A 72,089-nucleotide genomic window follows, 5' to 3' on the forward strand; every position below is an offset into this window, starting at 1 on the left:
TTTTGCCCTCAACTTTAATTTTTTTTTGTTATTAACCTAAGATTTTATGATTCAGATTTGTCCAGTGACTATCACTGGAACTCAAACACTGCCATTTCTCACTCTTAAATACAAATGCCCTACACTACGGTTGATGACTGTGTGCCTTTAAGTAATGATCTGATATGCTGGTAACATTAGCTGCAAGTCTGCTGAACTCTGCTCCTTCCTGCAAGATTAATGTTCGGCCCATTAGAGCATTGACTCTTTGCTGTTCAATAAATTTTTACAGTATATGTAGTTCCGTTAGTCTTGTTAGTTCATGATTTGCCATTGGTGAGTTAATTGTATTTATTTAATTTCTGTACTCATGGGATTGTGGGAGAGGGGAATTCTTGAAAAGTTGCCAATGGCTGTAAACAAATCTTCCCGATTGTTCTGTTCATTTTTATGTTTTGTAGTAGTAAATTTGGAAAGGCAAAAGATGAGGTTATGCTATTTTCCACAAATTTTGCATGATGGTAGGGGAGGAAGGTGGAAATTGAAAGAGTTTGAGAGTGATTAAAATCTGTGAATCTGTGATTAAGCTTGTTTCTGCTGAAAAGGAAATTGGATTTAAGATAAATTTCAAAGTATTAAATCACCTACTTTCTGCACACTTAGGATGAAAACGTTTTCAATGCAGCATCAAAGTTGCCCAATTTAGCAAATTGCTGAATAATTCAATCTAATTAGAAGTTGCTTGACTCCTGTGCCATGATGTTGCAAAAACTTTAACCTTCCTCCACTGAGGCATTTAAGACTTACTCAAATCAAGTCTCAAAACTACACTTCCTGTAAGTGTTGAAATCTAATAGAACCATAATCTCTCTTAACCTTTTAACTAGTCCTTCCAGTAGTCCCATAAATGGGTCTTGTATGCTATAATCTGCAGAAGTTTTTACAATAATCTACTCCAGAAAGATACATAGTTCTAGGATTAATAAAGACCCTATTTGTAATAATTTGCATAGTGTATTAAACATCTTAACATGCTAAGTCACAACACTGACTGGGATTGCATTTTGACCAGATTTTTTACATATTAAATGGCTTAATATTGTGCCTGTTCCTGTCATCATTGGATGGCGATAAGTGCATTTCAGGAAATGGCTGCAGAGTGTCACTGTTCACTTTGTTGTTTTATTTACAGTAAAATAGTGATATGAAACCAAAAAGATTACAGCAAATAGAAAAAAAAGCATCTAAGGCATAAAATGCTTATAAGAGGTTAGTCATCCACTGTATGAGTTATCTTTGGATAGAAGCTACAAATTCCTGAATGTCAATTTGCACTTGTATCCATTCTCTTGTGCAACTTTCAGTAACAGTGGCCTCAGTTATAAGTTCCCCTTCATTCCACTCCAATTGTCTCCACCCATTGACCTGGTATTGAAAGTTAAAATGGAAAAGGGACAAGTCCACTCTTTTCCCACTCTGATCTTGTCAGCTTTAGTTTTACATTGCAGCCAACAAGGACATCTGCCAGTGGGGTCCTCACTAAATAGGCAGATAGGGCTCCAGAAATGTCATAGGGTGCTAGTCTATTTATATTTTAACCTGAGGCCTGACTGGAAGAGGAGTGATATTTTACTGCCAGATAAAACCCACTAGGAACAATTTCCAGGGCAGGGGCAAGGTTAGCGCAGGTGCTAACTCACCAGAGGGTGAGGTCACACAGGTTCTGCTACAGTGGACTCAGATGAGGATTTGGATGGGGAAGCCTACAGAAGCACGCTGATGGGCATACACAACTAAATGCTTGATGCAATGGGAAGCCTGCTGGAAGGCCTGTGTTCAGCATGGAGGAGTTCAGCACCAACTTGGCGCAGGGCTTTGTACAGAGCTTGGAGCCCAACTGTGGTAAAGTGGAGTACCATGTACCTTTAAGAGAATGCAAGTGGACTAACCATGTGACAGTACTGTTGAATCACTGTACAGCGTGGGCTACTGGTTAACTGTAAGTCTAGAGCTGGAGGTGGTTGTGAGAGCACGCAAGGATTTAGTGCTCTTCCTTCTATTGCAATAAACAATCACAGTTCATTCTTATGTTGGTCTCTCTCCATTATTGATAACGAGCACCAACTAACAAGTGTATATGAAGGTGTGCAATTCGAGCTTACTCGACTAGTGAACTCATAGACTCAAGACATAAAACCAACCGTTTCAGCATAGAAGGGAAGGTGTGGGACTGCTGGTGAATAAGGAATCAGGGTCGCTTTTACTGATATCATGCTTGAACTAGTTCTTCATTGACAACCTGCAGAAAAGAAGTGCCTAGGTTTCCTCCTTTTCCTCTTACTCCTTCTCCTCTTGCTCCTCAGTTGTTCTATGTATAGCTAGTGGCAAGGGCTGTCCTCTCATGATGGGCGAGGTTGTGTTGCATGTAGTAGGCCACTACAATCCTTGACACCCATTCTGCTGAGTAGTACAGGGCTCCTCCAGAGCAGTCCAGGCAGCAGAAATGTTGTTTGAGTATGTCAATAATCCGCTCTAGCACCTTTTGTGTGGCAGCATGGTCTAATTGTAGGCCTGCAGTGCACCATTCTGTTGGTTCTTGATTGAAGTCATGAGCCCATGTCGTCAGAGGATAGCCCCCGTCACCCAGTAGCCATCCTTTGGCTCGCTGTGTTTGCTCAAAAACAAATGGCACAGTGGCTTGCCACAGAGTAAAGACATCATGACTGCTGCCAGGATATTGGGTATTGACCTGCATGATTGCACACCAGCTGGATTTTGAGAGAATAGGATCCTTTCCAGTTCTGGTACATGGAAGAGTTAATATGTGGTGCACAGCGAACCACAGGGAAGCTACATGCTTGCTCTGTCTGATGATCTTTAGGCAAGAGAAAGTGTAATGTAATCAGCTCTCTTTGAACAGAGACCCTCAATAAGCTTGCTTATGTGACATTGGACGGAAAACTGGGAGATATTGCAAATATCTCCTATTTCAGTCTGGATGGAGCCAGACACATAACAATTTATTGCCACGGTCACCTTCACAGCCACTGGCAATGCAGCCCTTGCCATGCTTTAAAATCGCAGTTGCGTGATTTCACTAATGACATTCTTACTGAAGCGCATAATTCCCATATTTTGTTCCTCATTGAGGTCCAGGTAGAAGAATTGCTCCCTGAACACTCTGGGAAGATATAGCCAGCTTCTGAGATCTTCTTCTGCTCCTCCTTCTTCTCCCAGCAGCTTATCCTTCTCTGCATGTCCAATGTTCATTCTCCAATCATAATGTATTTATTCCTACAAGTGCACCCATGTTTGGAGCAATTGGTTTGTCCAGAAGACTTGGGGCAGAATTTTGACGTCGGTGTGTGGGGGTGGGTCCGATGTGTAAAATGACGCGCAATGACCTCGGGCGTGCATCCCAATGCCACCGCGCGCCATCGCGATATTTTGGTGGGCAGGCATGCTATGAGTTCTGAGGTGCGCCTGCCATTAATTAACAGGCCACTTAAGGTCCTTGAGGCAGTAATACACAACAGTTTTTCACAGCCCGTGCTATTTTCAGAGTGTCGCAGGGGCACAACGGGCAGGCGGGTAGGCTACATTTTTAAAAACCTCATCTATGGACGGGATAAGATGGGTGAGTGGACTTGCGGATGCGAGTCGTTAGTCATTTACTTTAGAAACTTACTGTTACTTGCTTGTGTGAACAGGAGAACTTCAAATCTCTTCACAGTTGCTTGTACAGGAATAACAGGCTTCAATTCAGGACTCTGGAGGAAACACAATCCTTGGGGCCTTGCAGGTTTCAGGCAGCCTTCCCTTACCCTGAGAATGGGAGTTGTGCTCTCCACTGGAGGCACCTCCTCTGAGGAGGAAGAGAGGCCAGAAGGGGGAGAAGGAGGAGTCCATATTCAGCCTCCAGGGGAGCCACCTTTGGGAGGACAGGTGCAGGCACAAGGGGTGCAGGGCCAACAGGAAGTGCAAGGCGGAAGGGGCCACAGAAGATGCCACTATCCTGCTGCCAGTGTTTACAGGCGGCGATGCAGCTACCTCAATATGTCTGAGGCTCAATGCCGAGGGAGGCTCCGTCTCTCAAGGGAGACAGTGACCTCCATCTGTCAGCTGAGATCAGCTCCAACTGTGTGGGTGGACACCCCATGCCAATGGCATTGACGGTCAAGGCTGCCCTCAACTTCTATGGCTCTGGCTCTTTCCAGGGGTCGGTGGATGACCTTTGCGGAGTTTCCCAATCAGCTGTCCACAGTTGCGTCTAGCTGGTGACAGATGGACTCTTCAGGTGTGCATTGACTTTCATTCACTACCACTTGGACGAGGCCAGCCAGGCAGAGCGAGCCAGAGGCTTTGCAGCAATTGCTGGCCTCCCCCGCATCCAGGGTGCAATCGACTGCACACATATGGCCTTCAAGGCACCAGCAGATGAGCCGGATGCCTTTGTCGACAGGAAGGGCTTCCACTTCATGAATGTACAAATAGTGTGTGACCATATGATGCAGATTCTGCAAGTCTGTGCAAGGTACCCAGGCAGCTCCCATGACACCTACATCCTCAGATACTCCCAGGTGCCAAGGATCTTAAGTGCTCCAGCCCGGCTAGATGGATGGCTGCTGGGTGACAAGGGCAATCCCCTTAAAAGGTGGCTCATGACGCCTCTCCGCCATCCAAGGACAGAGGCCGAGCAGCAGTACAATAGGAGCGACGCCTCCACAAGAGCTGTGGTGGACAGAACCATCGGTCTTCTCAAGATGCTCTTCAAATGCCTGGACCATTCAGGGGCCACACTCCAATACCCCCCAGATCGTGTGTTACTGATAGTGGTTGCATGCTGTGCTCTCCACAACCTGGCACTGGAAAGGTGGAGGTGGCGCTGTGGAGGAAGAAGATGTAGATGTAGATTCTCTGGCTGCAGACAATGAGTCCAGTAGTAAGTATGAGGATGAGCATGCAAAAAAAAACGCTGAAGGGATAGACCCTGACCTGGGCAACCTCTAGGGAGGCAGGGACACCCGGGAGGCTTTGATCCAACGATCCTTCAGTTAGCACACCACAGATGGACCTCCAACACATGACAGGGCTGCAGGCTCTATACTCGATACCTGAGAGCAACATCTGCCTGGTTAGGAACATTAACTATGTGCCTTGTCAATAAAGCTCAATGACAAACAAGTTACTTATAACATCATGGGTTCCCCTTCAGCTACAGAAGCAATGAAGCACTCAGAGGCTTGTTGAGAACTAAAACATTTAATGATTGCACACTAAAAAACAGAACTGAAAGTGCATTAAAAGGTGTTGAGCATCATACTGAATGAGAAGCAACTAATATGGGGGTAACAGAAAACCACCACTGATAAGCCCGTGTTGTGCCAAAGGTGATTTATGCTTACGTTTGAAGTGCAACGTCTAAGGGCTCCCCCCTCGCTGGCACCGGCATTGGAGACAGCCTGCTCACTGTGCTGTCCTGTTGGCCTTGATGACCTTGGTGGGCGCCCTCTAGCCCATGGGCCTGTGCTGGCCCTGCCTGGGAGGGAGTGGCCAGTGGCATGGCTGGCACCTCCCCAGTCACTGCAGCCTCATCGGATGCCATGTTCACTGGCAGAGGGGTGGAGGAGCTGCTGCCCTCACCCGGAGCACCCTGAGAGGAGCCCGCAGAGATGACAGGCAGCTTGAACGCCAACATGAGGTTGCTTTGGACCTCCCTGCTCACCAGTGATGGATGGGCACCTAGCTGGGATACTGGGTGCCCAATCCATCTCCCACACTGGCATTGACCAGCTGAGGTCAATGCCACTGTGAGGGCTTGCTGGTCAGAGCACATCCCCAGGAAGTTCTCCTGGAGGAGCCTCTCTCCATGGAGGAGGCATTGTGTTCGGCCATGAGGGTCATTGCATTGCCGATGCTCCAAATGGACTCCTGCATCACAGAGACCATGACATGCATTACCTCATGTATCTCCACCAGATCCTCCCGCACACCCTGCTGGACATTCAGCATCCGCTGCCTCAGGGACTACTCCAGAGGTGCATCATCAGCATCGATTGAGCATGTCCCTGGTCCCCTGCAGTCCTCCGACTGCCGGCACCCTGGGCACTCTCTGTGTCCACCTGCACCTCAAGCGAGTGTGAAGTGCCCTCACTGCTGTGCACCAAGACACTAGCCGACGATCTTATCCCTACCGAGGTGCTGATATCTGCGCTGGTGACTGGCTGAGATGGTGAGATGCTGGTGCTTGTATATCTTCAGGGCCCTCAGGGGTCAGTGGTGGTCCCTCTGCCTCTCGAGTCCAGGCATTCTCTTGTGAGCTGAAAGGAAGAACAAGGACATTTGATTAGTAGAAGTCGTTACACTGTTAATGTGCATGCCTGACGCCTGGATCAGGATGCGCTCCTTCTATTATCAATGGGAAACCCATGTTGGAGGCTGAAATCAATATACAGTCAACAGTGGAATGTTTGCACTGACAGACATTGTGACCTCAGTCCACGGTGGCCCTCTTACCTCCCACTGGCACCCCAACCTCACCGCTGCCGGTTGACCTGGGTGCATGGCGCCTCTCCAGCTCGAGAGCCTTCTGCTCGTATCTGGTCAGTATCAGAAGGTGGACCTGCCCTCCGCCAGTCCACAGCTGTTCGGCATTATTGTGAGTGGTCTTCTCCTGAAAGGAGAGAGGAACATTGATTAGTTCACCCTGTAGCTGCATTGCCATTGCAGCCTTGCCACCCCCACCTGAGGGAAACCTTACAGGGCTCATCCCATTCGTGACCCTGGAGCTGCCGTACACTCACTCCAAGCAGCCAAGGCTGAGTCCCTTGCGCAGATGCTGCCTCCATCATATTTGCCACTCACCCTGTATGACCTTCCAAACCCACGAGCATTACCACCTAGAAGGACAAGGGCAGCAGATGGATGGCTACCCCGCCACCTGGAAGTTCCCCTCCAAGTCAGTCAGCATCCTGGCTTTAAAATGTTTGGGTGTTCCAGCACTGCACTGGTCCAGACCCTGCAGGTCGCCCCCAAAACAGTATTGTGGGTGTAAGTGTACCACATGCCGGGGGTACAAGAGGCAGCTCACCACCACCCTCTCAGGGGCAACTAGGCATTGGCAATGAATGCTGGCTCAGCCAGCGAAGGCCACATGCCGTGAATGAGTGAATGAATGAATGCATTAATAAAATTTCGAGTTGCGGGGCTGGCCGGGAGGAAGGCCAACCTAACTGCTGTGCTAAGAGAGCCATGCCAACACGGTGTTCACCCTTCCCGATCGCAAGAGGTCATTGAACCACTTGCGGCACTGCACCCAGGTGCGTCTCACCACATCGTGGGAGCTGACCCGTTCTGTCACCTCCTCACAGGCATGTTTTGTCATGTGAGGGTTCCTCCTCCTTCCGTCCCTTGGCACTATGATTTCATGCCATGCTGCCATCTCCTCGAGGAGCTGTTTTTAAACAGGCTGCTGGGTTGCCATTGGACCCGGTGGTCACTGGACTCCCGCCGTCGCCCGCCTCTACCCGCTGTTCTCAGGAGCCATGATTCACGCTGGGAGGACCTTAATTGGCTCCGCGCTCGCCCGCACCCACTCTCGCCCAGCCTGCCCGACATAGGTAAGATTCAGCCCTTGAAGTCAGCAAAGCTCATTTAGCACCCTTCCTACAAGCTTTTGTATCTTGAAACAAGTATAGAAAGCAGCGAACGCCTATAGGTTCATAGCACCAGCCATAAAAAATAAACCAGCAACTAACCTGTAAATGGTATCAAACCAGCATTGCACAATGAGATTTGCAGCATTTGCGTGTGTGTGTGTGTGTGTGTGTGTGCAGGTGCGTGCACAACACACCCGAGCGTGAAATAAAGCACATTGACGTCGGCTGAGCGTGCCAATGTCAACGCGCACTCTTGCGATAGTTCAGTTGGCAGGCGCGAGCTGGAGCCAGAAGTGATCCCACCAATAATTAAAAGGCCAATTAAGGCCATTAAGTTAATAATTATGCTGAATTTTTCATTGCCCGTTCAACCTAATGGTTGGTGGGCAGCGAAATTTTTTTTGGAAGCCTCGTCTGCAGGTGGGATGAGGTTTCCAAAATCAAATGAAATAAAAACTTTAATTTTTAATTAAAAACAGTTCCCTGCTCATGTGACAGAATCAAATGAGGGGACATATTTCATTAATTTTTTCTGATACTATTAAGTTTTTCAATATATTCCTCATCTCCCTGAGGTGATTATTCAGCACTCTTTCACGCGCATGCGCAAATTGCGCGCTAGGCCTGATCGCTCTCCTCCCCCAGCCCGCACAGGCAGCGCTCAGTGTTGCCGCTCCTGTATCACACTGAGTGAGCCTTAATTGGCCCGCCCGCGTAAAATCACGGTGCGCTGCCAATTGCAGGTGGTGGTCGGCTTCCCGAATGCCCCCACCCACCCCCGTCGATCCCACACCCTAAGGGCAAAATTCTGCCGTGTGTGTGTGTGTGTGTGTGTAAAATGGTCATTTTACACCTAATATTGAACCTGAAAATAATAACGTAAAGTATTAAAATTCTGAGGAGCTAAAAGAAACCTTTAATGAGTAACTGCAGACATCCTCTGAGAGCTGAGCAAACATTTCTCTTTTCTCAATATTAATGACTTTCCTTTGGGACAGATTGTTCACTACTATGAACATTGATTAAAGGACTCAACAAAAGATATTCAGCCGTTTCAAAAATAATTTCTTAAGTCTACATTGAGAAAGATAATAGAATAAGACAAGCTATATATCTGAACCTCTTGACTCACTATTTCATGCATCAAAAGTGTTCACAAATAATGCTTGGCAAGTTTTTTTTCGTTTGCTTCCAAAGACATAATTGAACACAGGGTGCCAATGCTATCGTGCATAAAACTTGCGGGCACAGCATGGCAACTCTTCCATGTACCATAACCGGAAAAGATTCCAGTCTCTCAGCATCCAGCTGGTGTGTGACCAGAGGTAGTCAATCGTGTGGGTCAATGTCTGGTATCCTGTCATGATGTTTTTATTCTATGGCAGTGCGCTGTGCCATCTGCATTTGAGCTATCACACTAAGCCAAAGGGTGGCTACTGGGTGTTGAGATGTTAAAGCATTTTTCTTAGCGAGTCATAATAAAGTGGATGCTGGAAATCTGAAGTAAAAGCAGAAAATGCTGAAAATACTTAGCAGTTCAGGTACTGGGAAGAGAAACTTAACAGGCGATATTTAATGGAGCTGACGGGAGAACTTGGTGTTGCCTCTTTTAGGGAAGCCCTGCCAAGTTAAGTGCCCCTCAGGCACTTAATTGGGCCTTCCTGGGATCAAGGACCCTAGGAGTGGCTGAGAGCTTCCTGCCAATCAAAGGCTGCCAGCTCTATTGAACAACATTGCCAATGGGGTGGTGATGGCTACTCCTGGTACAACATCCACCTGAGGTCCAGGATAGTCGCTGGATCCCAGGCCACAGGTGAGTGATGGCGGGAGGGGGCTCAAGAGGTGGGGATCACAGAGAAGGTGGGGCAGGGGCTTCAGTGGCAAGGGTAGGGGGTTGGCTCTCAGTAGCCCCTCACAACCGGATGCTGGGTACCTTGATTAGTTACTGAGTTCCTTTGAATGGGGAGGCCACCCCTGCTTAAAGACCCCATGAGCAACATCACACAGGGCCCACCATCCACTGCTGGATTAATTTCAGTGGCGGAAGGATGCAGCCCTTATGTGGGCATTAATTACCACTTAAGGGCCTCAATTGGCACTGGGGGGGTTCCCTTTAAGATTGCAACACAGCCTGCAAAAACATCTTAAAGGGAATGCTAAGTGTGTGTGGCCTATTTGTCCCCTGCACAGTAAGTTCTGGATTGTTGTGCAGTCATGTACCTACATAGCTTAGAGGGAATGTTGGTCAGAAATGGAACAAGTTGAATGCGTTTCTTTGTTATCCTTTCGTGGGATGTGGACTTTGCTGGCTAGACCAGATTTTAACAGATTTTAAGCAGCTCCAGAGTCAGGGAAGGGGGCGGGAACAAAAGGGATGGTCTGTGATAGTTAGGAAAGCAGGAGAGGTTAAATGACAAAAGGGATGATGGTGCATGACAAACAAGGTGTTAATAGGACAAGTAAAGGATCAGAAGATGGGCCTGGAGGAGATGTAAATAAAAGAGAATAGCCGAAACATCACAACAGCTGCCATTTGAAAAAATTGAGACCGAGGTTACAATCTGAAATTGGAAGACTGTAAAGTGCCTAATCGAAAGATGGGATGCTGTTCCTCAACATTAAATAGTAGGAAGTGTTCCCTGTGAACTAGGCAAGGTTTGTCCTTCAACTTAGGCTGCCAAAATAGATTAGCTGATCTTTGTAATGATTGTGGATTTTTGCTAGGCACAAAATGGTTACAATGCTACAGTTCAAAGGTAATGAATTTTATGTGAAGTGTTTGGAAAGGTGATATAGAGCTGTATGAATGTAAGTCTTTCTATTACTATGAGAGGAGTGCCCCTATAAAGGCTGATATTGTTGTATTTTCACTATTTAGAGTCAATTTCAGGTCAATTCAAAGATGGGGGAGAAAAGCAATCAATCTCATATTTATGTGGCAAGAACCCTAATTGGGTCCAGCAGTTCAAGGGCTAGAATTGTACAAACAAAGCTGATCAAGGTCAGGACTGCAATTCTTCAGCTGGGTAAATACAGGGTAATACATAAAGAAACTACTGTGTTTTCTAATCTTGCAATGCTGAACATTTGAGGGGATTCACTTGATGGGTGGAATTTTATGGAAGCAGGATTTTACTTCCTCTGAAGTGAATGGAGTTTAGAATGGCTCGCCGCATTTTATAGCCCCATCCCCACCGCGACAGGGCCGTAAAATTCCAGCCAATGTGTTTGTTTCTGTTTTATACTGTGAGTCAGGCAGAAGTATGGAATTTCAACTGCCCTAAACTGACATGAACACAGAATGAAAGGTACAGACAGCACATAATTCTTAAAATACACTCAGGAGAACTTTTTTAGCTAGTATGTAGCAAGTCCAACAAGGGAAGGGGCTGTTTTGGACTAGGTTTTAGGGACTGAATCTGGGCAAGTGGAAAGGGTACCAATGGGAGAACACTCAGTGGTAGTGATTATAATTCAATTTTACTAAGCTGAGATGAGATTTGGCAAAACTGGGCTGGAAATTGAAGTGTCAGAGCAGTGGGAGGCATTCGAGGAGGAGATAGTGAGAGTTCCAGAACAAAGCTGTTCCCACAAAAAAAAGTGGGGAGGGGCTCATAAATCTAGGAACCCCTGGATGTCAAAGAGCACACAGGGTATGATAAGAAAAAAAATGCTTATGTCAGATTGCAAGAGTTCAATACTGCAGAAAACCTAGAGGAGTATGTTTTGTTGTGTGGTAGGGGTTTCGGTGGGGTTTGGGGATTGACGAGTCTCCCAAAAATATGGTGCTTGAGTCCATAGTCTTTTTAAGCAGAACTATTTATCTACAACAAGTATTTACACATTTGGACCTCCAGACAAGGTAAGAGCTTCTCTTCAAGGTTTTCTCAGTCATGTGATCTGACATCATTATCACATCAGCATCACGAATGCTTCAGATGTTAACCCTTTATATCTCCGCCCCAGGTATTTATCCCCATCATATTCACATTCTCCTCCACCTCCCCATGAAGTCTCAGACTTCACAGGGTTAGTCTCTGAGGTGCCTGGACCAATCTCCCTTATCTTGTTCTGATCTCCTTTTGAGATAGAGAATATTCAATACTCTCCCTTCTGTCAATCTGAGTGTTTTTTTCCTCCTGAGTAACTGTAGAGCTTGTAGTAGGTCTTTTCTCTTCTTCAGCATCTGAGTAGTAAGTCCAAATTTCTACTGGTTTTCTTTTCAAGGATATTAAGGTGCTATGGTTTCTCCTTATGGTACCAATCTGTCCCAATCCTGTACAATCTTGATAGTGGAGTTTTTTCAATGATTGTACCTTCTTTCTGTTGATCTCAGACCCATACTTTCTCCCCGGGCTTCAGTAGTGTTAACTCATGTTCTCTATGCTGAGATTTAAGCTCCGAGTCTGATTGTTACTCTTTCTTCCTCACGCTGTTTTACCTTCTCGTGGTTGTTTGTGGTGATGTTGGGTTTCAAAATTTGTGTCAGAGATGGAAGCTGTGTTCTCAATCTCCTTCCCATTAGTAATTCTGATGGTGAGAAACCATTCTGTACTGGTGAGGATCAATAACTCAGAAGAGCTAGATTAAGGTCTTTGCTTTTCTTTTAATGTTTCATATCCCTCTCTCTTTGCTTGAGGGTAGCGAGGTGAACTGGTTACATGAACAAAGCCATATTTGTTTGCGAAAATTTGGAATTGCTCATTTGCGAGTTGCGACCCATTGTCAAATGCTACAATGTCCGGAATGCCATGAGGGATTGAATGACTGCTCCTGCTGTGGTACTATACAATAGGGTTGGTTCAATCCACCATGAATAATAATCAATAGCGATCAGGAAGGTTTTACCTTAAATTCAAATAAATCCGTTCCCAGGCACTCCCACGGCCTTGATAGAAAAGAAGGTAATAGTGGTTCTTTTTGTTCCTGGCTGTTTATGGCACAAGTAATACAGTTAGAAATCATTTATTCTATAGAGTGAATAATACCTGGCCTCCAGATTGATTATTGCGCCCTCGCACGATGTTCTGTAATCCCTAAATGCCCTTGTGAAGTCTTTGTAGAATATCAAGCCAAAGCTCTCTCGGTATCATTAATTTCTCATTGAAGACTAGTAAGTCGTCAATGACTGTGAGGTGCTTGCGCTGTTCAAAATACTGGCATAGTATCGGATTACTGGGGATATATTCTGGCCATCCTTCCAGGAAATGTTCTCAAATTTGAAGACATTCTTCACCCGTTTCTGGGCTTGTTTTATTTTCTGCAACTTTCGTGCAGTAGTTGGTAAATACTGACTGCTTAAGGACCTATGTGCCTCAATGAAGTCTAAATCCTCATATTCAGTTCCTTCTGATGGTACTCGTGGCAGTGTATCCACTGTTGTTCGACATTTTCCTTGCACGTGCTCTATGGTGGAGTCGCACCTCATCAGTCTTAATCTGAACCATTGGATTCTGGGCGGCATTTTCATGTTTCTTCCACGTTCAGGAGGGTGACTAGTGGTCTATGGCCTGTTTCCATTTTGAAATGTCCATATAAACCAAATGTCCATTTGAAAACTATAACAAAGACTGAAATTTTTTCACACACCCACATTGCTGTCAAAGCTTCTTTTTCCACCACAGTGTATCATTGTTCCATTTCTGTCAATGACCTAGAAGCATAGTAGACTGATCTACACTTGCCATCTTTTTGCACTTGAAATAGTACTTCCCCCAAACCTGCAGATGATGCATTTGCTGCTAGTATGCTCAGTAAGCCTGGGTTTTAAAATGCCAAGATTTCAGAAGAGATTGATCGTTATTTAATGCTTTCAAAGACATTTTACTGGTCTACATTCCAGCACTGCTGTTGACCCTGTCTCAAAGGCTGTTTCAAGGCCTCATTAACCTCTGCTTGGTAGGAACTTGCCTACTTGGTTCGCCATCCCCAGGAATCTTTGAAGTTCAGTTATGTTCCTGGGTTGTGGATGTTCTCTTAAACTTTTGCTTTTAGCGGATTAACTATGATTCTTGTGCCTTGTACTATGTGACGTAGAAACTTAATCATGGCTTTGACAAACTCACATTTTTCATTCAGTGTTAGGTCTGCATCCTGTAAAGCTCTCAGGACTGCTCTGACTCTGCAATCATGCTCCTCTCTCATGGATCGATGTATGAGTATATCATCCATATGGCATGTTACTCCTTCCATGCCTTCTAAATTGTTGCACATCATTCTCTGGAAAATCCCTGGAGCAGATGCAATTCCAAAGGGCAATCTATTGAAACAATAATGACCGAAAGGTGTAATGAATGTGGTTGGTGATCTGGATTCTTTGTCCAGAGGCAATTGCCAAAATCCATTGTTTACATCCAATTTGGTAAATAAAGTGCTCTTGTCTAGCTTTTCTAGGCTCTTGTCCACTGAGGCCATCGGGTGGATCTCATGTTCCACTGCTTTGTTTAGCTGAGTTAAATCCACATAGATTCTTTTTGAGCCATCTGTTTTTGGGACCGTAACCGTGCCTGAACACCATTTTGTTGGCATGGTAACTGATGAGATAACTCCTTACTGCTCTATCTTTTCAATTTCACCCTTGACTTTGTCCAAGTGTGGGTGAGGGACTTTCCTTGGGTTAAAGAGGCAAATATGTTCAGCATCAGCTCCGTAAGATGATGTGGTATTCAGTCTTCAATTTTCCAGCCCTGTAAACAATTTTGAGAATTTGTTTCGGAATGTGGTGCTGAAATTCTCATCAGCAACTTTGTTCACCATAAAGGTTCATTTCAGTTTTAGGCACATCTTTCTGCTTAGTAGAGAGCATTCTTTATTTTGAATGACATGGACAAGTTCAAGGATTTCTCTATCTTTATATTTCAACTTCACCATGAGTTGGCCTTTCACTTTTATTGTAGTCCCTCCAGGGCCTGGTAATTTAATAGATGAGGGTTGCAATGGAATCCTTTTGAGCTAGTTTACTTTATCTGATAAAATAGAAACCCCTGCATCTGCGTATAATTTAAACTTAGTGGGGTGTCCATCCACTGCGAGCTAACAACTCCTCTACTTGTTATCAGTGTGATTTATCTCTCCTAGGAAGGTTAATTTCCACTCTTGTGGCTCTTTCACTTTTTTTTTACGAGACTCTGCTTTAACATTTTCTCTCTCTTTTTACAGGCTGTCAACATTTTCAAGTGGCCATCAATTTTAAAGTGGCCTATTTTCCCATGGTTGTGGCACTCTGCCCTCCCATTGGACATTCTTCTCGTTTGTGTGGCTTGTTCCCTCCACACTGGAGATGTTTTAAAATGGTGGCTGGTGCACTTTTCTCAGTTTTGGCGAGCTTAGGCATGCTTTCCATTTTATGGCCTATGAATTAAATGGTCACGCTTGATCTTCTCCATGGGACCTCTCCTTCCCCACAAGTGAACACCACATTCTGTCTCCTAAGTTCCATTTGTCTCGTGATCTGCACTACTTTAACCAGCGTTAACTCCTCCCTTGTCTGTAAGAGATTTGATAATGCTTCATCTAACACTCCCACAATGACCCTGTCACAAATCAGCTCATCTTTTAAAATTCCATAAGCACAGTTCCCTGCCATCCTATAGAGAATGTTAATAAACGAATCCATGCTTTCACCAGGCCTTTGTTTTCTTCTGTTAAATTTAGCCCTCTCAATTATTAACTTCCGATGGACACTGAAATAAGAGTCAAAAGCTTGCATGACTTCTTCATAAGAAGCTGTAGTCTCATCAACCCCCTACCTTGTTATCATAGCAATAGTTCCTACTGCATAAAGTAGAACGCTGACCTGGTCTATCTAGTCTTTTTTTTATGTAATCCTGAAGTTTTTGAACCTTTCTCTCTAGTTGTCCCACTTCTGGGTCTGCTGTGGCCCTCCGTACACTGAAATGGTTCTGGGAGTAATAGGGAGCAGGATTCCAGGCTTCTGTTGAGGGCTGGAATTATTTCTATATTTGATTCTGCTTCTCCACTGCTCGCTGTTTCAGGCCTGTGCTCAGTGCTGTCTGATCTCCAGATCTGTGTCACAGCTTGGCTCTGCTGCTCCCATGAAGTTCTGACATTGTGGGGAGTTTTGGAATATTTTTCTTTTGTCCTACCTTCGAGGTTCCCTTTACTTGTCAGCCCTATGGCTTCTTTCAACCTTTGCTGTGTCTTTCACTCACTGCCACCATGTTTTTTTGTGTGATAGGGATTTAGACGGGGTTTGGGGATTGTCTAGTATGCCAAAAGTATGCTGCTTGATGCTCCTTTTAACAGAGCTATTTATTTACAGCAAGTATTTACACGTTTCGACCTCCAGCCAAGGTAAGAGCTCCTGCTCTCTTCAAGGTCTTCTCAGTCATGTCATCTGACATCATTATTACATCAGCATCATGTATGCTTCTGATGTTAACCTTTTACACAATAAAAAAAGTGCAGGGGTAAAATTAGAAAGGAAATTAGTCAAGTAAAGGGAGGGCATGAAAAAACATTGGCAATCAAAATCAAGGAAAACCCTAAGGTGTGTAATAAATACAAAAAGAGCAAGGTGGTAAGGAAAGAGTAGGGCCCATCATAAACCTGTGGAGGTAGAAGATGTTGTCATGGTTCTTTATGAATACTTTGTGTATCCTTTCACAAAAGAGAGTGATGAAGGCATCATCATAAGGGGGAATGTGAAATATTGGATGGTGTAAACATAGCAAAGGAGAAAAGATTAATGCATTTAGCATCCTTGAAAGTGGATAAACTACTAGACCCAGGTGAAATGTGTCCCAGGCTGCTAAGCGAAGCAAAGGATGAAATAGCATAAGCTTTGACGATCATTTTCCAGTTAATTCTGGCTCCAGGCATGGTGCCAGAGGACTGGACAACTGCTAGTGTTGTACTGTTGTTTAAAAAGGGAGGAAGGGATAGCCCGAATAAATACAAGGCAGTTGGCCTAACCTTGGTGGTGGACAAATTATTGGAAAAAATTCTGAGAGACAGAATTAATCATTATTTAGAAAGGCACAGATTAATCAAGGACAGTCAGCATTGATTTGCTAAGGGAAGGGTGTGCTTGAATAACTTGATTGAATTTTTTGAGAAGGTAACAAAGAGAGTCGATGAGGGTAGCACTTGTGATGCAGTCTACTTGTATTTTAGCAAGGCTTTTGACAAGGTTCCACATAGAAAACTAGTCAGACAATTAAAAACTCATGGGATAAAAGGATAAGTGGCAACTTGGATCCAAAATTGGCTCAGTGGCAGGAAGTAAAGTGAATGGTCGATGGGGGTTTTTGTGACTGGAAGGCTGTTTTCAGTGAGTTGCGCAGGGCTTAGTACTGGCTCCCTTGTTATTTGTGGTATATATCAATGATTTAGATGTGTAACTGGAAGGGGCATGATTAAGAAAATTGGCTGTGTGGTTGATAGCGAGGAAGGAAACCATAGACTGCAAGAAGATATCTTTGGACTGGCTAAGTGGGCAGAAAAATGACAAACGGAATTCAATCAGAAGTGTAAGGTAATGCATTTATGGAGAATTCTCAGAAGTGTAGAGAAACCATGGAATCTAGGAGTGCATGTCCACAGATCCCTAAAGGAAAGGAAATGTGGTCAGGGAGAAATATGAGATACTTTCCTGCATTTGCTGAGACCTAGATTATAAGAACAAGGAGGTTCTGCTAGAACCGTATAAATACTAGCTGGACTGCAGCTAGGGCACTATATGCAGTTCTGGTCACCACATTACAGGAAGGATGTGATCGCACTAGAGAGGGTATAGATGAGATTTACATGGATGTTGCCAGGAATGGAGAATTTTAGCTATGAGCAAAGATTGGATAGGCTCAGGTTGATTTCTTTGGAACAGAGGAAGCTTGGGGGAGATTTAATTGAGTTGAATAAAACTTTGAGGGGGTTAGGCTGGATAGGAAGGACCTATTTCTGTTAGCAGAGAAGCCAGTAACTGGGGCCATAGGTTTCAAGTAATTGGTGGAAGGATTAGAGGGAAGGTGAGGCGAAATTTTTCACCCAGAGGTTGGTAGGGGTCTAGAACTCACTGCCTGAAGAGGTGGTAAAGGGAGGAATCCTCATTGCTTTTGAGAAAACACTTGAATATGCACTTGAGGTGCCGTAATCTACACGGCTTTGGATCAAGAGCTGGAAGATGGTATTCAGCTGGTTAGCTCGTTTTCAGCCTCCACAGGCACAATGGGCTGGATGGCCTCCTTCTGTACTGTAAATTACTATGTTTCTAAGTATAGTGCCACATTTTGCCAAGGCAAAAGTTAGACAGTGGCACAATGGGAATGTTGTGGAAGGGATCATAGTTTGGATTCTGATGATCAGAATTCAGAGAAAACTGAGACGGAAAAATTGGTCTAAGCCAAAAACACTAAATGGGCAGCCTTTTTCCACAAGCCCAGTTTCCTTTCGATTAAGTCACTCTTTTATATAATGCCTTTACAACCTCAGGACATCCCAAAGTGCTTTACAACTAATGAAGTACTTTTGAAGTGCAGTCACTGTTGTAATGTAGGAAAGGCACTAGTCAATTTGCAAACAGCAAGGTCCCACAAACTGGAATTAAATAAATGATCAAGTCTACTGTTTTAGGTGTATTGCTGAAAAAAAGAGACATGTTGAAGCTTTTTGTCTTTGTTATGATGCTGCAGATGATGTGTGCCAGGCGGATCAAACCCACGAGGGAAACTGTATCACATGGTCACAGCGGTTTTGCAATTTGTATTTTACTTCAGGATGCATGCCCTGAATTCAGAAGTAATAAGCCTACCACAACTTCAGAGATTTTTATAAAACTAAATTATTAACAAAAGAAAAGATTTCAAGCACATACACAGGTGTGCAAATTACTACTATAATAACTCCTAAAACCCCTAATTAACCTGGCTTCTAGTTACACCCCCATTAAGGTAACAGTAAAAAAAAAACAGATTTTAAACAGATCTAGGTAAGTCACCACAATACCCTGGACAGTAGAATTCAAAGTGGCTTTTCCATGCTTCAGTTTCTGTAGACAGCAGCTTGTTGCACAAATACTGGAGGCTTTTCACACTTCTGGTAGATCTTACAATGCCTTCCCTGACACATAGCCTCTTCTCATTCATACATGTTTCTCCATTTCAATGCAAATTCCATTGTTCCCATAAGTCTTTGGAACTTTACCTTTCTCATCGTATAAATTTTCTCATGGTGCTAATACTGCCAGTAACCTTTGGGAAAAATAAACACACTGCTTGGTCTAGCTTCACTGGCTAGGTGTAACATCCTACCATCTCTTTGAAATTCAGACTGCCCTGATTTATCTAAAACTGCAAATTCTCCTCACATTCTAAAACTTCAGCCATGTTTACATATTTAGCATTTCTAACCTAGCTTTTTTAGATGAGTCCAAGCTGTCTCCAATTCAATTAAATATCTCTCTCAAATACATGCACACACACACACACACACACACACACACACAGTCAAACTATCCAAACCCCACTATTAACCTACTTTTACAATAAATCAATAATATTATGAGAATTATTATACTTTTGTGACAGCCTCGCACTCATCAGGACACTTCGCAAGAATACCAATATAAGGAAAAAACATATACTGTATATGAAGAGAGAGCTGATTGGTTGGCAAGTGGACTCAAGTCTGCTCAAGTTCTGTACTACCAAATGACTATTTTAAGTGTACATTAAGGAATACAATTAGTCAGGTTACTAGGGAGAACTCCCATGGTCTTCTTCAAAAAAATGCAATAGGATCTTTTATGTGCAGCTGAGAATGCAGACCAAACTTGGTTTAATGTTTCAAATGAAGGATGTCACCTCCGACAATGCAGTCTCAGTACTGCACAGGAATGTCAACCTAGATTAGGTGGTCAAATCTTTGAAGTAGCATTTGAATCACAACCTTCTGACTCGGAGACCAGAAATGCTACTGGACCAGCCAAGGCTGGCGTTGGTAATCCTTAATCTGGCGAGTTGCCTCAGGACACACGATTGGCACCCCACAGGCCTTCCCAGTTTTAAGTTAATGGGGTGCGGCTCAAATTCACTGTTGCTTCTTTACTTTGAAAGCAGACAACCAGCCAGTTGGTTGTCAAAAACTGAAAATTGACACCAATTACTCCAATGTATTGCTGGTCACCCTCATGTCTTCAAACATCCTATATATAGGATCTACGTCAGCCTGGCTACATTATAAAATTATTTTTTCTATTTTTTTCAAAATGGACTATTGCTGGGCTGATAAAACTGACTGCAGTTGATTACATGCTGGTTTCTGGAAGATTCTAAGTGGTTCCAATGGATAAAGGCTACCTCTTCATCTTGGAATGTGACTTGTATTGTATGAACATTCCAACCAAGCCAACACAAAGGATTCAGAGACAATAAGTTTGCACCAGTCAGCTATGGACAAAAGTAGAGCTATTTGTGACTCCTTATCTCTAATGCTGTGCTTATGACCCCATCGTTTCCTGCTCCAAAACACAATGAGTTTCAAACAGCACCTCGTTAGCAGAATAGCTCAACCCAAAACCGCCCTGTCATATGACCAAGACTTGAGCTGTTTGAATTCCTTTAATTATACAGCTCTTGAATTTTATCTTCGGTCCCTGTTTGACCTCAGGGGAGAAGCAGGACTCGAGGCAAGCAGCCTGCCTCTGTCTACCATTTTATCATCCAACAGGTAGTAGCAGAAAGAGCTCTGTCCAGGTGAAGTGCCAGGCCCTCATTTATACTGTGAACTACTGGAACATTGGCACTTCTGTATCTGTTCCTTCAAGACTAATTCATCCCTATGTGCCCTCTCCCATCGTGGAAGTCCACATTTCTGGAAAGTCGAATCACCCTGCAACAGTTTCAGCCTGCTAACCCCTAAAGGAATATACCAGTGGAACTTTGATTCTGGACTCTGGACTCATATAAAATCATAACTCTTATTTTTATCATGGTCTTGCCCTGTACCCTTTTCTTTCCCTTATCCCCCTTTCATTGTATGAGTGCAGAAAGGGTGGATGTTGCAAAACCCCTTTCCTGCATATTGTGTGTGTGTAAAATAATCCAACCCTCTTATTTTACCTTATCTCGAGTTTGCTGTGGGGTTATTAATAGAGGATTGGATCACTCCAAAACTGAAGGTTGGGGAAAATACGTCACCACTTATAAGGGGGGAAATCAAAAATCAAAAACACCTTTCTGTTTACCGAAGGTAGCGGGAGGAGAAATCAGGCCTGTTTAAATTAACCCCCCTCTGGACCATAACACTAGAATCAAAGGAATGTGTCTTTAGCTGTCTGGGACTAGGTCCAATTTTCTGGATTTCCCTCCCTAAACCTCTCCATGTGCCTCTCTATTTTATTCAATTGTTTGATCAAATTTTTGATTATTTGACGCTAATCTTTCCTTCTTTTCCCATTTTCCTGAAACCCCAGTGAATTATGCCTTGGGATGTTTTCATAAATTAAAGGTGATAAATAATTGCAAACATCGGGGTACATGCTTTGTGAAACAATCTTTTTTTTATTTTTCTAAATTAATCCCTCCCAGCAAATATCCAGTGTGAGACTCTATCTGTCTTATGAACTTGTTTGACCAGTTTTCAAGAGGAAATTGTAGTGGCTCAGGGCCCCTCTCCTTTGTAAGGAAGAACTGCTCCAAAGCAGAGCTCAGTACTGAAAACATGGGGGCTGCACCACCACTACCTTATGTCTACTCTATGGCTCCCTCCAATACTTGTTCCAGTGATGGAGTTCCTAATTAAGTGCAGTACAGATAAAAAGAAAAAAAAAACCAATTGCTTTAGATTTGAAAGTACAAGCAGTAAATGCAGGGAGTACACAGTGGAGAACCTGCCTTCCTTGACTGCTAATCCAACCTCTTGAGAATTTCCAACATTTTCAGTTTTCATTACTGGACTTTGAGGGTGATATGCTAATCTCTAAAGGTTATTATACATACACATAACTCATTAATTAATTTAATATAATAATGGTATTTATCAAGAAACATGTTCACAGCCTGAAAGCTGAATTGCAGTGTAGCTTCAAGTGCTGTGTAAATTCAAATATAGGCTAAGTAATCAGGTTAAAAACATGTAAACATGTAACAATTATGCAGTAACGAAAATAGACAAACAAATAATAATACATTTCTCATCAAAACAGAAAAGAAAAGCTTTTTGACAATTTCAACTGTCTTTCGGCTTAAAGCAGCACATTTGGCTGTTTTCACATAACATTGTCTTTAGGTTGGAGCTTTTATTGCAATTCTGTATATTTTAATTCTCCAACCTAAAGGTGACCTTATGTAAACAAAGGAAAATCAACTTCAAAGATACACTTTGTGGAGCAGCAGTAACATGTAAAAACTTTGGAGCTATTTATAACACAGAGCCACTCAGGTTTGGTTGAAAGACTCAGCCTGCTGGATAAACAGGACCATAACATAGTTTGCTCAGTGGCAAAAAGTGACCAGCGGCGAATCTATAAACTCTCACTCATTAGTACAGCCACTGCTGTTTTTGGTTTCAAAGCGTGTGTGACTTGCTTTAATGATTTAAAAATAAATACAGCTCTAAGTTCCAATGGGTTTTCAATTTGTTTCATTTGCTGATCATAAATTTGATTACACATGTGTTGCCAGTTTTCTCGCTTCCCTTCTTGAGAGGATTGATTCCTTGCTGGGGGATGGTTCCATGGGCATTCAACTGTCGCCCACACTATTCATGTGGCCATTAGTTATGTGTAAGCATTGAAAGACAGTGAGTGATTGTCAGACTTATCAGCTTTAGTGAGAACCACAGCTCCACTTGTTGCAATGTTTAAAAATGTGGGTCCCCACAGTAACTGGAGCAGTGATCAGGAATGGGAACACTCACTGATCCAGCGTTAGTGAGGTCAGTCTCCACTGTCACCCTAATTGAGATCAGATAACCATGCAAATCAGGGATGGAATCCGTGACCTCAGGTGAATTCACTTCAAAAGAGCCATTTAGACAAAACATTTTTTATTGAGAACTGTTGACTGGAAATGATTGAGTGAGCTATTAACGTGTGGGTGGTTAATTGTCCTCTATTCAAATTAACACATAATATTGGACGAGATTTTAACTGACTCAAACACATCTGCTTAGGGCAGAATCGCCCCAAATTTGCACTAAATGCGGTAGCTGGCAGGAAAAAGGTTTTTTTTGCCAGCTGCAATGGTGGGTTTTTGCACCGTATCGTCCTAATCCTGCCTCATTAATTAAGCACTCCCAGGATACATGCCGGTTCCATGGTGGGCGGGCTCTCATTCGCCCGCCATGCCATCACCTTATCGCTTCATCACGCCGGGTTCCATGTTTAAAGTGCAGCCACGCACACACTTCTCAGTGCTTCCAGCCCAGGACCACAGAAGACATGATCCCAAAAGGCAAGAAGACTGCAGCCCCACAATTCAGTGATGCATCCCTCGAGTGCCTTTTGGACACCGTGGAGGCCTGCCTTGATGTTATCTACCCCCCCGATCTGGCTGCAGGAGGGCCAGCAACATCACCAATCCGGCTTGGGAGGCGATGGCCGCGGTGGTCAGTGCCAACACCCTGCAAAAGAGGACAGCCACCCAGTGCCGCAAGAGAATGAATCATCTCCTCCGTCCCACCAGGGTAAGTCACTCTTCTCATCACTTCAAACTCACACAATGACAAACCCATCGCACATTCACAGGGATCTCACTTACTGCCTGTTCAAGGGACATCACCATCCACTCTCTCACACTCACCTTCATTGCCCTCATCTCATCCATGGGACCATTCACCACCCACATGTGCCATCGTCCTCCTGGAATTGAGCGGCTATTAGGCTGCGTCTTCATGACAGGAGCCTCAGTGCAGAGGGTATGTGGGTTGCCATCAACCTGATTGGAGTCAAACGTTCACAGATGCAATGTGAGGATCTATGGTGTCTCCTCACTGCATGTCATCATCATTCTCCCCAAATCTAGTAGTGATGAGGGCCTCTCGAGAGTGCCTGCTTCATCTGGCCAGTGCATTGGCCTCATCACCTTCATTGTCGCCTTCGAGGACCTACTGTCCCTCACCTCTGTCGATGTGCTCCTCATCGGAGGAGATGGGCAGTTCCTCTATCTCCTCTTCAGCCAGCTCGTCTCCCCGTTGCAGTGCCAAGTTGTAAAGGGTGCAGCATGCAACAGTGATGCGTGACACCCTCTGTGGACTATATTGCAGGGCTCCACCAGACAGGTCCAGGCAACAGAATCTCATTTTCAGCATCCTGATGGTTTGCTCCACCAAGTTGCAAGTTGCAGCATGAGCCTCGTTATACCTTCGCTCTGTTGCAGTCTGAGGCCAAAGCATGGGCTTCATCAGCCATGGCCTCTGCGGGTAGCCCTTGTCCCTGAGCAGCCAACTCTGCAGCCTCTGTGGACCTTGGAAGACATCAGGAATCTGTGACCTGCTAAGGATTTGGGAATCATGGACACTCCCTGGAAATTGTGCGCAGACTTGCAGGATGCATTTGTGGTGGTCGCACACCAGCTGCACATTCAGCGAATGGAATCCCTTGTGGTTGACCACTTGTTGCGCAATGTGGGTACAGTCAGTCGGACCCTGCACGTGTGGGAAACCCAAGGTCTGGGCAAATCCAATCACTCTTGCATCCTGGCTGTCCTGGCCCCGGGCAAAATGCACAAAGTTATGTGCCCTCAAGAAAATGGCATCCGTGACCTCATGGATGCATTTTTGGGTGGAGGCTTGTGAGATCCCACAGAGGTCACCTGTGGAGCCTTGAATGGAGCCACTAGCTTATAAATTGAGTGCTCAGGTCACTTTCATGGCCACAGGCAGTGAATGCCCTCCATGTCCCCATGGTGCCAAATCCTGCAGTAGCTGGCAGATGTAACCGGCCAGTTCCCTAGACATGTGCTGTCTTTGGCAACACTGGTTCTTGGTCATCTGCAGGAATGAAAGGCAGTGTCTATATACCCTGGGTCTAGCTAGGCGCCAACCAGCTGTGACTCTTCAGCGGTGTGCAGGAACCTCCCTGCCCCTTCTACCTGAGGGTGCTGCTCCTCCCTCTGCCCAGCCAGGTGCCTCTATCACTCTCTTCTCCTTCATCTCTGGTCTCTGTAAGCCACAAGGCATACAGCTAGGTCACCAGGTTCTGTGCTCCTGATGTACTCCTCCTGCAGGATGAAAGAGAGGGATGGGTTCATTAGCTTGGGTGTACTAAGAACCACATGGTCCATCTCCAACACTTCCACTCCCTTCCTTGACCTCTCTGTCTCCATTTCTGGGGATAGACTGTCCACCAATATTCATTACAAGCTCACCGGCTCCCACAGCTACCTTGACTACAGTTCCTCACACCTGCTTCCTGTAAGGACTCCATCCCATTCTCTCAGTTCCTTCACCTCCGTCGCTTCTGTTCCGATGATGCCACTTTCCAAAATGGCGCTTCTGACATGTCTTCCTTTTTCCTTAACCCAGCTTTCCCTCCCACTGTGGTTGACAGGGCCCTCAGCCGTGTCTGACCCATCTCCTGCGCCTCTGGCCTCACACCTTCCTCTTCACTCCCAGAACCATGATAGGGTCCCCCTTGTCCTCATTTTTCATCCCACCAGCCTCTGCATTCAAAGCATCATCCTCCGCCATTTCCGCCAACTCCAGCATGATGCCACCACCAAATATGTCTTCCCCTCACCCCCACATCAGCATTCCGTAGGGATCATTCTTTCTGGAACACCCTGATCCACCCCTCCATCACCCCCAACACCTCATTCGCTTTCCACAGCACCTTCCCATGCAATTGCAGAAGGTGCAATACCAGCACCTTTACCTCCTCACCTCCTCACCAAGGGCCCAAACACTCCTTTCAGGTGAAGCAGGGCTTCACTTGCACCTCCTTCAATTTGGTCTACTGCATTCGCTGCTCCCAATGCGGTCTCTTCTACATCGGGGAAACCAAATGTAGACTGGGTGACCGCTTTACAGAACACCTCTGGTCTGTCCGCAAGCCTGACCCAGACATTCTTGTCGCTTGCCCTTTCAACACACCATCCTGCTTTCAGGCCCACATGTCCGTCCTTGGTCTGCTGCAATGTTCCTGTGAAGCCCAACACAAACTGGAGGAACAACACCTCATCTTCTGATTAGGCACCTTACAGCATCCTGGACTTAACACTGAGCTCAGCAATTTCAGAACATAAACTCTCTCCTTCATCCTCACCCCCTTTTTTACCCCCTTTCTTCTACATTCATTTTTATTTTTTATTCACTTGTTTTATTCATTTATCCGTAGTTTAATCCCCTTTTTTATCCTATTTTCTATCTTTTTTTTTTCTCCACTACCGCCCCCTGCCCCGACCCCATCCCCTACAGGGCCATCTGTCACTTGTTCTATGTTGTTCTTTCACACAATGCTATCCTTATTCTGCTATAATCACATTCTGCTTTCTTACCATTATGCCACTACTGGCACCTTTTTTAGCCCTTACCGCTACCACTAACACTCCCTTTGTCCTTTAGTTCATAACATCATTGTCAATCTCTCCTTTGTCCCCACCTATCGCTAGCCTTCTGTCCAGCTTCACTTGCCTCACTCCCCTTAAACTGTATAAATTTCATCACATTTCCACTTACCTTCTGCTCTGAAGAAGGGTCATACGGACTTGAAACGTTAACTTTGTTTTTCTCTCTCCACAGATGCAATCAGACCTGCTGAGTTTTTCCAGCATTTTCTGTTTCTGTTGTACTAAGGACTTCTGTTGGTTTAGTCTGAAGGCCCCTTAACACATGCCGGAGCATGCTGGCCACTACTTGGATGGCCAGAGTTTAGTGCGCTGCATGACTGCCCAAAACCCCACCCACCTCCGCCCCACTCCACCTGACCGATTGACGGCAGCTTTGCCCATTGGACTGCATGCTGTGCTCTCAGCTCAGGCGCAGGCATTCTCCTAACCCACACTGCAAGGCTGCACTGTTAGTTTGAACCATGGGGGAGACTGGTCCAAAACTGAATGATGATGTTGCAAGGGGCTGTGAGCACCTCCACCAGTGACTGCTCCATGGCCGGCTTTAGCAAGGAGATTGTACAACGTGTCCAGTTGTCCAACTGTTCTGCAGTGCACTAAAATGCTAATTAGTTTGCAGTCTGTGCCGGAGGGGTGAAAGTTTCAGGAGCATTTTGTGCCACTTTGACGCCTCTACGTTATTTGAATGGGCAGTTAAGCTAAAGACCCGACTCGAAGCTTGTCAATATGGCTGTGTTTGAACTGTCTCAGCTGTGGAGGAATGAACACTTTTTACAAGGTTCCCATAATGCGTGGCCACTTCCTCCACCCCCCTCCCCCCGCAACCCCGTACGTGCTTGTGCACTACCATCAAATGCAGTGCAGCCCTTGCACCCCCCAGCTCGCCTCAACTACAGTCAGTCATTGGCGCCCCGAACCTCCCCACGACGGCAGGGCAGCCCTTGACCCCCTCAGCCTTTGAAGTGCAACAGGCGACCCTGGCGTGCGCTGTGCAATGTTACTGTGCACTCACCTCTGATTTCCCCTCGAAGTGCAGCACACCAAGTGCATGCCTTATATACACTGTTGCGAAACACGTCGGCGTGATTGCACGTCGATGTGCTTGGATGATCCAGCGTGAGGGTATGATTCCAATGGGCTGGGCTTATAATGATATGCAGATATATTATAATGAGGTTCCCGATGTCTGACGGCACAAAACGCAGCACGCCATTGACAGGTGGAGTGGACGATTGCAAACTGGTTTCACAACATCTTGAAACCAATTTTTGGCCTTCTCGCTATATTGTCCGCTCATGATGCCAAACATGCCCAATGCCAGTGGGCAGGGAAAATTCCACCCTTACACAGTGTTAAAATTGGGCCCTATAAATTAATGCAATAATATTGCATAGTCTAATTTTCAGGCGCATAAATTGACTCATAAGTTGGTATACGTTGGCAAATTCAGAAATTTAATGGAGCTGCCGTGCAAGCTGGAGATAGGTCTCTAACACTACAGTACTAATTTTCTGATCCTTTCTCTTTGAATGCATGATCAGTGAATTTACCTTCCAGTTACATACTGCAATGTAATGGGTTAATAGTAGAGACATGCCACTGAGTGATATAGACAATGATGTATCTGTGACATCAGCAGTCATGTGCTAGAGATTCTGTATAGCAGATTGGCAGCACTCAGGGGAGATGTGCTTACTCAGTAATGTAATATAATGGATTAACAGATGTGCTATGCTAATGTATTACATAGACAATGATGTACCACTGACATCAGTCATTCATGTGTTAGACTCTCTCTCTCTCTCTAGAGAGAGAGAGAGATTGGAATCATGCCTAGGAGCAATGTGCTTACTCTGTAACCTGTTTAGATGTAGTACTAATAAACAAGAGTTAAGCAGTTTAGCAGAAAAGATGGTTGATAAACAATGGCAGACATATTAGAAAATAGTTCCTGACTCTCAACAAAGATATATCCCAATGAAGAAGAAGAATTCAAGGAAGGGGATAAACCAACCATGGTTAACCAAGGGAGTTAAGGACAGTATCAAATTGAAAGAAAAAAACATACAATGTGGCAAAGATTAGTGGTAAGCTAGAGGATTGGGAAAGTTCTAAAAACCAACAAAAGATGACCAAAAAAAAGGGAGAAGATAAACTTTGAGGGTAAACTGGCAAGTAATATAAAAATGGACAATAAGAGCTTCTTTAAATATATAAAAAGGAAGAGAGAGGCCAAAGTGAGCATAGGACCCTTAGAGAATGAGGCTGGGGAAATAATATTGGGGAACCAGGAAATGGCAGAGGAGTTGAATAAATACTTTGCTTCAGTCTTCACAGTAGAAGACACTAATAGCATTCCAAAAATACTAAATAACCAAAGGGCAAAAGGGGCAAAGGAAATAAATACAATAACTATCACTAGAGAAAAAGTACTAGGGAAACTAATGGGGCTAAAGGCCAATGAGTACCCTGGACCTGGTGGATTGTATCCTAGGATATTAAAAGAAGTAACTACATAGATAGTGGATACACTGGTAGTAATCTTTCAAGAATCCTTAGATTTTGGAAAAGTCCCAGAGGATTGGAGAATGGTCAATGTAACACCCTTATTCAAAAAGTGGGGGGAGACAAAAATGAGGTAACGATAGGCCAGTTAGCTTAACATCTGTCATTGGGAAAATGTTGGAGTCTATTATAAAGGATGTAATAGCAGAGCATTTAGAAATACATAATCTAATCAAGCAGAATCAGCATGAAGGGGGAATCGTGCCGAACAAATTTATTAGAATTCTTTGAGGAGGCAACAAGCAGGATAGATAAAGGGGAACCAGTAGATGTAATATATTTGGATTTCCAAAAGAAGTTTGATAAGGTACCGCACGTAAGGCTACTTAATAAGATAAGACCCCATGGAGTTGGGGGTAGTATATTAGCATGCATAGAGGATTGACTAATAGAAGACAGAGAGTTGAGATAAGGGGGACATTTTCAGGATGGCAACCTGTAACTAGTGGAGTGCCACAGGGATCAATGCTGGGCCTCAATTATTTACAATATATATTAATGACTTAGATGAGGGAAATGAATGTACTATCGCCAAGTTTGTGGATGATGCAAAAATAGGTGGGAAGGCAAGTGGTGGGGATTTGAGAAGATGTCTACAGAGGGATATAGACAGGTTAAGTGAGTGGGAAAAAACTTGGCAAATGGAATATAATGTGGGAAAATGTGAGGTTATGCACTTTGGCAGGAAGAATAGAGGAGCTGAATATTATTTAAATTGAGAAAGACTGCAGAAAGCTGCAGCACAGAGGGCTTTGGGAGTCCATGTGCATGAATCCCAAAAAGCTAACATGCAAGTTCAACAGGTAATAGGTAAGGCAAGTGGAATGTTGGCCTTTAATTCAAAGGGAATGGAATATAAGAATAGGGAAGTCTTGCTAAAACTACACAAGGCACTAGTTAGACCACACCTAGAATACTGTGAACAGTTTTGGTCCCCATATCTAAGGCAAGATATACTGGCATTGGAGGCAGTCCAGTGAAAGTTCACCAGGTTGATCCCAGGTATGGAGGGATTTTCTTATCAGGAGAGGTTGAGTAGGTTGGGCCTGTACTCATTGGAGCTTAGAAGAATGAGAGGCGACCTTATCGAAACACATAAGATTCTTAGGGGGCTTGACAGGGTAGATTCTGAGAGGTTGTTTCCCCTTGTGGGAGAGTCTAGGGCCAGAGGGTATAATCTCAGAGTAAGGAGGTGCCCATTTAAACTGAGATGAGGAAGAATTTCTTCTCTCAGAGGGTAGCGAATCTGTGGAATTCTTTATTGCAGAGGGCTGTAAAGGCTGGGTCGTTAAGTATATTCAAGGTTGAGATAGACAGATTTTTAATCAGTAAGGGAATCGAGGGTTATGGGGGAAAGGTCGGAAAGTGGAGTTGAGGATTATCAGATCAGCCATAATCTCATTGAATGGTGGAGCTGACTTGATGGGCCAAATGGCCTACTTCTGCTCCTACATCTTATTGTCTATAGATAGCAGAGTATGCCTACAGTCTGTCTAAGAACCAAGTGCCACGCCTAGAGTCCAAGGTAGAAAGACTCAATCTCAGACCATGGTGGCAGACATGGAGAAGTCGATGTAAAAAAACATATTGGTGTTATTGAAGGAACCACAGGGTGAAGAAACCTCTGAAAGCAGCTCGAAAAAATTTGGCAGATGAATGAGGCACACAGGCAAGAGGTAATGATAACCATACCTGGTGAGCAGTCCTTGCCCTTGTCCCACCCATTTGACTGCCTCAAAGGCCTGCAGAGAGGCCAGCAGTGGGAGTTATTGAAATATCATTTTCTCCAGTACCGAGCAGCATCAGGCCTTCATGAAAAGGAGCAAAAACCCCAAGTTAGCTTCTTTCTTTATGCAGTAGGTCCAGTAGCACATGACATTCTCCTAAGACAAGAGATGCTGGAGTCCACTGGAGACTTTGAATCCATTATTAAAGCCTTTGACACCTATCTTAGTCAGAAGCAAAATTTCTTAATTGAGCAAGTACGTTTTAACCAACACTTGCAACCACCAGGAGAATTGGTTGAATTATTCTGAACCGACCTATACCACCATCTTGCGAATATGGGGTGCTGAAGGATGAGCTAATCCATGAACACATAGTCATGGGTGTCCGACTTTCTACAGACCAAAGATGATCTTACTTTGAATCAAGCGGTCTAGTATGCGAGGCAGGCCAAGCTTAGAGCATTTAATTGGCTATAATTCAGGGTGGCTCTGAGGTTTCATATGACTCCGTAGATTGGGTAGGCCCACAGGCAGCAGCCCCATCAATAAGAAGGCCCGCCAAACCAAGTGAAAAGGCGGGAAACTCCACGCCGGCAGCCATTTTGAGTTACTTGCATTGTGTTGTGAAAACCCAGCATAAGAAGCCAAGACTGCCCAACAGGGGGTGTGGAATGCTTCCAGTCTGGCAAAACTGGACATTTCAAACATTTCTGCAAATCCAGCAATTTTAACCCAAGTCAAAGACCAGAAAGTATTTATGAAACTCATTCCTTCCAAGAAATGGAAAGTCAAGAAAAAGGCGAAATTACAGAGTTCCTAGGAGAAATAGACAGTCTTAATCCATACTACTGGTCGGTTACAGCCCAAGTTTGAAGCTTGATACTACTTTTAAAATTGACACTAGAGCAGATGACCTCGATTGGCATCAGCCAATGACCCTTCATCCATCAAACATCAAGTTACATGTTCCAGGTGGCATAGACCTTCCAATCAAAGGCAGGATTATTGCTCCTTGTTATGGACTTGATTTTCCGGACAGGTTTCTCATTAGAAACATCGAACTTTATTTACAGGCTGCAGCAGCAGTTACATGCTTCCATCAAGCTCCACAACTAGAAGAAGAACTCCCACTCTAATGTTCTCTGCGCTTAGAGCTGATTCATTCACACTGTCATGTGATACTATACAGCACAATAAGTCTTAAAGCTACAGTCACTACATTCTTTAAAGTTACAATTATGACAATCCTCTTAGCTACAAGGGGAAACAGATCATTGATTTTCTCTATGTTTTTCACAATCAACGCACATCCTTACTGAGTGGTGATGTTGGCATACTTCTGGGAATCCTAGAAAAATCAGATCATGCTCATCATTTGCATGACTCACTGTCTTTCATACAACAATCTTCAACCTTTTATTTAGAAGCCTTCAGAAGCTGAGGAAGTTTATGCACTCAACAGTAAGTTCCTTTCTTTCACAGAGACATCATCCACTAGATCCAGGGCAGACATGGAAGTTATGATTCTCTCAGTTCTTCATGAGATTGGGCCAGAAGTGGAGGATATAGAGGGCACTGTAGCAGTCAGCGACCATCGCCGTGAAGACCTGCTGGACATGAATTGGCTCTTTCGAGAAAGTGATGGGGAAGAATCCCTGGCAGTACTGAGTGACCTCTTGGAGGCTGAGGTTCTAGAGAGTGATTTGTCTTTCCTGTTAATGTATGCACCTTATGAAGTTTCTGTTGCCTTTTTAGAGGATTCAGCTGTGTTTTTAGTGGCTGAGCAGCATTCAGGTCTTAGTACCACTGAATCTACCATTGTATTGATTACTTTATCTCCTGTTGTTTATGAAGAGTCTTCCAAAGAGGATTCTTTGCCTGAGTCCAGGTCAGAATCCATAGAGGATCACACTGCTAAATAGCAGGTGCCTTCCCAGGGTGAAAGTCAATTACCACAGTCCCAGCTGAAAGTCTTCTTCCCTCCAGAGCTGGGGGTCAGCACAGAAGATGCGGCAGAATCTTTAGCACTGCTGAAGTTGCAGAATCCTGTGCAGCAACCTTGTCCCCGAGTTGATTGTCTACAGGAAACTCCTCTCATTACAGAAGATGAGGCTGTCTTGTCTCCATATTCTCAGCAATTCTTCCAATTGCCCATAGTGGAGCAACCTCGTACAGGGAGAAGTGTGGCTCTCTTACCACTGCCTGCAGAAAATAATTAGTCCTCCTGAGATGTCATTGGAAAATCATCTCTTCTCTTTTCCTGACAGTCTTACAGGAAGTTGATCGTTTTTCCCTTTGTCGTCTAGTTTAATTGAAATCGCAGATCTTTGATACAGCAGTAGATACAGCTGTGACAAGATTGTTGCATGAAAGACAGTGAGTCATGCAAATGATGAGCATGATCTGATTTTTCTAGGATTCCCAGAAGTATGCCAACATCACCACTCTGTAAGGATGTGTGTTGATTCTGAGTTGAAGATTATTCCTTTTCTGAAGCTTCTTCCTAGAGTCCTTTGAGGGAGCAACAAGTTCCACAGAGTGTCCTGAGTTCTTCTCTTCTGGCCTCAGAGGGTCCAAAGGTCGATTCTCTTCAGTCTTCTCTTTTGGATCAGTCCTTTGTTGAAAAGTCTGCATTGTCCTTGAAGTTCAATCATCCTGAACCCTACACTCTGCTTCCCAGCTATGCTGACAGCAATGCTGATAAAGTGACGTCCTTTCAGATACAGAAGAAACCCCACATCTCTCCAAGACGTCTTTGCTAAGGTCCAAAAATACTTTGGGAGATTGAATTCTCCAGGCCTGTGGCTTGGAGAGGAGAAGAGTAGGAGTTGGATATGGTTAGAAACTGTAGTGCTAAAAAAGAGAGTTCCAGAAATGAAATGTAAATAGTTAAAGACATAGTTTCATGTTGTTGTTAAAAAAAGGATAATATAATTGGGGGAAGGTGTAATATAAAGGGGTAGCAGATGTGATATGCTAATGTATGATATGGATAATGATGTATCACTGATATCAGTCAGTCATGTGTTAGACTTTCTCTCGAAAGAGGTTGGAATCATGCCTAGGTGCAATGTGCCTATTCTGTAACCTATTTAGATGTAGTACTAATGTTAAGCAGATACTGGACTATGTCTACAGTCTGTCGAAGAACAAAGACCCACACCTAGAGTCCAAGGTAGAAGGATCCATCTTAGAACAAGTAACCCACCTTGCATATATTGTACAGAGTATAAATAAACTAGTTTTGAATAACTACCTGAGTCAGGCTACAGTCCTTTTTCATAAGATATACGACCTAGCATGTTCATCAAACATAGTAGCAGTGGTGGTGACACCAATCTAAGCAAGAGTTGGTGCCCTAGTCGGAACACACACAGCCTGTGATGGCAACAAACCCTGTTTGGACCGACATCCTGCAAGAGTGGCTAAGGAAGAGGCTAACTGAAAAGGGTAGTGATGGCAGCACTGGAGAAGCAGTCACTGCCCCTACCCCACACATTTGAAAGTCTTGATGGCCCATAGAGAAGCTGCTATTGGAAGATGTGGTTCAATAACTTCTTGAGGTATGGAGCAGCCTCGAGTCTCCTTACCAAAGGATAACAACTCTAGGTCAATCCATTCCTTTACTTCATAGGGCCCGTCGCCGACCACATCCTCAGCAGCCAGAGACTTGATGAGACCTCTGCAGACTTCAACTCTGTGTTAAAAACCTTCAATGCATTTTTTATTTCATCTCAAGATACCGCTGCTGGGCAAATGTGCTTCAACCACAGGTTCAACAAACCAAGGGAATTGGTAGAATTGCTTCTTACTGTTTCATGCACTGTAGCTAGTCCTTGCAAACAGGAGTCCACGACATATGATTATGCCCTCGCTTGACCGTTTCATGGCACCAGTCAGGCAGGCCCAAGTATGCGAATCCAGTCTATTGCCCTCTGATGCACTGAGGCATCGACAAGGCCCACTCATTGTTTATGCCCCAACATGGTAGCCCCATCCATACAGAAGCCTGCCAAACTGGCCAAAAAGGTGGGAAACCTTACCGCTGCCATCTTGAAGTGTTTACACTGCTGCGTAAAGAGACAACACAGACAGCAAAACTGCCCAGCAAGGGATGAGAGTGCTTCCGATGTGGGAGGTCCAGGCACTTCCAGTGGTTCTGTTCATTCAAAACCATTAATAAGTGGAGAAAATAACAGAATAACTGCAGCTCATAGCTCACTCAGAATACAGACCATAAACTAACAAATGTCCCCTCAGACTTCCTGGGGACATTGCCAAGAATTCAGGTCAGTCACTTTAGAAGTCAAAGGGTTTCCAACCTGTTTTAAAGTTGATATGGATGCTGGGGCATGCATACTGGCTGACCATTTAGCATGCTGAACTGTCTAGTCATCAAACATTAAACTCTAAGGTCCAGGGGGATGGATCCTGCATGTCAACGGTCAGATCACAGCCACTCTATATCACAGGGAATGTCAGATCACAGAGAACCTCTATATTCTGCACAATCAATCTTTACTCAGCAGGACTGCGTGTATACAAGGTCCTTCCACCAGGTAACAGGACTGAACTCTGCCAGGAATGTCCACAACTCTTCCAGGGGTTGGGTAAGTTAAAAAACGAATATTGCTTTTCACTGCTCCCAGATGCCATGCCAGTGTGCCTGTTCACCCCCAGGAGGGTACCATATCCTCTACTACCGAAGGTCAAAGAGGAATTTGACCGCATGCTGTACAGATATGTCATTTCACCGGTCACACAGCTAACCTGGTGGTTTTCCCAGCTGGTCACAATTCCCAAACCAAACAGCCAACTCCAGCTGTGCGTGGACCACACACATTTCTCCTATTTCTTATGTTTTTATGTTCTCATGTTAAAATGCCTCCATGCATTCAATGGTTTCGCCTTCGCTTGATGTGTTATCAATACACGGGCATCTACATTCTAGGAAAGTTGCAATCCATGGTTGATGCTCTCTCTGGAGCTACAGCAGACCAACCTATTGCCTTGGATTTAATACTTGTCGCAGAAGTGGAAGCATTCTCTTCAACCATAATGAATTTACTGCTGATATATGCCACAAATCTCCAAGATGTCTGACAAGCACAAAAAGAGGATGTGGAATGTGCTGAAGTATGAGAGTTCTGCCTGCAAGGGTGGTCTAAATATAGCCGCGCAGACCAACTCATCCATAAATACCATGAGCAATGCGGACATTTAACCTCTTAGTTTTTGTTCTCTGCCTGGTCACTCCAAAGTCCATGCGAGAAGAGATCCTTCACAGGCTCCATGGAGGCCACCTAGGGATTGTAAAGTGCAGAGCACACGCACTGCAACCTGTGGTGGCCGGGCATTACACAGGCTACCCAAGATTTTGTTCTCTCCTGTCATGCTTGCTGCATTGACAGTCAGATGCTCATGGAACCCCTGGTGCCACCCAGTTTTCCACACAAATCATGGTAGAAATTAGGGCTCAACCTCTTGGGTCATCAGGGCAAGACATACCTCATTGCTGTAGATTCCTATTCTAGATGGCTGGAAGTAGCCAGAAGCCACACCACTATAGCTGAGTTGGTGATCAGGGTGCTGCAGACCATCTTCTATACTCGTGGCTTCCCTGATGAAATCATCTCAGATAAAGGTCCACAATTTGCTAACGACCACTTCAGGAAATTCCCTGCTGATAATGGGATCACTCATGTCACCAGCTCCCTTCTTCATCCATTAGCTAATAAAGAGGCTGAATGAGCAGTCAGGACCAGCAAGACCCTACAGTCTAAATATTTTGACTGGCATTCAGTCCTGTTGCATTACTGAGCTATGCCTCTAGCTAATGGATTCTCTCCAGCAGAATTGCTCATGGGCTGATGTCTAAAGACACAAGTTCCTCTGCTGCCAAGGAACCTCGAACCTAACATTACCCCTGCTGACTACAAGAGGGTGAGAAACAGGTTGATGGGCCTCCGTGAGAAACAGCAACAGTTGTACAACTCCAAACATAGGACCAAGACCCTAGCAGCCTTAGCTCCATGTCAGAGAGTTTGGATCCATGATCATGAAGCAGAAAGTGTGGTCCTTATCAGAACGGAGCACCCACAATCATACCTGGTCCAGGCACTGTCTGGTACTTTCCAACTCAACAAGAGAGCCCTCATTTTGCTGATACCCACCAGACCACAGGTCTTTGATTACCACATGATGTGGGATGAAGACTCTAAGATTACTTTGAGTGCTAAGTGAAATGCTGACCCACTCCAGGACCCACTTCCAGACAACCGGCTCCACTTGGTGGTCACAGCAACAAGGTCCAGAAGGGTGCTGAAGGCTCTGCAGAGACTTAATCTCTAACTGGGGGAGTCTGGGGGGGGAGGGGAGCCAAAGTTATGTAAATAGTCTAAAGTAAATGCAATGTAAATAGTTTGGACATGGTAATAGCGTATTAAAAAAGTAGATGGTATACTTGGGGGGAGATGTAGTGTAATGGTTTAATAGAATAGATATGCAAATGAGAGGTATAGACTATGATGTAACTGTGACATTAGCAGTCATGTGCTAGAGACTCTGTACAGCAGATAGGCAGCACTCAGGGGAGATGTGTTCAATTAATAACCCACCCTGAATATAATTTACATAGTGTAAATAAACTAGTTTTGAGTATCTACCTGAGTCAGGCTACAGTCCCTCTTCATAAGATACACAACCTAATACATCCATCGAACACATACCAGAAACATACTGAGGTTACTACAATCAATTATGGATGAAATCCATTTAAATAACTATCAATACCTGTAACAGACCATTAAGTAAACATTTCTGGTAAACACTGGGTTTCATTTCTCATCACAGTACTGAATGGATATACAATCACTTTTATATTCAGTACATCAACATTGCTGAGTTGTTTTTTTATGGCAGAATAAAGCCACAGAAACTCTAAGACACATTAATATATATCAGTCAGTTTGCATTGTATTCATGGGATTTTTTAAACAGAGACCTCACTGTGGTAGAGTGCTATGTACCTTTAAGAGAATGTAGTTAGTTAACCATGTGACTGGATTGACCAATTGCTACACAGCAGGGGCTACTTGGGTAACTAAGTTTAGAGTTGGAAGTGATTGAAGAAGCACACATGGTGTTTTATTTTTAAGGGTATTTTAATTTTACTTACAAAACTGGATCATTACAAGTTTGCTTCTTCCAGGCAAAGACAGTAGAAAGTTGTTCAACACATGCTGCATTTCCATTTCACACTGCATCAGAATGCATTCTTTCTCCTTTTGTAATTTAGTCCAGCTTGACGAAGCCAATATCTTTAGCGTATTGTCTGAAGCACTGGCGGCACATGTTGAGGCCGTATTTCCGGATCAGGCCGTGTCGGTTCGCACAGACTCGGCATGAGCGGGAGCCCTGGCCAAATTTCCTGGGGTGGGACCAGTAAAGCTGCTGATGACCCATGGCGGCCAGACACAGAAAGAGAGAGGCTGGGCTGTGCCTGTGCTAGTGCCCTGTTCCTAGTTCCAATAAACTACCAGTGTTTGTTCAGTTAATCGGTTTCTCTGCCTGTATTGTTTCAAGCACCAACTAATGTGTTAATATCAAGGGCGCAGCTAGCGTTCATTGGAATAAGCAAACCTGATAACCAAAAACATAAAACTCACACATCTGATGTGTTGAGTTACCTTGAGGTACAATCCTATGGATTTGAGGATCTACAACAGGGGTCGCCAACCTTTTCTTTAACGAAAGCTACTTCTGATTAATGAAAAATACCCCAAGCTACTAAAACATATATTGAAAATAAAAACAAAAATAAAAATACCTGGAAAAACTCAGCAGGTCTAGCAGCATCTGCAGAGAGGAATACAGTTAACGTTTCAAGTCCGTATGACTCTTCCTTAGTTCTGTTGAAGAGTGATACAGACTCGAAACGTTAACTGTATTCCTCTCCGCAGATGCTGCCAGACCTGCTGAGTTTTTCCAGGTATTTTTATTTTTGTTTTTGTTTTGGATTTCCAGCATCCGCAGTTTTTTGCTTTTATATATTGAAAATATATGGATTGATAAGGGTACATATTAAGCCAGGGATCTCTAACCCTGCTCCTGGAGAGCCCCAGCCCAGCAGGTTTTATAGGTCATTAAATCACCAATTTAAGACTTGGATCAATTTCATAGTGATCAATTAAGCAGATGATTTGTTAAATTAACAGCCAGCCAGCCAGCACAGCCCACATCCCGTGAATGAATTAGAAAAAATTAAGTAATTTAAAGATCTTTTGGGACTAAAATCTGATTGGGAACAGCTGTAAGTTCAGCTGTCAAGGACCAGAGTTCTCTTAATTGAACAGGCACATTTGTCTTTAATGCTTGAAAACAAAAAATCGTTCTCCCATTCTTGATGGAAATAATACGTCTTTTGCCTTTTTTTGTGTGGACCTGCCTCTGCATCCATGACGGCAACAAGGGTCGATTATTTTTTCTGCCGTACTCTAGCAAGCAGAGTTGCGCTAGTACAGATGCTTCTTGACTTATGTCGATCCTCACTTACGGCAGGTCGCAATTGCCACCCATGTTATTACTTACGGTGGTCGGAACTGCACAGAAGGCATGACGCTGACTCAGGCGCTGGTGTCGTTTACAAAAGTTGGCAAACCAGTTAGCTTGAGGCAGGAAAATAATTATATGACTTGAATCCTGTGATAATATTGGTTATTTTTCCAAATCTTAATGTGAGCGACTCATTAGCAGATGGCCAGCTACCAGTTGCTCACGATTGATGTGTTGGTGGCCCCTGATCTACGAGACCACAAATTAAGCTAAAGTTCTTAATTTAAGGAACTAAAGCAATAAAGGTCACATTACCTCCTACAAGTCACAAGTTACAGAAATGTACACAAAGCACAGATAGCTGGTGCACAGGTACAAAATGTAATCGAAAAGACAACTGGAATGTTGACCTTTGTCTCAAGGAGGCTAGAAAAGTGAGGTAATGATGTTTCAGTTCTACAGAGTCTTAGCCAATTATCTGGGCCACTGCATCAGTTTTAGGAACTGAACTTCAGGAAAGATTAAAACAGTAAATGTTGGAAATAGTCAGCAGCCCAGGTTGTATCTGTGGAGAAGAACAGAGTCAACTTTCCATCAGAATTCAGGAAAGATATCTTGGCCTTGGAAGAAGGACAGTGCAGGGAACCTGGTGAAGAAGTGGTGCAGGTTCCTTTTGTGGAGCCTGGAGGAGCACTCCTGCTCTTCCCAGCCACAGTAAAATAAATTAAAACTTACCCACCAGGCCTCTGCTCAGTTGGGCTGCCACTGATACTGTGTGGAATACGCACATCATACATTCCATGCTGTCATAAAAACAGTAATCAGGTTGCTACTATGCATATTAAAAGGGCCTACCACCTGTGACTCGAGCATGTGATCTGGCTTTTCAGCAGTAGGCCTGAGGATAAGAGAGGAAAGGCTATGTCATTGGGGGAAACAGAGCACTAAATCATTGCCCAACTTTATGGGGGTACTACTGCCCTGTTTTCATCCCATGGGAGGCCCCAAACCCTTTTCCTCTTCTCTGTGAACAAACAATGTACTAATTTAGATACATGTCAATCTAAAAAAGCACTAAAAAGCAGACAAGTCAAAAAAGCAATTGAACAAGTGAAAAATAGCTCTCAATAAAGGCTGTTGTGTTAAATCAAGGGCACTACTTCAAGGTGACTGAGTAAATGCATTTTAATTACATTGGATTTCAGGATTTCTATTAGGGATTTCTACAACTCGGTTGTTTTTATTGTGAAATCCAATTGCCTCATAGCATACAAAACAAAGTCCATAATGAAAATGCAATGAGACTCGTGAAAAACTTTAAAGTAACTTTATCCAATATTCTGCAGTGGTATACTATACACAGGAAAGAATACTGAAGCACAGTAAAGTTCAAATATTAGAATTGGTGAATTTAGAAATTATTGCAAGGCAAAGGGAACTCTGATCAGATTTATTTGCTGATGGAATCGGGATGGAGGCTGAGTGACAACCAGGAGAAGGAGACAGATAGAGCTCAATACACTCAGGGAATAGAGAGAGAGACACAGAGAGAGAGAGAAAGAGCTCAGAGATACCCATGAGAGGGAGAGAGAGAGATGCAGAGAGAGCTCTTGGAGATACCCAGGGGTTTTGCTGGAAATTGTTTGGCGCGCCTGCTGTCTGAGACAATGCCCTCATGTCCCTGAAGTCTGAGCTGTGTGTTCACATATCATTAGAGTTAGTGCTGTTTGCCCTTAAGTCCTTGGAGTCCTGGTTGTGTATCATTTAAGTGCATTGCTTAGTGACAGCAAATTCATAGCAACCAGCTCATGAAAAATATTCCAAGCATTGTAATGTGACTGCAATTTACACATACAGCTTTTTGTGGCAGGTCTGGCAGTGTGTCCTGATCAGTGCACTTTTCCCATGAGTTCAGAGGACTGGCCTATATCTACAGGCTTGAAATAAAGGAAAATGAGGGTCTACAATACTCAGTGATTTTACATTAAAACAGGCTAAATCAGCAAGTACCAATGAACTGGGAGTAGTGACTGGTTTATTTTTAAAAATAAAAAAATTGGGATGTGGGTGTCACTGGCAAAGCTGGTATTTTTTGTGTGTCCCTAGTTGTCCTAGGGTGTCACCTAGGTGGTGCAGGTGGGCTGTTTTGAATTGTTGCAGTCTGTGTGCTGAAGATACTTAAGCAGTGGGAATTTCCAGAATTTTGATCCAGCAACAGTGAAGAAATTTGTCAAAGTCGAGATGGCGTGTGACTTGGAAGAGTACTTGGAAGTAGTGTTGTTCCCTTCAACCTGCTACTCTTGTCCCGCTAGGTGGTCCTGTCTTAGATGGTACCTGCTGAAAAAGCCTTGCCAAGTACATCCTGTAGATGGTACACACTGTAGCCATGGCATGCCTGTGGTGGAGGAATGTTTAGAATAGTGAATGGCTATCTCATTTGAATTTGGCTGTGTTTATGGAAAGGCATGGAATACCACTCGAACAGATGGTAATGACATCAGTCAGCTATACTGCATTTAGAATGAAGTAAACTGATGGTATTACAAAAACATTTGTTTCAATATTATTCCAGAAAGTAACCATAATCCTATCCCAAGCCACCACTGTTGTGCAGAACTTCAGTGCCATGTGAGTGGTGGAATACCACTACTTCTTATTCATTCTCGAGATGTGGGCATCGTCGGCAAGGCCAGCATTTATTGACCATCCCTAATTGCCCTTGAGAAGGTGGTGGTGAGCTGCCTTCTTGAACCGCTGCAGTCCATGTGGTGTAGGTACACCCACAGTGCTGTTAGGAAGGGAGTTCCAGGATTTTGACCCAGCGACAGTGAAGGAACGGCGATATATTTCCAAGTCAGAATGGCAACTGGCTTGGAGGAGAAATTTCATGGTACAAAATAAATTATAGGTCAGGATTTTGCACTTGGTGGGGGTGCTCGGCGGGGGTGGGTGGGGGCGGTCGGGAAACCAACCGTCGCCCGCGATCGGCTCCGCACCGCGATTTCACGCAGACAGGCCAATTAAGGCCTGCCCGGCATGGATCGTGAGCAGCAGCGCTGAGCGCTGCCTGTGCGGGAATGGGGAGGAGGGAGGGTGGGTCTAATGTGCCGTTCGCGCATGCGCACGAAAGAGCGCTTCAATCTCCCTGAGGCACGGAGCTGCCTCAGGGAGATTGAAGCACTGTTTAAAAAAAAATGAAGAAAATAAAAATGTCATAAAACATGTCCCAGCTCATGTGGCTCTGTCACATGAGCTGGGACATGTTTTTAATTCAAAATAAATTTTTTATTTGATGTTTATTTGCTTTACGAAACCTCACAACATCCATGGATGAGGTTTCCTAAAAATGTAAAGGCTGCTTGGCCTTTTTGCCTGCCCGCCAACCGTTAAGTTGGACAGGCAGTGTAAATTTGACTTTAATTACCTTCTTAATGGCCTTAATAAGCCTTTTAATTGTCGGCGGGCGTGCAGCCGACTCCGGCGTGCACCTGCCGAACAAAATATTGCGAGACTGCACGTTGGGACGCTCACCTGACGTCTTCAGGCGTCATTTTACACTCAGGCATGTCGGGCCCAGCATATTATTCTGCCCATAGGATAATTGATACTGTGGAAGGGGGTAACACATTGAGGTAATGATGATAAATAAATAATGAGAGCAAAGTTCAAGTAGGCTAGAGATGTCTCCTGAACAAATCATTTTTAATTTCGTAACTCTTCTAGATTTTACATTTGCACCCATCACAGTCCTTCAAAATAACAACTAAATTGTCGTCTGGGTCAGCAAATTAACACCTAAATCCAGATACTGACCTTCTAAAAAAAGAAGCAACATTCTTCCATTGTACAGAGTGGCTTTCACGGAAACATTAATAGGACAAAGTGGTCTGCCAGAGGAATAGACCTGATATAGAAGCACAGGAAGTCTGCAATGAGCAGAGTTTACTTATTTCCATTATAAAAACAGAAAATGCTGGAAAAACTCAGCAGGTCTGATAGTGGAGAGAGAAACAGAGTTAACGTGTCAAGTCCATATGACCCTTCTTCAGAGCTAAAGAGAGGTAGAAATATAATTAAATTTATACTGTTTAAGGTGGGTGGAGCATGTGAAGCTGGATAGAAGGCCAGCGATAGATGAGGGCTAAGGAGAGCTTAACGAAGGTGTCATGGATGAAAAGACAAAGGGAGCGTTAATGGTAGTGGTAAGGGCTAAAGGAGGTGCTGATAGTGGCCTAAAGGTAAGAAAGCGGAATGTGTTCATAGCAGAACAAGGGTCAGCACTCTGTGAAAGAACAACATAGAACAAGGAACTGATGGCCCTAGGGGGTGGGATGGGGGGGAGGGAGCAGTGGTTGGGGAAAAAAGATGGGAAAAGGGATAAAAAGGGAATAAAAAAGGTGATAAAACAATGAATAAATGAATAAAAATGAAAATACCTGGATTAAAAAATAAAATAAATTTAAAAAAAGAAAAGGGGATTTAAAAAACTCAACCTCATCCTCTGTCACCGCAGAGAGAGTAGCCAGCCCACGAGTGATTCTGGAGGGAGAAATTTGGAGCCTCCTGCAAGCACTCTCCCACGCATGGGGATCCTTCAAGTATCACACTCACCTCATCGTCCTGAGCATTTTCAATGCTGCCTGCTGGGGTTCACTTCATTTGTCCATCTGAGCTGATCTGTATCTCTGCCCACCCACTGATCACACTCCCATGCAGCACCTGATCTCACCCACCAGGACTGTTGTTTCACTTTCGATTTAAACAGCATGGTCTGGATTCAGTTTTTCATGTGCTCCTCTGTCCTTTCCCCTCCCCAGTCACCCATTTCTATTCCCCCATCACTGTTGACACCATGGCTTCACCTTCCACTTCCCTTCCATGACCCACCAACCACAAATCTTTTCCTTCTGGGATGCCCAGGTGAATGTGCACGTTCCCTTCCTTCCTGAAAATCCCACCCCCATCCACATTCACCTCCCTGACCTCCTCCTTCCCACCCCCAGGAACCATGTCTGCCCCCAAGACCCCACCAACCACTCTCGCCATCCCTTCTATCGCTACTGTTGAAACCTTACCCTCCCACTCTACTGCCTCACTCTAACCTTGGACATTCTCACTGTTCCCTCAGACCATGCCCATCCTCAATTTGCTGCCGAGGGGGCAGTCATGGACTCTTCAGAGCCCTCCCTTGCATGTTCACCTGGACATCTCGCTCTCCAGACCCCCTTCTCCCCTTGGAACTCCTTCCCCTCCATCTCAGACTCCCCCGCCAGACTCTATCCCCGCTTAGTCCTTCCCCCTTCCTGAGTCCTTCAGACACCCTTACTTCTTTTGTCACCCAGCGGACTGGCTTTATAATGATATGCAGATGTATTACAATGAGGCTCTCGATGTCCGATGGCGAGAAACGCGGCTCGCCATTGACGGGCTGAGCGGACGATCGCAAACTGTTTTCACGACGTTGTGAAACTGATTTTTGGCCTTCTCACCATATTGCCCGCTCACGCCACCAAGCATGCCCAACGCCAGCGGGCACAGACGATTCGTCCATGGGCTCAAAACGTGCTGTAGTTTGATGGACAAGTTGTCGCCATTTTGAATGTTTGACAGCAAGCTCCTCTCTGTCATTAATGCCATTGAGGCTGTGCTTCAAGGACAGCTTCAGGGTGCCTTTGTAGTATTTTCTGTATCCTCCCCTTGAATGGTGCCCATTTGAGAGTTAAGAAAACAGGACCTTGTGGGGAGGTGTTTTTCAGCCATCCAGACATGGTTTCCAGTCCATCATAGTTGATTTTGAGGGAGTTTTGCCTGAATGCTTGTGGACACTAACATTTGTTCGACGGTCCTCCCATTAAATCTGGAGGATGCAGTGGAAGCATTGCTGATGGAATTTCTCTAGCATTCTTATGTGTCGCTGATACACAACCCTGGTCTCACAGCAGTACAGGAGTGTGGTGATGATAACTGCTCATAAGCCAGGACTTTTGTTGACTTCCAGAGGTCTTTGCTGTCAAACACTTGTTGTAGTTTGTAGAAGGCTGACCTGGCACAGCTGATCTGGTGTGGGATCTCCTCATCAATGGTGGCCTTTTGAGAGAGATGTGAAAAGTGCTCAACATATTCCAGAGTCTCTCCTTCAACATATATGGCAGGTCAACACAACACCACCCACACACCAACCCTCCATACATTCACTCTGCTCTGTGAAGCTACTCCATCGCATCATTCCTCACACCCACTTACTTTTTAAAGAGCATCCATCCTTTATTTTATACATTTCCTCACTTCTCCTTCCAACCATCATGAGGGAACAGTATCTTCATGCTAGCCCTTACATCCCTCAGCATCACCCAGGGAGACATCACTACAGTGAGATGCAGCCTTTGAGTGTGCTTCATTCTATCAATTTCTTGTATTCTGTTCGTAAACCCTGAATCCATTAAATTTCATGTTTGCATTGTCTATTTAAATGCTGGAGTTGAAATCGACTCATGCCATATCATCACGCTATGTTCATTGGTTGGGAAATGTGGAAATAGTATGTTAATGCAGTGGCTGGATTCAAAAATCATTGACATACATGCAGCACTAGTTTCCAGGTTTCCTGTGCGCTATCAATACTCCCCTTCGCACCAGCAACCATCCCACTCTCTGCACATCAGGAACTGAAAATATAAGGCTGAGATTTTACACCTTTTGTGATGTTGATTTGATTGGCCAGGACACTGGAGATAACTCCCATGTTTTTCTTTAAAGTATTACCCTGAGAGGGCAAATGGAACCTCAGTTTAATTCCTCATCCAAAAATCAGCACATCTGACAGTGCAATATTCCCTCAATATTGCTTTGCAGTGTCAGCCTTGATTTTGTGCACAACCCTTGGAATGGGACTTGAACCCACAACCTTCTGACGCAGAGACAAGAGCGTCACTGACTCAACACTGGCTCACACACAAGGCCACCCCAGGATGTACAATCTCACAACCATGTTCAGTGTTTATGTGGAAGAAATCAATGTGTGAAGCACCATATGAATACAAAGTAAAGTGAATGAACAGTTATGTAAGTATGTTGACATTTAAAGTTAAAATAAACTGGTGATAACTTTTATACTGGGATCGCAGAGCAAGGACAAACTGCTTTGACATTTGTCATTTTCACAAAGATATTTCAGAAATTATTATTTTTTTCTTTCATTTCAACATCCTTCTTATCATTGTACCAACTGACAGCTCATCCCTTGGTTTGAAAGAAGCTGAGAGGATTCCAGTGCAATGCTATCACAATGTTGGTATATTTCTCTCAATGTGATTTTTTTATGACTGTAAAACATTCAGTGACATATGGCAACATCATGTAGTTCAAATGAGTAAAATTAGATCTAAGCTGTTCGGGGAAGATGTCAGGAAGCATATCTACACACAAAGGCTAGGAAAAATCTGGGTTGCTATCCTCAAAAAGCTGTTGGTCAAAAGTTAAAACCGTTATTTTTTTTTTTGTTAGGCATGGGTATTAAGGGATATGAAGCTAGGGCAGCTCAAGGAGTTAGGATACATAATTACATAAGAAATAGGAGCTGGAGGAGGCCATTGGGCCCCTCAAGCCTTCCCCACCATTCAATAAGATCATGGCTGATCTGCCCTAAGCCACAACTCCTCTTTCGTGCCAGCTCCTCATAGCCCTCAACTCCCCGATATTTCAAAAATCTATCTACCTCCTCTTTAAATACTTTCAGTGATCTAGCCTCCACAACTCTCCGGGCTAGAGAATTCCAGACATTCACTACCCTCTGAGAGAAGAAATTCCTTCGCACCTCAGTTCTAAATGAGTGTCCCCTTTTTCTGTAACTATGTCCCCTAGTTCAAGATTCCCCCACTAGTGGAAGCATCTTCTCAACATCTACCCTGTCAAGCCCCCTCAGAATCTTGTACATTTCAATAAGATCACCCTCCATTCTTCTAAACTCTAATGAATAAAGGCTTAACCTGTTTAGCTGTTCTTGATAAGTCAATCCCTTCATCGCAGGAATCAGCCTAGTGAATTTCTTTTGAACTGCCTCCAATGCCAATATATCCTTTTTAAATATGGGGACCAAAACTGTATTCAGTACTCCAGCTGTGGCTTCACCAACACCCTGTGCAGTTGTAACAAGACTTCCTTATTTTTAAACTTCAACCCCCTAGCAAGACAGGCTAAAATTGCATTTGCCTTCTTAATTACTTTCTGCACCTGCATGCTAACTTTTTCTGTTTCATGCACAAGAACACCCAGATCCCTCTGTGCTGCACTTTCTTGGAGTCTCTCTCCATTTAAATTTGTCTGCCTTTTAATTCTTCCTACCAAAGTGCATGACCTCACACTTTCCTACATTAAACTCCATCTGCCAAGTTTTTGCCCACTCACTCAACCTATCTATATCTCCTTGCAGATTCCTTATGTCCTCATCACAACATGCCCTCCCACCCACTTTTGTATCGTCAGCAAATTTGGATACATTACACTCTGCCCCCTCCTCAAATTCATTAATATAGATAGTAAATAATTGAGGCCCTAGGACTGATCCTTGTGGCACTCCACTAGTTACATCTTTCCAACCTGAAAAAAGACCCATTAATCCCAACTCTCTGTCTTCTGTGTGTTAACCAATCCTCAATCCATGCTCATACATTACCCCCAATACCGTGAGCTCCTATGTTGCACAATAACCTTTTATGTGGCACCTTATCGAATGCCTTCTGGAAATCCAAATACATCTACTGGTTCCCCTTTAGCAACTCTGCTTGTTATACCTTCAAAGAACTCTAGCAAAGTTGTCAGACATAATTTCCCTTTCACAAAACCATGTTGACTCTGTTTGATTGCATTAAGCTTTTCTTAATGTCCTGCTATTTCTTCCTTAATAATGGACTCTAGTATTTTCCCAATGACAGATGTTAGGCTGACTGGCCTATAGTTTCCTGCTTTGTGTCTCCTTCCCTTCTTGAACAGGGGCATCACATTAGCAGTTTTCCAATCTGCTGGGACCCTCCCGGAATCCAGTGAGTTCTGGAATATTTCGACCAATGTCTCCGCTATCTCTGCAGCCACTTCCTTTAAAGCCCTTGGATGCAGGCTATCAGGTCCTGGTGGCTTGTCTGCCTTGAGTCCCATTAGTTTGTCAAATACTTTGTCCCTTGCAATAGAGACTGTTACAAGATCTATCCTTCCATTAGCTCCTTGCTTATCTGATATTTTTGGGATGTTTATGGTGTCCTCCACCGTGAAGACCAAAGCAAAATTTTGGTTTTAATTATCTGCAATTTCGCTGTTCCTTGCTGTCAATCCTGCAGCCACACTCTCCAATGGTCCCCCGCTCACTTTAGCCACTCTCTTTCTTTTTATATGCCTGTAGAAGCTCTTGCTGTTTGTTTTTATATTTCTTGCCAATTTGCTTTCATAATCAGTTTTCTCCTTCTTTATTAGCTCTTTAGTCATCCACTGCTGGATCCTAAAAAAATACCAATCCTCTGGCCTACCACTAGTTTTTGCCGCTTTGTATGCCTTAGTTTTTAATCGGATACTCTCTTTGACCACCCTTGTTAACCACGAGTGGCTCATCCTTCTCATCAAGTCCTTCTTTTTGTCTGGGATAAAGTTTTGTTGAGCGTTATGAAATATCTGCTTAAATGTTTGCCACTGTTCATCCACTGACCTTCCCCTTAGTCTATTTGCCCAGCCAGCTTTAGACAGCTCTTTTTTCCATACCTCTGAAATTACCCTTATTTAAGTTGAGGACACTGGTTTGAGACCCGAGTTGCTCGCCCTCAAACTGAATTTGAAATTCTATCATGTTGCAATCACTACCCCCTAGAGGACCCTTAACTACGATATCTCTTATTAACCCCACCTCATTACACATTACTAGATCTAAAATAGTCTGTTCCCAGGTAGGTTCTGCAACGTATTGCTCTAAGAAACAATCCCTGATGCACTCTACAAATTCATCTTCCATGTTACCCCTGCCAATCTGATTTGTCCAGTCAATATGCAGATTAAAATCACCCATGACAATTATAACGACCTTCTTACATGCCTCTATTATTTCCCGATTTATACTTTGTCCTACAGTGAGGTAATTCTTCGGAGGTCTATAGACGACTCCCACCTATGACTTCTTCCCCTTGCTGTTTCTTATTTCCACCCAAACTGATTCCACATCATGACCTATTACACCTATATCACTGCTCACCACCGCGCTGATAGCTTCCTTTATTAACAAAGCTACCCACCTCCTTTTCCTTTTTGCCTATTTTTCCGGAACGTCGAATACCATTGAATGTTGAGTTCCCAATCTTGGTCACCCTGCAACCATGGGCAGAATTTTACTGTCGGTGAGCAGGGGGCGGGGCCCACTCGCCGATGCGTAAAATGATGCGGGATGACGTTGGGGGGAACCCCCGACCTCACCCCGCCCCATTTAAATTTTCAGGAAGGTGGGGGCGCAGCAAAATCAGCTGCAGGCCCGCCGACCTGTCAATGGCCACTTGAAACATTAACTCTGTCTTTCTCTCCACAGATGCTGTCAGACCTGCTGAGTTTTTCCAGCATTTTTTGTTTTTGTTTATGTTTCATTTATTTCTATTTGTGCCATCAACTCAAATATCTTGTTACAAATGCTGTGCGCATTCAGACAAAGAGCCTTAAGCTTTGACTTTTTACCATTATTGCTCATTCGGGTTCTGATTTCTGCTGCACTCTTCTGCTTATATTTTCTGCCCCTTCCTGTCACACTTTGATTAGCGTTTGCCTCTTCACTACCCTGCACCTCTGCTCTCTCCTATCTTTTTGATTTTTTTAACTTCCCTTCAATTGAACCCCTTCCTACCCCAACAATTAGTTTAAAGTCCTATCTACAACCCTAGTTATACGATTCGCCAGGACATTTGTACCAGCATGGTTCAAATGAAGCCCATCCCAATGGAACAGCTCTCTCCTCCCCCAGTACTGGTGCCAGTGCCCCATGAATCAGAACCCATTTCTCCCACACCAATCTTTGAACCACGCATTTACCTCTCTAATCTTATTTACCCGATACAGATCAACATTGATCTAATTGATCTATTTGAATGACTGGCCAGACTGGAGGAGCTGCATGGCTTTGTGCTGTTCTTGTGATTTTACTGATTCTGTAACCCAAAAACAATGCAGGGATTTATTGTTAAAAATTGGTAGAAACTGATTTTAGTTGTCCATAGTATTTGATACGCATTGTGTCTCAGTTCATAGCACCCTCGCCTTTGAATCAGAGGGTTGTGGGTTCATGTCCCACTCCCGGAAACCAAAAACTGTGATTGTACTCGAAAGAGTTGCAATCTGTGACTGTTGATAACTCGAAAGAATTTTAACATGTCGTGTTGCTTTATATATCATTTAGCAAAATATCATAGAAAAGTTGATTCTTTTCTTGTGCTTTAGTCAGGCAGTTCACAGGAAAGTCAAAAATCAAATACCTGATGGCCTGGGGCCACTTAAAACAATCTCATTAAATCCATTTGCTAAGCTTTAATTTTTGATCTGTAAACTCCCCATGTAAAGAGCAATGGCTTAAAATACGAATCCTTTATAATATGAAGTGTGCATAATAATAATGATGATGATTTAAATGTAATCATAGAATCTTACAGCACAGGAGGTCATCAATTGGCCCCTTGTTCCTGTACCTGCTTTTTGAAGGCGCTTTCAATTAATCCCACTGCCTATTCTTTCCCCATAGCCCTGTCAATTTTTTTCCTTTTCAAGCATATATCCAATTTCCTTTTGAAAATTATCATTGAAGTTGTATCCACACCCTTTCAGGTTGTGCTAGAGTTGCAAAATGACCTGTGAAACAATTATATGTTCAGCTTAAAATTGAACCACAGTGATGCATTTGCTGGCAACTAGAGGTTGTTTTGATCTCAGTGGAAACCAGTAACTCCAAAAAGAAATTTGAATTCCCAGGTATCAACTGAAAGAAGCACCCAAGATTTGACATTTAAACTGAAAAAAAAACTTTACTGTATAAGAGTTACACAAAAAAAGTACTGTTAACACTATGGGCGGAATTGTCCCAGATTTGCACTGTGCAGTAGCGGGCACAAAAAGAATGTTTTATCCGTTGGCCACGATGGCAGGTTTTCGCACCATAGAAATCCCATTCTCACCTCATTAGTTATGCATTCCCGGGAAACACGCCGGGTCGCTGGCAGGGCATCCTCTGATTCGCCTGCCCCGCCATTAGTTCAGGCCTTCAGTTAACCGGGCGCCATGTTTAAAGGTCGCCCCTGCAAAGAGCATTCTTTAAGAGATAGGAAGCTGCTGGGAACTGATGGCTGCCAAAGTGAGGAATCATGCTACCCCCAGATTTAGCAACACCTCCCTGAAGCACCTACTGAACGCAGTGGAAGTCTGCCACGGTGTCCCCTACCCTTAATCTTGGCAAAGGCCATCAAGCAAGGTCACCAATCCAGCATGGGAGGCGGTGGCAGCAGTGGTCAGCGTCAATGCCCTGCAAAAGAGGACAGCCACCCACTGCAGGAAGAAGATGAATGCTCTCATCCATTCTGCCAGAGTAAGTCACTCTTTTCACTCTCACACACTCACAAACCCAACACACAGCCACAGGGATCTCACACCTCAAGGGACAACACTACTCCCACACACACCCTCACATCTCAATCAGCCTCATATCCTCTGGAACATGTGTCCTGATATCATCCATGGCTCCACTCACTATTCCATGCAGTCCCATGCATGCTGCTCACACCCTCTCCATCTGTTTTCATGCAGGAGAAGCTAGCTCACCTCAGCAGGTAGAGGACCCAGACTGGGGCAGAGTAGCCCACATTAAGCCCCTCACTCACTTTGAGGAGTGTGCCATCGCGCTGACAGGTGGGGACGTGGACCCTGCCTGTGGCGACGGTGAGGTCAGTGGTGAACACCCACGTGAGGATCCTGCTCCACATCATCCCTCTCTCAATGCAACAGTGAATGCTCTGTGTCCTACTTTTGACTCTACTGCCATGCACTAATTATCTCTACTTTGGTTCACAAAGAGCACTGCCAAGTGACCGAAACCCTCAGCCAGCCAATCCCTCAGCTCCATCCAGGTCCTCACCTCCAGCCAAGAGGAAACCTCCTCCATTGGAGCTTGAAATAAGCAGCCTGGAAGACCCGTCACAGCGCTTACCCACACCTTCCACCAGCACAGACACACACCTTGGTGGGACCTAGATCTACAGCAGGCACAGGTTCACAATCTGGTGGTCACCACAGGGACACGTGTCCGCAGCAAGAGGAGGCCGATTCAGCCAAGCTCCCTGGCATTCGTAGGAATGTTAGGGAAGATGCATCTGTGAGGTCCGAGTCAGATGATGAACCTCTAGATTTGGCCTTCCAACACATCATGAAGAGTCAGCAGAAGGCGGGGGAACATCATGCAGAACTGTTGGAAGCCCTCAACAGAGCGGCACGTGAGTTGGAGGAGTGCTCTCTGATGAACCCACACATGTGTGTATGGAGGTCTCCATGGGAATGATGGCAGATGCCATGGAGGTTCTGGTCCAACAGGAAGTGGGGATGTGCGCGGACCTGCACTCCATCGCAAGAGCCATGGATGAGGTCCTGCAGTGACAACGTGAGAGGGAAATGAGGCACCTCAATGTCCCTCCAGGTGCTTCTTCCCCCTCAAGGAGTCAGGCTGGGGCCCTCAGGCACCTGAAGGGAGGAGGAGCGGCAGCTCGAAACCCCTGGGTCATCCACTCAGGAATCTTAGAGGCTGTCATCTCCCCCCGAGTCCCCCTTATCTGCGACCCCCTCAACTTCAACCTCTGTCACTGCAGAGGGAGCAGCTGGCAACCAGAGGACCCACACTGGAGTCATCAGAGGCAACAGGGTCAACCACTGCACAAGCTGTCTCCATCCCTGCTGCGGATGTCAGGGCAGCACCTAGAAGAAGTGGTAGGCCTAGAAAAGTTAAGAATTTCTGATCACAAGTGGTTATACAGGTGAACACATTTTGTTACTTTATAATCTGAAAATATATTCACTTTCTCTGAATAATGTGTAATGGTGTCTTTCAGCTTCACTGACAGGCTTCGCGAGTCCCCCCCTCCATTCCCCCTACTAGCAGTTCAACTGCACGCAGCTGGCCCACAAGTGATTCTGGAGGGCAAAGTGTGTGTGAAGCAGGGCCTTTCAGAGTCTCATGTAAGCATTCTACCGCACACGAAGAGCCTTCCTGCATCACACTCATCTCACTGGCCTGAGCATTCTCAATGCTGCCTGCTGGGATTCTCTTTCAGTTGTCCATCTGAGCTGATCTGTACCTCCGTCCACCCATTCCTGTATAGCACCTGTACCCACCCATGGCTCCTTTCACATTCAATTTTAGAATCATGGTCATTGTTAAGTGTGTCTTCAGCTCTCCTGTCCCTTCCCCTCCCCTGTCACCCATGTCCTTTTCTCCATCACTGTTGATCCATCTGGCATCACTTTCCACTTCCCCACCATCACCTACCAGCCGGAACCCTTTTCTTTCTGCGATGTCCAGGTGAACATGCATATCCCCTATCTTCCCGAGAATCCCAACCCCATCCACATTGACCTCCCCGACCTCCTCCTTCCCACTCCCAGGGTCCATGTTGGCCTCCGAGCCCCCACCAATCACCTTTGCCATCCCTTCTACTGCCACCAACACACCATCACCCTCCCACCTATCAGCTCCCTCTGCCCTCTCTCATCTCAACATTCTCTTCTACTACGCCCACCCTCATTTTGCTCCCCAGGAGGCAGCCATCGAATCCACAGACCCCTCCCTTGCATGTTCACCTGGACACACTCCCCCCTTACTCCTTCATTCACCTTACTCCTTTCTCTCCCTAACCCCTTTCTCCCCTGGACTTCTTCCCCTCTCCAAATATGTTCCTTCCCCTGGACTCCTGCCCCCCTATGTACTCCTTCCTCCCTACTAAGTCCTCCGCCCCTCCAAACTCTTTTCCCCCTCTGATCTCCTTACCTTACACCTTCCTCCCAACTTACACCTACCTCCTGGGTTGCCGCATTTTCCCTGGTTACACACTCCCCCCCACTCTGTACTCCCTCCCCCACCCCTCCCAACCTCACACCCACCCCGGTACACCTTCCTCTCCCAGTCAAACCTAGACCTTCCTCTCCCACCCTCCTCTGGTACACCTTCATCTCCCACTCACAGGTGGACCCTCCTCTCCACCCCCACGACGAACATCCATTGCAGACCATGGCCAAGTCACTGATGTCCTGAAGCAAGCCCCAGACATCAACGGTCACCTTCCACCTTCTGTGAGCTGCTTCACAGTGGAGCCATGTCCATATAAGTCCACTCAGTATGCGATGCACGTGTTCCTCCAGGGTCTGGTAGCTGTGGGCTCCAGCATCTTCTGCTCCTCGGACGTCCGCGATATGAGCAAGGCCCTTTCGATAAATCCTGACTTCTGCACGTCACGCTTTTCAAGACTTGTTCTGCATCGGTGTGTTTTCCCACCAACGTGGGTGGTACATTTGATGTCGGGGGTTGATTCCGACGAGCTAGGTTTATAATGATATATACAGATCTATTAGAATGAAGTTCCCGACATGTGGCGGTGGGTGGCCCACCATTGATGGAGCAGACAATTGCAAACTGGTTTCACGATGGCATGAAACCAATTTTTGGCCTCCCAGCCATATTGTCTGCTCATGTCGCCATGATGCACAACACCAATGGCCACGGAAAATTCCAGCCTATATTTCGCAAACACTTATTCTTTACACCTGAAAATCTCAACCGACCACTTGCTGTTCTACTTTTGTTTCCACCCAAGTGTTCCCCTATACTTTATAGGATCTTGAGGGTTCCTTCACTTCTCCTGGGAAAAATCATGACATGCTATAGCTTTCAGGAATTCACTTTGATTCTCCTCAGTGTTCCTGCTATTCTCTGAGGTATGAGATTTCTTGGGGTCCTTGCACTAGCATCCAGCTAGGTGACCCTCCAACTCTCCTTAACCACCTCAGGATTGTGGTCACCCCAACTCAGGCATGGGTTTCACTGTACTCTTACTTAGTGACTCCAACCCAGAAATGCTCTTGGCTTCTGATAGCCCTCTGCTCCTGATCTATAACTACTTTATAGCTCCTGGCCCAGTCTTCAACTGCCTGTCCAAAGTTACTGCCAAAATGACAGCCTGCATAACCTATTTCCAGAGCAATGTGGCATACCTTGGATGTTCCAGATAGAGATCCAAACTAATTAATTTTACCTTGAAAACATCCCTTTAATTCTGGGATCCACATGAATAATTTATATCTCTAATGGGGACAAGTGCAATTCTACCAGGCTCACTGGCTCCATTTTGAAGCCAAGAGAAGACCACCTTTTGTTTCTTTTTTCACATATCTAACTCAAACCCCGTTAAGTAAACATGGAACATCCTTTGAATTGTAATTATCTTAAGGGTGTTTATCAGGATGTTTCTCAAACCATTTATCCTACATTCAAAAAACTTCAACCCCCAAACTAAAAGTCACATCCCTAAAACAATGAAATTACATATTCATAGCAAAATGTTAGGGCAAATTTCCAAAAATAGTGGAAAATAACCTATGACCTGGTTGTCATGGCAATATTGATTGGGGTCAACCACAGGCAAGCCCATTTGAAATGGAAATCAGGCCCCCAATGCCATTTGTGGGCAGAATTGGCTGGGCTGTGCATCGTACACAGTCTGACCAGTATCAGCTGGCTGCTCTCCCAAAAACGACCCTAAAGGTAAGTCCCTCTGTTTTTTGTGGAGCCTGGAGAAGCAGGAGTGCCCCTTCAGGCTCCAGAAACCCGATCTCTGCTGCTGCTGCTTTATTACCTTCCATCCTCAACCAAAACATCGGCCCCTTTCCCACCCACCCCAGTGATTCTGGGGAGCTAGCTGGGCCACCTGACATTACCTAGGGGCACCTGAGCTCTGATCACAACTGCTGCAACCAGCCTTCAGAAATCCACTCTGAGGGAAAATTCACCCTGCTATGTTTATTAAATCTCTTTGGATTTTGGTCCATAAATGGATTGAGCTTGGGAATTTGGCAATCACATATTACTCACTTGTACCAATGCAAAGTTTAAGCACTTTGAACTGTATTGGATAAGACGGAGGCATGCCACCAATCAACTTCACAATCCAGGTCTGTAGGAATGTTTCTTCTAAAAATCCCTGCCTTGACGGTAGTCATTTTGATGATAATGGAAAACGTATTGCAAATTTGTAATGATTTTTTTCGAGTGCCAAGTGTCCGAAAGTACTCTGAAATGCTTTGGATAGAGGTGTATGGGGGATTTGCTAGATCTTTATGTGGCAGAGGGGTGGGGATGGTGGAGGGGAAAGGGACCACAAAAGTACCCTACAACAGATATGGGAGCAGCAGTGGCGGAGCCTCCAGATCTGCAGCACAACAAAGGGAGGGAGCAGAGGCTGTGGAGACAGTGGCAGGAGGCTGTCTACCAGGCCAGCCAATGCACCCAGCTTCTCGATGTGCATGCCCGTTTAGTGTTTTCCTGTATGCTATCCCATTGATGTTCTCAAGTGAGCTGTCTGCAACAGTGCTCATCCTCTGGTGAGCTGGCAAATGATCCACCTTTTACCCTGTCCTGGCTGAAACCCACCCGTACCTCAATGACTCATCATGTGTTGCTCACAACACATGATTGAGATAGGGACTCCCAGCCATGATCTAGTCAAGTTACAATTGGAATACAATAGCCATGACCATATTTGAGTCACTGGGCATTTGGAGAGAAGTCATGTGTCAAGACAACCCTTTGTGTCTTTTAACATCTGCTTTCTCTGCAGAACAGGACAAGCAACTGAGACACTGAAGGAACAAGATCCTGAGTGGGTTCCTTCCCTCTCTCTCTCCATCCAACTTGCAAGTTTTGAACAACGTCTGTTGATTTTGACAATTCAGGTGCTGCAGACAAAGATTTTAAAAAGAACTCAACCAGCGGTCCTGTCTCTAGAAGAACAGATAAATCATCTGTCTACATCTTTAAACTGCCTCAATGCCGAAGGCAGCAGGACCGCCAAATGAAAGTAGCAGCACAACAGAATTCAGCCTGAAGCCAGCCAAGTCATCAACATTCAAGAGTCATATACCCCTTTAATTTTACTGGAGTCTAAATTACTTAATCCATCCTTCCCTCCCTGTAACCTGTGTGTGTGTAAGTCAGAGCATTATTTCATTATTTTACTTTAACTGGGTAATAAAAACTATTATATTTTCTTTCTTAAAAAGTCTCAAGAAAAGCTGACTGATTGTGCCTTTTATGACCATAGCACATAAACATTTAAATATTCATGGAATTGGCAAGTATATCCGTTTTAAATAAAAACTTGTAGCAGTCAAGCAGGAGAGGACAAAGACAGGAGTCATTTGACTGCCCTTCATCTGATCATAACAGTGGCCCTTGAGGACCTCCTGGCCCTCCATCAGACCATGGGCATCTCTTCTCCTGCCTGTGTGCACCACTGATGCCTCCAGCATTGCATCCGTCACTCTGCCCTAGTATTCACTTTGCAATAACTTACATGTTACAGCAATATTTTTGTGCATCTGTCCTTTTAGGCACAACCTGACTTTAAGAAGAAAAGGCTGGCTGTATTAAATGTTTACAAGCAATCCTTCAGGTACCACTGCTGAGTGCAAGGCCCACTGGCTGCTTGGTTGTTCAGTCAGCACCCCTTCAGACCTTCACTACAATCATGCAGATGAGGTAGGTACTCCAAATTTGAACATTGTCCCCCTCAGCCTGCATGCCCATAAAACAGGGTTAACCAATTTCTAGCCCATAGTACCTTTAGCTATTGAGTTATTTGGAGTATTTGAGTTGACATTTTAGAACAGTTATATGACATTAATACCACTTCAGCTATGCAAGGTTTGTAATAGGAATTATTGTGCAGAATAATTTTATTTGCTTAAACACCATTGATTCTTTTTGTAACTGCTTGCTGAGATGGATAAAGATTATACTCTGAGAAGTAAAAATGTTTGGGTCAGGAAATGAAGACTGCAATAAAGCATGATGCATTTCCATATATAAAGAGATTTTTAAAAATACACTGGTGCCTCCAGTTTTCTCTGTTCTTTACCTAAACTCCCTAACTCGGCCGGGGTGTGTGTGATTCCAGCGATGTTGGTAGCCTTCAGTATCTCAGCCCCATAGCCATTCTTTACTTGTGAGTCTGGGCAATGAGATTCACCAAACTATAAAGGCATTAGGAGAAATCACAGCCAAACTCAATCCTGTCCTCGCCTGATGTCCACATTTGCACTTTCTAACAGCAGCCCACTGGTCTCCAAAAAGCTTGGTGGATAAATGTATCACCTGTTGTAATACTACACTCAACAATACTCAGCTTTGATTCCAATATTTTGAAAAACCATTGATAACCACTGTGCAGGATCATACATATATGTCGTTTTTCATATATATTGGAGGGTTGCTGGAAGCCATGTACTTGGAACAGGACGTCTAGTTGATTTCCACACTCCCCCCCCTACCCCCTTTAAACTGGGACACTAAGATTGAATATAGCACCCTAATTGTTGCCCTAGCTAACTCAGCCAAGATTGTGAATTGAACCTGGGACCTTCTGGTATGTATGACTTGGTACAAGGTGTCAGTTCAGCTCAGTGGTAGGATTCTCATTTGAAATCACTATTCATCAAATATACCATATCCAGGGATGGTGTGGCAAAGAGAGCCGTAGCAAGGAATTAAGACTCACTATATGTAATAACGCAGTTTCATTTTCACTGAGTGATATGGGCATGAAATGGAATATCTCTCAACTTGTAAAGAGTGTATCAACCATTGTAGGTAGCAGGGAGATAATCAGATCAAGACTACACCATGGCAACAGCATTCCAACATGCTTCACAGAGATGTGAAAAAAAAAAACAGATGCTGAACCAAAGAAGGAACAATTTGGAGGGATGACCAAAGGGGAAGGTTTTAATCAGATTCCAAGGAGGAAAGGGAGGTGGTGATGCCAACAGATTTAGAGAAGTAAGTCCAGAGAGTGAGTCCCAGCCAGCTCAAGATATGGTATTAATGCTGGGGTAAAGGGAAGGGATGGTGCACAAGAGTCTGGAGTCAAAGGAATGCAGCATGTGGGATCACAGGGTGGTAGGGTTGCAGAAGGCCATGGCAGGATTCAAACACAAGGATGAAAGTATTAAAAATGAGCCTTTGGGAATGGGGAGTCAAGGTTAGTGAGGAAAGAAGTTATGAACTTGATTATGGGATACGATACTGGTAGCACAGGACTGAAGTTTATAAGAGGGCAGAAGATGAGTCAGCAGAGGAAAGCATTAGTATAATAGAGGTTGAAGTAACAAAGGCCTTGGAGGAGAGTTTCAGTGAAAGATGCACTGAAACAGGTGGGCATGGAAACAGAGAGGATATGGGGCTGGAAGCTAAGTCAGCTGATACAGTAGCAGCTAAGCATTTAGTTTGGGAAAAACTAGCAGAACTGAGGTTTATCCATTCATTCACTTACCATTTGTAGGACATTACTAAGTTTAAATTGGCTGCCGTGTTTGCTCACATAACAATAGTGATTGTACTTGAAAAGTAATCATTTGTTATGAAGCATTTTGAGATGTTCTGTGGATGTGACTAGACAAGGTATGAAGGCAAGTTATTTCTCTTTCTTTCCTCATGTCATCTTCCAAGCAGAGTAGGCGCATTTTTTTTCTGTGTTGAAATTCGTACCAGATGACTTCAGATATTTGAGATACATGACAGCTGCTCTCGTTGTATCACAAGGAATTGGACATAAAAAGCAAGGCATATAAAACAACATAAACTTAAAGGGAACTCCTTGTTCTCGTGGCTTTAACTACACCAGTGTTGAGCAATATGTTCGCCATTCATCACATGTGGCGAGCTAGCCATAGACTAGTGGCAATTGATGCTGTTCATTTTTAGAGCCACACAATCCTGAGTTGTGTTTAGGTTGCAGCTGTGGGTATTTTATTGGGTGTCACTCACTGGACTGCTATTTGTCATCCATCCATAACTGAGCAAGGAAGAATCAACCCCATTGCTGTTAGGCAGGAGTCACATTTCAATCACACTGTGACTATGGCCAGAATTTTATGTCCTGCAGGCAAGCATACGCCCGACCCGAACGGGAGTAAAATTGTGCAGGATGACGTTGGGCGAGCATCCCGGTGTCATCGTGCACTTGTGTGATATTTTGCTCAGCAGGCACGCGCAAAATGCGGAAGAGCACCTGCCGGCAATTAAGCGGGTGGTTAAGCTCATTAACGGCCCACTTGTGAGTGATTTTTCATGGCCTGGATGGGCCAGTCGGCCAGGCAGGCTTTACATTTTTGATGAAACCTCATCCAAGGGTGGGACGAAATGTCCGTTAGGATATAAAGTAAAAAGAAATATCTGGGGGACCATTTTTTTTACGAGGTAAGCTTTCAGATACTTCATTGTGCTGCATAGGCATATTTTGCAGCATTTTTGTTGTTTTGTTTATCCTGTGGAGGCCTGCAGCTCCCTGAGGCAGCTGTCTGCCTTCAGGGAGCTCAGTGGAAGCGTTCACCAGCACCCGCGGTGATGTTGGTGCCCGCCCTCTTCCCGCACCCCCTCCACCCCCCTCAGCAGTGCTGAGCCTTTCTCAGTGCGTGTTTCATGCTGGCACGCCATTAATTGGCCAGCTAGCGTGAAATTGCGAATGGGGGACCGTTTCTGTCCACTCCCAGGCCCATCGATTGCGCATGCCCGATGAGCGCAAAATTTAGGCCTATGTTGTTTATCAGTATATAGTTCCGTTGTTGGGCTTCTGGTGACCTGGAATCTGAAGGGCCAGTTGGTCAATGAAACAAGAAAAATAACCCACAGTTTGTTCCCTTCTCTGTTCTTGTTTTCCCAGATGACACATTTAGATTTGCAGGATTGCTCTGTGAAGTGCTGTAACAGAAGGGCTGCTCTTCAGTAGGACAGCGATTTGATTGCTCTCAAATTTTTCTTGGGGAAACTGGTGACACAGAAGATTCTAATTGAAGAACTTGGTTTTGTTCAGCTGGTGGTAGCTGGTGGTTTTCGCAAATCAGTTGAGGTGCGTGAGCGACAGATGGCGCTGCATGGCTGCCAGTGAGGGTTGAAATGTGCAATTTTGGCAAGCTGGGGCAGTGCAACATCTAAATGTGTTTGCCTTCATCTTAATCGACCTATTGAAATGAGCGATTGAAAGGAATAGGGCTCTGTAGGTGTAGAGGGGGAAGATTACAGGAGGTGGGCCATGAGCCAATAGTTTTTTAAATGTCAGGATACTATGATTTGGTAATGGCAGGAAACAGAACGCAAGCAAGGTAAGAGTCAGAGTGCAGAAGGCAATACATTTGTTGATTCTCTTCCCTCCTCGAATTTATAAATATATCAATTCTGATAAAATAGAGGTGGTTTACTCTTGAAGAAATTTTTTTTTTCTAAAATAAGCTGGAGCAAACTGTCAGAAACGGAACACTTCAGTTAATAGACCGTAACCACCCTTTGAGAGTGTATATGGCAGGCTTGGATTGCAGAATAGCTGGATTGAAAAATCCTTTTGAAGGCTGTTCTCCTGGCTCTGGCAGTGAGTATATCGATCTTGATTTCCAACTGTTTAAAACCTCAAACCTATTTTCAAAAGATTGCATTTTTAAAAAATTAACATTACATGTATTTTGTATAATGTGGTGGAGATGGTGACCTGATCGCTGCAAGTTTGGCGAGCATCAAAATCCTATTAGATAACACTGGCCGGAATTTTCTGCCCCCGTCGGCATCGGGCGTTATGGTTGCCGTGAGCAGACAATATGGCGAGAAGGCCAAAAATGGGTTTTGCGCTGCCATGAAAATAGCTTGTGATCATCCGCTCTACCCGTCAATGGCGGGCCGCGTTTCCTGCCGTTGGACGTCGGGAACATCAGTTTAATATATTTGCATCTAATTATAAGCCCTGCTTGCTGGAATCATCCCCCCACACTGGATCATCTATGTCTCGCCGACATGTTTCATAACTATGCATAAGCGACATGCGCCTGGCGAGCTGCACTTCACTCGGGACTCCGAGGTTTGTTTGCCTACCTTTCTTCATGTAGCATTCGCGGTCATCAGCGCCAGGCTTCACAGGCAGAACTGCACCACTTTTAGGGGGCTCACACGCAGATCTCTACCTACCAAACCAGCTGTAAGGTGGGGTGGCTTTTCAATGGATGCAGGGCAAAGGCTTGCTTGAGGAAGGGCGTGAAGTGGTCTCAGGCAAGGGAAGAGGCTGCAGGGCGAGGGCTGCATTGGGGAAGGGGGTTATCCCAGGATGTGTGTGGGGGCACATATTGATCTGTGCAAACGGTCTCAAGATGATGAGGGCTGAGGAGGCAGTCTTCAGAGGAGATGAGGCCAGATGGAGGTGTGAGGGTGTGAGTGAGAGAGTGAGCGATTATGTCCATTGAGCTGGCAATGAGAGAGATGCCAGTGAATGTGTGATGGCCTTGTGAGTGTGAGTTTAGAGTGATGAGATAGTTGCCTTACACTGATGGCACCTGTTTTCTGCACTGGATGGCTGACCTCTTGTGTGCAGCATTCACAATGACCATCTCTGCCACCATCTCCCAAGTTGGAGTGGTGAGACTGATGGGCCTCCTGCAGCCAGAGTGAGGGCAGAGGACATCGAGGCAGGCCTCTACAGTGTCCAGAAGGTGTACCTGGATCAGGGGGCTGCACTCGTCTTGGCTTTTGGGGCCATGTCTTCACTGGTGCCTTCCTGGGCTGCAGCTGTTTAAATATGGTGCCCTGTGTAAGGAAACGGTGAGGTAAAGGTGCTTTGGGCAAATCGGAGGTTGCCTGCCAGCGAGGTGGCGTGCTTCCTGTGGCTGCATAATTAATGAGGTGGTATGGGACAATGCAGCGCAAAAACTCACCATTGCGGCCAGTGGGTAAAACGCCCTTTTTCCTGCCCACTACCACACTTGGTGCAAATCTGGGACGATTCCACCCACTGAGTTAGAATTCAAGTGATATGCTTATGGTTGCCAACTGTGATTACATGTATACCTGGAGGTATCATCACATGACTTGACCCCATATTCCAGTCATTAGTCAGCCAACACATCCATCCTTATGATGCACTGCCTTCATACACTAATTGGAAAGCAAAAAAAATTAATTACCCAATTGGATCTTGCTTGACTATCAGTCAAACAGCCTTCCCCCCCCACCCCTGCCACATTTTCAATATTTTTATATCTGGTAAAGAGAAATGTTCAAAGAAAATTACAAAAAAAACAATCTTTTTTAATGTCCTGATGATTTTTCTCCAGGGCTACACAGCAGTGTCTTGGAGATTGATCTTCAATTCCTGGAGACTCCAGGCCAATCGTGGAGGGTTGGCAACCTTAGCCGTAATAAAGGGAAACATTAGCTTGGTAGCATTAGAACCATAGAACCATAGAACACTACAGCACAGAAAACAGGCCATTCGGCCCTTCTAGTCTGTGCTGAAATATTATGATGCTAGTCCCATTGACCTGCACCTAGTCCATAACCCTCCAGACCTCTCCCATCCATGTACCTATCCAATTTATTCTTAAAACTTAAGAGTGAGCTCGCATTTACCACGTCAGATGGTAGCTTGTTCCACACTCTCACCACTCTCTGAGTGAAGAAGTTCTCCCTAATGTTCCCCCTAAACCTTTCCCCTTTCACCCTAAAGCCATGTCCTCTCATGTTTATCTCTCCTAATCTAAGTGGAAAGAGCCTACTCGCATTTACTCTGTCTATACCCCTCATAATTTTGTAAACTTCTATCAAATCTCCCCTCATTCTTCTACGCTCCAAGGAATAAAGTCCTAACCTGTTTAATCTTTCCCTGTAACTCAACTCCTTAAGACCCGGCAACATCCTAGTAAATCTTCTCTGCACTCTTTCAATCTTACTGATATCCTTCCTGTAGTTAGGCGACCAGAGCTGCACACAATGCTCCAAAGTTGTCCTCACCAATGTCTTATACAACCTCACCATAACATCCCAACTCCTATACTCAATACTTTGATTTATGAAGGCCAGTATGCCAAAATCTTTCTTTACAACCCTGTCTACCTGTGACGCCACTTTCAGGGAATTATGTATCTAACTCCCAGATCCCTTTGTTCCTCCGCACTCCTCAGTGCCCTACCATTTACTGTGTATGTCCTACCTTGGTTTGTCCTTCCAAAATGCAACACCTCACACTTTTCCGCATTAAATTCCATCTGCCATTTTCTGGCCCATTTTTCCAGTTGGTCCAAATCCCTCTGCAAGCTTTGAAAGCCTTCCTCGCTGTCCACAACGCCTCCAATCTTAGTGTCATCAGCAAACTAGCTGATCCAATTTACCACATTATCATCCAAATCATTGATATAGACAACAAACAACAATGGTCCCAGCACAGATCCCTGAAGCACACCACTAGTCACAGACCTCCATTCTGAGAAGCAGTCATCCACTACCACTCTCTGTCTCCTCCCACACAGCCAATTCCGAATCCAGTTTACAACCTCTCCATGGATACCAAGTGTCTGAACCTTCTGAACTAACCTCCCATGTGGGACCTTGTCAAAGGCCTTACTAAAGTCCATGTAGACAACATCCACAGCCTTTCCTTCATCTACTTTCTTGGTAACCTCCTCGAAAAACTCTACAAGGTTCGTTAAACACGACCTACCACGCACAAAGCCATGCTGACTATCCTTAATCAGCCCTTGGCTGTCCAAATAATTATATATCCGATCTCTCAGAACACCTTCCAATAATTTACCTACTACTGACGTCAGGCTCACTGGCCTGTAATTACCTGGTTTACTTTTGGAGCCTTTTTTAAACAACGGAACAACATGAACTACCTTCCAATCCTCCGGCACCTCACCCGTGGCTAAGGACATTTTAAATATTTCTGCCAGGGCCCCTGCAATTTTACACTAGTCTCCCTCAAGGTCCGAGGGAATATCATGTCAGGCCCGGGAGATTTATCTACCTTTATTTGCTGTAAGGCAGCAAGCACCTCCTCCTCTTTAATCTCTATATGTTCCATGACACTACTGCTTGTTTCCCTTCCTTCCTTATACACAATGCCAGTTTCCTGAGTAAATATTGATGCAAAAAACCTGTTTAAGATCTCCCCCATCTCATGAGGCTCCACACATAGATGACCACTCTGATCTTCAAGGGGACCAATTATGTCCCTTACTATCCTTTTACTCTTAATATACGTGTAGAAACCCTTCGGGTTTACCTTCACATTATCTGCCAAAGCAACCTCATGTCTTCTTTTTGCCTTCCTGATTTCCTTTTTCAGTATTTTCTTACATTTTCTATACTCTACAAGTACCTCATTTGCTCCTTGTTGCCTATACCTGCTATACACCTCTCTCTTCTTCTTAACTAGATCGCCAATATCCCTTGAAAACCAAGGTTCCCTATGCCTGTTAACATTGCCTTTAATGCTGACAGGAACATGCAAACTCTGCACTCTCAAAATTTTGCTTTTGAATGCCTTCCACTTACTGAACACATCCTTGCCAGAAAACAACTTATCCCAATCCACTCTTCCTAGATTCTTTCTCATTTCCACAAAATTGGCCTTTCTCCAATTTAGAATCTCAACTCAAGGACCAGACCTATCCTTATCCATAAATAACTTAAAATTAATGACATTGTGGTCACTGGACCCAAAATGTTCGCCTACACATACTTCTGTCACCTGACCTGTCTGGTTCCCTAATAGGAGATCAAGCATTATTAGAATTATGGATACAAAGTGCTGACCTGTTTACAATAAAACAATGAGCCAAATCTGCTAAAGGTTCAGATTTGACCTGGGTACATTTGATTCGCTGCTACCTGTCTCATAAATTCAATAAGTCACTGTACATAAGATAAAAGCAAAAAACTGCGGATGCCGGAAATCCAAAACAAAAATAAAAATACCTGGAAAAACTCAGCAGGTCTGGCAGCATCTACGGAGAGGAACACAGTTAATGTTTCGAGTCCATATGACTCTTCAACAGAACTAAGGAAAAATAGAAAAGAGGTGAAATATATGCTAGTTTAAGGGAGGGGGGGACAGGTAGAGCTGGACAGAGGGCCAGTGATAGGTGGAGATAACCAAAAGATGCCATAGACAAAAGGACAAAGAGATGTTGAAGCTGGTGATATTATCTAAGGAATGTGATAATAAAGGTACAGATCGCCCTAGTGGGGGGTGGGGTGGGGGGAAGGGATTGAAATAGGCTAAAAGGCAAAGGTGAAACAATGGATGGAAATACATTTAAAAATAATGGAAATAGGTGAGAAAAGAAAAATCTATATAAATTATTGGAAAAAAGGGGATTGGAAAGGGGGTGGGGTTGAAGAAGAGAGTTCATGATCTAAAATTGTTGAACTCAATATTCAGTCCGGAAGTCTGTAAAGTGCCTAGTCGGAAGATGAGGTGCTGTTCCTCCAGTTTGCGTTGAGCTTCACTGGAACAATGTAGCAGGCCAAGGACAGACATGTGGGCATGAGAGCAGGGTGGAGTGTTGAAATGGCAAGTGACAGGGAGGTCTGGGTCATGTTTGTGGACAGACCGAAGGTGTCTGCGTTTGGTCTCTCCAATGTAGAGGAAACCGCATTGGGAGCAGTGAATGCAGTAGACTAAGTTGAGGGGAGTGCAAGTGAAATGCTGCTTCACTTGAAAGGAGTGTTTGGGCCCTTGGACGGTGAGGAGAGGGGAAGTAAGCCACTATACATGATCGGTCTCATTCAGATGATTTTCTGCACAAACCACTGTTGGATAACATGGTTTCTCAATGAATACCAGAAATGGTTGGTGTGGCATTTCTATGCAGCAAGTGACTTATTTTGCTGTGTGATAGCTGATGGATTTATTCCATGCTGCACAGTAGGAACAACAGAGTCCTCATTGTTGTGAGGTGCAAGGCGATTCCATCTGCTGGTTAGACACACATCACAGTGTCAACAGTTCTACATGATCGTTCGTTTGCATAATCTTTTGAGCAAAAAGTTTTTTATTGGTTTAAAAAATTCACCCAATTGTAGTGCAACTGGTAAAACATGAGTTTGGCATTTAGAATATCCAAAGGATGAGGTATCAAGGCAAAACGTCCATTGGATTGCGGTGTGTCCTTTACCACTTGATTTTCTAACAAAATGCACATTATTGCCATTCCCCACGAACATTCTTGACAATTAGCGATTTATTGCAGTCTTCTTCTTAATGGTAATGTGCATTGACCATTGCACAATGGAATGATATAATACAAAGCAAAGTTACAAATATATTATACAAAATAATCTCGGCAAATAATAAGGTTTAATAAGGTTCTGTCAAAGCAAATGTTTCCTGTTCAGAATAATGGAGACCACATGGTAGATTTTGACATTGCTGCCCTTGACATTGTGGGTGGAATTTTATGGCCCTGTCGCGGCAGCGGCGGAGGTGGGGCTGCAAAATGTGGCAAGCTGTTCAAAACTCCATTGACTTCGGCGGGACTGGAAAATCCTGCCGGCGGGAGGGGCTGTAAAATCCTATCCAGTCTGCGTGTTACAGAACTCATCCGATTTTAGTTTCTATTGGAATTTGAGCTCGAGCAGTTTCTATAACAGGTGGAAATTCTGCAGTGCCAGCTTTGCACCTGTATGGCAAGTTTAAAAAAACTCCCCCTTGTATGTATTAAATTGCACAGTCTTGTTACATTACACGTGGAAACAGGTCATTTGGTCAGACTGCTCCAGTTTAGTGTTCACCGGAGCACATCCTGATCACATCTACGCAATTTATTCCCATTTTCTTTCAATCTCTTTTCCACCAATCCGATTTTTGCCCCATTCCCAGAATCAAGGCTCCTCTCTGATTCTCTAAATCCAGGCTGCCCAATAATTCTATCTAGTGAGCAACAATAAATACAAAATTTAGGCAAAAGAAGTGCAGCTAGGTCCAACCATCTTCAGCTGCTTCATCAATGCCCTTACATTGTAAGGTCAGAAGTGGCTCACTGATAAATGCACAGTGTTCAATACCATTGGCAACTCTTCAGGTACTGAAGCAATTCATTCCTGCATGCAGCAAGATCTGGACAACTTTCAGGCTTGAACTGATAAGCGGCTATTAATATTTGTGCCACACAAGTGCCAGGCAATGATCAGGCCAAACGAGAGAGTATCTGACCATTTCCCCTTGACATTCAATGGCATTACCATCACTGAATTCCCCACCATCAACATCCTGGGGGTTATCATTGATGAGAAACCTAACTGCACCAGATATATAAATACTGTGGCTGCAAGAGCAGGTCAGAGGCTGGGAATTCTGCAGCTAGTAACTCACCTCCTGGCTTGGTCAAAGCTGTCCACCATCTACAAGGCACAAGTCAAGACTGTGACGAAATACTCTCCACTTGCCTGGAAAATCATACAACTCCAAAAACACTCAAGAAGTTCAATCCCTTTCTGCAACCAATTCCAGAATATACTTTCCTTTTAAGAGGTGCAGGTTGGCTTTAACTAATTCAGGCTAGCTTTCAGTGGTGCAAACCCTTGCTAAAGTGTGCAGCCACCCAGCAGCATGTTTAACACTGGCTGTGTGCAGCTATCATGCAAATCTGCGGATAGCAAACAGTTTGTGTGCTGCCTGCATTGGAAGCAACATGTTGCAATAGCAGTGTCCATTTTCGGGTCCGATTTTGCAGCCTATATGTTTTATATTTTGGCTGGGTGGTTCCCACTCTTTCCACTCCGCCTTGCTGAGAACATACCTCAACTCTGCTTGGCGCTCCCACTTAAAGACCCGCCACAATAAATGTGGGGCGGAATTTTCTGGTCCTGCCTGTGGCAGGTTTCGTGGCAGGCGGGAGCAGAAACTTTGGAGAGAGGCCTAAAATTGGATTCCTGCCAGCAGAAATTCAGTTCAGAATTTTCTCCTCACCACTTTCATGGCGGGTTGATGGGGTGGGGGGGCATGTCGGGAACGGCATTTGCATGCATTACTCTGTCATGAAAACTCATTAAAAACACCACTCACCGGAATCACGCGGCCTCTTCCAAACCTGCGCCATGTCAGCGGGAAATCAGACCAGTCTGGAACACATTCGGAAATAAGTGGCGTACAGCTGTCGGCCCTCACTTCGATCGTGACTTTGAGGTGAGTGCAACACTCAAAGCCTACCTGCAACAGCGCTGTTCCAGGTTCTCACCAATAACAGTGAGACGCTACACTGGTCGGGTGGGGTGGGGTGGGGGGGGCGTAGAATTGGTCTGCTCACTGGCTTCCTCCATTCTATGGGAGAGTGTGTTCTGCAGGCCTCAGGCAGAGTTGCACTCTAAGACAGAGATTGGCATTGCAACTGGTTGGGGTGGTGGCGCAGGAAGGAGAAGGGAGACATGAGGTACAATGGGCTATGGTGGGGTTGGAGAGAATGGGGGGCAGTGAACAATGGCAGGCAGGAGGGAGACCGAGGGTGGGGAAGTTGGAGCCCGATATAAAGTCTGGAACACAGACACAGAAGTGGGTGGATGGGAATCAAGCTGTGTTAATGGGAAAGGATGCACGCAGACTCCGGAATACAAGGGGCGGTTGTGTTAGTTTGGCACATGAGGGATGGGTTGCACAGGGACTCATGGGGTGGGGGTTGGTGTGAGGGAGACTGCGTTTTCATCAGTAAAGATGGAATGGGAGCTCATTGAAAGACAATCATAGACCCTGGCCTGGGGCCAAAAAGTTGGGGCGAGAGATTAAAGGCAGTCCTGGGGCTTTGTGGACCTCATAGTCAGGGTGAGAGACTAAAGGTGGTCCTGGGGTTTTGTGGGCCATGCTACAAGGCTATGCACAGCATGCACATCATAGTCCCACTCCAGGGAGGGGCAAGGCCTGTGTGCTCACTTGGGATAAGGGACAGCTTGTTGTGCAGGGTGTGTTCATGGTCTTACCATCGGTAGCCATGGGGTTGTCTCGCTTGGTACTGGGGAAATGGGGAAAGGTAATAAAGGGGGGGTAGCTCGTAGCTCTCCTCAGTGAGGGGGGCCTCTCCTCTGTATTTGGCCGTGCACACAGCCTCGAGATGGAGAGGATAGAGATGAGGTCCACATGGTGCATGAGGACATCAACAGTGATGGGTTCAGTGGGGAGGGCTGAAATGTCCACCACAATTACAATGGGATCCAGGGTTACTGGGGGAGGCTGGAATATAACCAGAGGGAGGTCTACCTGCACATTATTAGGTCCCAGGAAGATTGAAGGGACCCGCACACTGGCAGGGGGAGGATCAAAGCTGGTCTCAAAATGAAAATGCAGCACCACCATATTGAAAGCCCAAAGCTGATGCGCATTTGAAATTGAAACTGGCAAACAATCTGCACGGGGCGGGTGTGAGGCAGTGTGGGAGGAGCCCAGGGCTGCACTCAGGGGCCCTTTCAGGGTGCACCCTCAAACTACTTAGAGTCACAACACTGAAATAGAGTCAGAGCTGAAAGGAAAGAGGAAGACTTCCTTGAGAAGGTGCAATTGGAGCCATTGCCTTTTGGTGCGCTTTAACGAGAGACTGCAGGAGTCATTGGCCTCACAATACAGTCGCTCCATTTGAGCATTAACAGAGAGGTCTGTGAGAATGGAAAATGCCAGCAACGGTTAAAGAAGCACAGCTGCTGCCTATCTCACAGATCATCAATGAAAGCCTCAAATGTGCTTTCTCCATTTGGCATGGATAACGGGCCAAAGGGCATCCAGTCATTGCTGAAGTGCAAGTTGAGCTTAATCAGTTTACCAGATCAGAGATTGCAGGAGTGCCTTTGGTAAGATGGCACATTTCATAAATGTATCCAAACCTTTTTAACCTCTGTAAGATTGAGATACCAAGTATCAGGGTTGGCATCTTGGCCAACAAGATCGGGGAGTTTGTGCTTCAGCTACAAAGCTGTATCAGCAAAAGTCCAATAATGCAGACGCAGCTGTATGGTATGACATTGGCTTTTTGTTTGCAAGTGGGGGGTCTACTATATTTGTCCAGTATTCATTAACCTGTTGCATCTATCAGTCCACAGGGAGAAGGAGGATTGAATAATGGAGCCCGCGCTCAATGCTGCCTTCTTGATAGCAGTGACCTGATTGATGTGGAGAAGGGCCCAACGATGCCCAGCCCAGCTTCGAAAGGAGGCCCAGCCTCATGTCCATTGTCCAGGGGAGCCCTAGCAACACCCAGAGGATGAGGAGGTCAGACCCATCCCACGGAGGTGACTTGCATGACCAAGGGTCTACCAAAGAAGACTCTCCTATCTGGAGATGAGCGACAGACAATGCCGCACACATCTGTACTTGTCAAGAGGTGTGGCGGATCATATCTGCCACACTCTACGGGAGGATCTAATGCACCATGGACTGGGAGGACAGCCCCTGCCAGTACCCCTGAAGGTCGCTACCATGCTGAAATTTGTTGCCAGCGGATCATTCCAGGGATCTACTGGGGACCCCTGCGGCATCTCATGTCCTCAGCACATAAATGTATCAAGGAGGTGACAGATGTCCTCTACAGTAAGTCTCATCATTATGTGAAATTCACACTCAATGAAGCTAGCCAGGCTGCTAGATTTCTGGCGTCTGCAGCTATCTCAGGCTTCCCTAGAGTTCAGTGTGCAATCGATTGCACACATGTGGCATTGAGAGCTCCTTGGCAGCAGCCCCTGATGTTCATTAACAGGAAAGTGTTCCACTCCCTGAATGTTCAACTGGTGTGCGATCATCAGAAGCACATCATGCACCTTTGTGCCAAATAGCCTGGGAGTTCTCATGACTCATTCATCCTGAGTTACTCTCAGGCGCCTCAAATGTTCGAAGGGCTTCAGTGATTACAGGGCTGGCTGCTTGGGGATAAAGGGAAACCGCTCAAACAATAGCTCACAACACTATGCGTCATCGTCAGAGTGCCTCAGAGGAAAGGTGCAACACAATGCATTAGGCAACACGATCCATCAT

The 72,089-nt window shown here is 44.8% G+C and overlaps 1 protein-coding gene and 1 long non-coding RNA gene across 2 annotated transcripts; one reads left to right on the top strand and one right to left on the bottom strand.

The window, feature by feature from the left end:
* The first annotated feature begins 205 nt into the window (after positions 1 to 205).
* On the top strand, positions 206 to 57,236 carry LOC144685253 (uncharacterized). The gene is made up of 3 exons (XR_013577682.1): positions 206 to 315; positions 1,172 to 1,248; positions 56,883 to 57,236. It is a non-coding gene; the product is annotated as an uncharacterized LOC144685253 (long non-coding RNA).
* LOC144685252 (small ribosomal subunit protein uS14) lies at positions 37,685 to 37,964 on the bottom strand. Its single transcript, XM_078549680.1, has one exon. It carries the CDS (start codon positions 37,915 to 37,917, stop codon positions 37,747 to 37,749), a length of 171 nt encoding a protein of 56 aa, XP_078405806.1. The 5' UTR covers positions 37,918 to 37,964; the 3' UTR covers positions 37,685 to 37,746.
* Positions 57,237 to 72,089: the final 14,853 nt, after the last annotated feature.

Source organism: Cetorhinus maximus, chromosome 10 (genome assembly GCF_964194155.1).
Source record: "Cetorhinus maximus chromosome 10, sCetMax3.hap1.1, whole genome shotgun sequence".
NCBI lineage: Eukaryota > Metazoa > Chordata > Chondrichthyes > Lamniformes > Cetorhinidae > Cetorhinus > Cetorhinus maximus.

Bases quoted from the DNA above. Each gene is read 5' to 3' on its own strand.
- LOC144685252 (XM_078549680.1), bottom strand. From the start codon at position 37,917: ATGGGTCATCAGCAGCTTTACTGGTCCCACCCCAGGAAATTTGGCCAG.